Genomic DNA, 72,089 nt, shown 5'->3' on the forward strand with positions numbered 1-72,089 from the left:
AAATGGCCAGGTCTACCTCTCTATCCACTCTGAATCATCCATCCACCTCAGTGTCTACTGGTGAGTCTCACGCTTCTCATTTCTTCTCCCAGAGAGTCTCAGTCTCTCTCTCTCTCTCTCTCTCTCTCTCTCTCTCTCTCTCTCTCTCTCTCTCTTTCTGCATGGAAGTTCTGCCTTTCATTTCCTGCCCAGCTATTGGCCATCAGATCTTTATTAAAGCCAATCAGTGAGTAAGGAAGAATGAGTGCTTACAAAATATGAGACCAGTAATGGGCCATGGGAATAAAAATACCAAGATCTGACCAGTACACAGTTCTCTGCCCATTTGGCAATCAACAATTGAATATACAAAGGCAACACACAAAGTATAAAAGGGTACCCAACAGATCTGTAGCCTGCTTATCAAAGATTTAACAGCTAGCATCCATATGTAAGCAAATGCGGGTCATATTTGTCATTTCGGGTCTGGGTTACTTCACTAAGGTTATTGGGTTTTTTTTTTTTTTCTAGCTTTATCCATTTACTTGCAAATTTCAAATTTCAAATTTTCATTTTTTAACAGCTGAGCAATACTCCATTGTGAAAATGGACTACTTTCTTTTATTCATTCATCCATGGACAGACATTTCCAGTTTGTGGCTATTATGAATTGAGCAACAATGAACACTATTGAGCAAGTGTCTCTGTAGGAGGATGTAATGTCCTTTGGGTATATTCCACAAGTGGTATAGCTAGACCTTGAGGTAGATCTAGTTCCAGCTTCCTGAAGAACTGCCACACTGATTTCCATAATATGCACTCCCACCAGCACTGGATAAGTAAGGACTCACATGTCCTTGCCAGCATGAGCTGTCATTTGTTTTATTGTAGTTTGGTTTCCATTTCCCAGATGACTAAGGATGTTAAACAATTAGGAAAATTTTAATTGGTACTTAAGCCATGTTTTTAAAATAAGCTTGCATAATGCAGTAGTTTCTAAGTGTTTATTGAATCTCATTTTTAGTCAAACAGACCAAATATTGTCCACCTTCTACTAAACAAGTAAGGCAATTCTACTTCATAACCAACTAAAAGGGGATGAAGCAATGGTTCTCAACCTTCCTCGTGTTGTGACCATTCAATACAGTTCCTCATGGTATAGTGACCCTTACAATCATAAAAATATTTTTGTTGCTACTTCATAACTTATTTTCCTACCATTATGAATCATAGTGTAAATATCTGATATGTAGGATATCTGATATGTGACCCCTTTTGAAAGGGGTCTGTTCGACTACAAAGGGTTATGACCCACAGGTTGAGAACCATTAGTGTAAAGAAATATTCAGAGCACCTTATATTTTAAAGCCAAATGAGCTTGGTGCTGCAATGATTTTACAAAAGACCACACACAGTGGAAAGTGAATGTCCTCAGTGCTGTGTCATATGACCTTACCTTGGACTTATTAAAAAGTTATGAACTTTATTGGGCTTATTTAAAAATTAGGAAAGTTGGGGTTGGGGATTTAGCTCAGTGGTAGAGCGCTTGCCTACCAAGCGCAAGGCCCTGGGTTCGGTCCCCAGCTCTGAAAAAAAACAAAAACAAAAACAAAAACAAAAACAAAAAACCTGTAAAAGTTAGGAAAGTTATTGGGAGATTAAGATTGGTTTCTTCGCCAGGAGCAGCAGGAGCCCTGCCTGAGACACCGCCGGAACCTGAAGGAAACAGACCGGATAAACAGTTCTCTGCACCCAAATCCCGTGGGAGGGAGAGCTAAACCTTCAGAGAGGCAGACACGCCTGCGAAACCAGAAGAGACTGCTCTCTGCACACATTGCTGATTCCAGAGGAAAATACCTGAGGCCATCTGGAACCCTGGTGCACGGAGGCTCCCGGAAGAGGCGGCGCAGATCTTCCTGGTTGCTGCCACCGCGGAGAGCCCGTGGGCAGAACCCCGCGAGCGAACTTGAGCCTCGGGACCACAGGTAAGACTAACTTATCTGCTGCAAGTGACTTGCCGGGTGGAATCGGGACAACAGAGGCAGAATCCCTCTAGGACCAGGCACGCCCTGTGTTTACGGAAGTCCCACACCATGATCCCGGCCCGCAGCAGCTCTCTGCTCCCAGAACCCGTGGGAGAGATACCTTACCGCCTGGTCAGGTGGGCACTCCTGAGGCTGCAGAGCGGAAGAGACCACCAACACTGCCCACCCCTGCCCACATCCCTGACCCAAGAGGAAACTGTACAAGGCCTCTGGGTTCCTGTGGGGGAGGGCCCAGGAGCAGCAGGAGCCCTGCCTGAGACACCGCCAGAACCTGAAGGAAACAGACCGGATAAACAGTTCTCTGCACCCAAATCCCGTGGGAGGGAGAGCTAAACCTTCAGAGAGGCAGACACACCTGCGAAACCAGAAGAGACTGCTCTCTGCACACATTGCTGATTCCAGAGGAAAATACCTGAGGCCATCTGGAACCCTGGTGCAAGGAGGCTCCCGGAAGAGGCGGCGCAGATCTTCCTGGTTGCTGCCACTGCAAGGAGAGCCCGGGCAGAACCCTGGTGGAGATCAGAGCCGAACTTGAGCCTGGGACCACAGGTAAGACCAACTTTTCTGCTGCAAGGACCTGCCTGGGAACTCAAGGAACAGGTCCCACAGGAACAGCTGAAGACCTGTAGAAAGGAAAAACCAACTACACGCCCGAAAAGCAGAACACTCTGTCCCCATAACTGACTGAAAGAGGAAAACAGGTCTACAGCACTCCTGACACACAGGCCTATAGGACAGTTTAGCCACTGTCAGAAATAGCAGAACAAAGTAACACTAGAGATAATCTGATGGCGAGAGGCAGCGCAGGAACCCAAGCAACAGAAACCAAGACTACATGGCACCATCGAGCCCAATTCTCCCATCAAAACAAACATGGAATATCCAAACACACCAGAAAAGCAAGATCTAGTTTCAAAATCATATTTGATCATGATGTTGGAGGACTTCAAGAAAGACATGAAGAACTCCCTTAGAGAAACACAGGAAAACATAAATAAACAAGAAGCCTACAGAGAGGAATCACAAAAATTCCTAAAAGAATTCCAGGAAAATATAAATAAACAAGTAGAAGCCCATAGAGAGGAATCACAAAAATCCCTAAAAGAATTCCAGGAAAACATAAATAAACAAGTAGAAGCCCATAGAGAGGAGTCACAAAAATCCCTGAAAGAATTCCAGGAAAACACAATCAAACAGTTGAAGGAATTAAAAATGGAAATAGAAGCAATCAAGAAAGAACACATGGAAACAACCCTGGATATAGAAAACCAAAAGAAGAGACAAGGAGCTGTAGATACAAGCTTCACCAACAGAATACAAGAGATGGAAGAGAGAATCTCAGGAGCAGAAGATTCCATAGAAATCATTGACTCAACTGTCAAAGATAATGTAAAGCGGAAAAAGCTACTGGTCCAAAACATACAGGAAATCCAGGACTCAATGAGAAGATCAAACCTAAGGATAATAGGTATAGAAGAGAGTGAAGACTCCCAGCTCAAAGGACCAGTACATATCTTCAACAAAATCATAGAAGAAAACTTCCCTAACCTAAAAAAAGAGATACCCATAGGCTTACAAGAAGCCTACAGAACTCCAAATAGATTGGACCAGAAAAGAAACACCTCCCGTCACATAATAGTCAAAACACCAAATGCACAAAATAAAGAAAAAAGAATATTAAAAGCAGTAAGGAAAAAGGCCAAGTAACATATAAAGGCAGACCTATCAGAATCACACCAGACTTTTCGCCAGAAACTATGAAGGCCAGAAGATCCTGGACTGATGTCATACAGACCCTAAGAGAACACAAATGCCAGCCCAGGCTACTGTATCCTGCAAAACTCTCAATTAACATAGATGGAGAAACCAAGATATTCCATGACAAAACCAAATTTACACAATATCTTTCTACAAATCCAGCGCTACAAAGGATAATAAATGGTAAAGCCCAACATAAGGAGGCAAGCTATACCCAAGAAGAGGCAAGAAACTAATCGTCTTGGCAACAAAACAAAGAGAAGAAAAGCACACAAACATAACACATCCAAGTATGAATATAACAGGAAGCAATAATCACTATTCCTTAATATCTCTCAACATCAATGGCCTCAACTCCCCAATAAAAAGACATAGATTAACAAACTGGATACGCAACGAGGACCCTGCATTCTGCTGCCTACAGGAAACACACCTCAGAGACAAAGACAGACACTACCTCAGAGTGAAAGGCTGGAAAACAACTTTCCAGGCAAATGGTCGGAAGAAGCAAGCTGGAGTAGCCATTCTAATATCAAATAAAGTCAATTTTCAACTAAAAGTCATCAAAAAAGATAAGGAAGGACACTTTATATTTATCAAAGGAAAAATCCACCAAGATGAACTCTCAATCCTAAATATCTATGCCCCAAATACAAGGGCACCTACATACCTAAAAGAAACCTTACTAAAGCTCAAAACACACATTGCACCTCACACAATAATAGTAGGAGACTTCAACACCCCACTCTCATCAATGGACAGATCATGGAAACAGAAATTAAACAGAGACGTAGACAGACTAAGAGAAGTCATGAGCCAAATGGACTTAACGGATATTTATAGAACGTTCTACCCTAATGCAAAAGGATATACCTTCTTCTCAGCTCCTCATGGTAGTTTCTCCAAAATTGACCATATAATTGGTCAAAAAACGGGCCTCAACAGGTACAGAAAGATAGAAATAATCCCATGCCTGCTATCGGACCACCACGGCCTAAAGCTGGTCTTCAATAACAATAAGGGAAGAATGCCCACATATACGTGGAAATTGAACAATGCTCTACTCAATGATAACCTGGTCAAGGAAGAAATAAAGAAAGAAATTAAAAACTTTTTAGAATTTAATGAAAATGAAGGTACAACATACCCAAACTTATGGGACATGATGAAAGCTGTGCTAAGAGGAAAACTCATAGCGTTGAGTGCCTGCAGAAAGAAAAACAGGAAAGAGCATATGTCAGCAGCTTGACAGCACACCTAAAAGCTCTAGAACAAAAAAAAAAAAAAAGCAAATACACCCAGGAGGAGTAGAAGGCAGGAAATAATCAAACTCAGAGCTGAAATCAACCAAGTAGAAACAAAAAGGACCATAGAAAGAATCAACAGAACCAAAAGTTGGTTCTTTGAGAAAATCAACAAGATAGATAAACCCTAGCCAAACTAACGAGAGGACACAGAGAGTGTGTCCAAATTAACAAAATCAGAAATGAAAAGGGAGACATAACTACAGATTCAGAGGAAATTCAAAAAATCATCAGATCTTACTATAAAAGCCTATACTCAAGAAAACTTGAAAATCTGCAGGAAATGGACAATTTCCTAGACAGATACCAGGTACCGAAGTTAAATCAGGAACAGATAAACCAGTTAAACAACCCCATAACTCCTAAGGAAATAGAAGCAGTCATTAAAGGTCTCCCAACCAAAAGAGCCCAGGTCCAGACGGGTTTAGTGCAGAATTCTATCAGACCTTCATAGAAGACCTCATACCAATATTATCCAAACTATTCCACAAAATTGAAACAGATGGAGCACTACCAACTCCTTCTATGAAGCCACAATTACTCTTATACCTAAACCACACGCCCAACAAAGAAAGAGAACTTCAGACCAATTTCCCTTATGAACATCGGCCTTAAAAATACTCAACAAAATTCTGGCAAACCGAATCCAAGAGCACATCAAAACAATCATCCACCATGATCAAGAAGGCTTCATCCCAGGCATGCAGGGATGGTTTAATATACGGAAAACCATCAACGTGATCCATTATATAAACAAACTGAAAGAACAAAACCACATGATCATTTCATTAGATGCTGAGAAAGCATTTGACAAAATTCAACACCCCTTCATGATAAAAGTCCTGGAAAGAATAGGAATTCAAGGCCCATACCTAAACATAGTAAAAGCCATATACAGCAAACCAGTTGCTAACATTAAACTAAATGGAGAGAAACTTGAAGCAATCCCACTAAAATCAGGGACTAGAGAAGGCTGCCCACTCTCTCCCTACTTATTCAATATTGTTCTTGAAGTTCTAGCCAGAGCAATCAGACAACAAAAAGGAGGTCAAGGGATACAGATCGGAAAAGAAGAAGTCAAAATATCACTATTTGCAGATGATATGATAGTATATTTAAGTGATCCCAAAAGTTCCACCAGATAACTACTAAAGCTGATAAACAACTTCAGCAAAGTGGCTGGGTATAAAATTAACTCAAATAAATCAGTAGCCTTCCTCTACACAAAAGAAAACAAGCGAGAAAGAAATTAGGGAAACGACACCTTCATAATAGACCCAAATAATATAAAGTACCTCGGTGTGACTTTAACCAAGCAAGTAAAAGATTTGTACAACAAGAACTTCAAGACTCTGAAGAAAGAAATTGAAGAAGACCTCAGAAGATGGAAAGATCTCCCATGCTCATGGATTGGCAGGATTAATATAGTAAAAATGGCCATTTTACCAAAAGCGATCTACAGATTCAATGCAATCCCCATCAAAATACCAATCCAATTCTTCAAAGAGTTAGACAGAACAATTTGCAAATTCATTTGGAATAACAAAAAACCCAGGATAGCTAAAACTATCCTCAACAATAAAAGGACTTCAGGGGGAATCACTATCCCTGAACTCAAGCAGTATTACAGAGCAATAGTGATAAAAACTGCATGGTATTGGTACAGAGACAGACAGATAGACCAATGGAATAGAATTGAAGACCCAGAAATGAACCCACACACCTATGGTCACTTGATTTTTGACAAAGGAGCCCAAACCATCCAATGGAAAAAAGATAGCATTTTCAGCAAATGGTGCTGGTTCAACTGGAGGTCAACATGTAGAAGAATGCAGATCGATCCATGCTTATCACCCTGTACAAAGCTTAAGTCCAAGTGGATCAAGGACCTCCACATCAAACCAGACACACTCAAACTAATAGAAGAAAAACTAGGGAAGCATCTGGAACACATGGGCACTGGAAAAAATTTCCTGAACAAAACACCAATGGCTTATGCTCTAAGATCAAGAATCGACAAATGGGATCTCATAAAACTACAAAGCTTCTGTAAGGCAAAGGACACTGTGGTCAGGACAAAGCGGCAACCAACAGATTGGGAAAAGATCTTTACCAATCCTACAACAGATAGAGGCCTTATATCCAAAATATGCAAAGAACTCAAAAAGTTAGACCAAGAGGGGAGACAAATAACCCTATTAAAAAATGGGGTTCAGAGCTAAACAAAGAATTCACAGCTGAGGAATGCCGAATGGCTGAGAAACACCTAAAGAAATGTTCAACATCTTTAGTCATCAGGGAAATGCAAATCAAAACAACCCTGAGATTTCACCTCACACCAGTGAGAATGGCTAAGATCAAAAACTCAGGTGACAGCAAATGCTGGCGAGGATGCGGAGAAAGAGGAACACTCCTCCATTGTTGGTGGGGTTGCAGACTGGTACAACCATTCTGGAAATCAGTCTGGAGGTTCCTCAGAAAATTGGACATTGAACTGCCTGAGGATCCAGCTATACCTCTCTTGGGCATATACCCAAAAGGTGCCCCAACATATAAAAAAGACACGTGCTCCACTATGTTCATTGCAGCCTTATTTATAATAGCCAGAAGCTGGAAAGAACCCAGATGCCCTTCAACAGAGGAATGGATACAGAAAATGTGGTACATCTACACAATGGAATATTACTCAGCTATCAAAAACAATGACTTTATGAAATTCGTAGGCAAATGGTTGGAACTGGAAAAATATCATCCTGAGTGAGCTAACCCAATCACAGAAAGACATACATGGTATGCACTCACTGATAAGTGGCTATTAGCCCAAATGCTTGAATTACCCTAGTTGCCTAGAACAAATGAAACTCAAGACGGATGATCAAAATGTGAAGGCTTCACTCCTTCTTTAAAAGGGGAACAAGAATACCTTTTGGCAGGAAGAGAGGCAAAAGATTAAAAACAGAGACTGAAGGAACACCCATTCAGAGCCTGCCCCACATGTGGCCCATACATATAGAGCCACCCAATTAGACAAGATGGATGAAGCAAAGAAGTGCAGACCGACAGGAGCCGGATGTAGATCGATCCTGAGAGACACAGCCAGAATACAGCAAATACAGAGGCGAATGCCAGCAGCAAACCACTGAACTGAGAACGGGACCCCGTTGAAGGAATCAGAGAATGAACTGGAAGAGCTTGAAGGGGCTTGAGACCCCATATGTACAACAATGCCAAGCAACCAGAGCTTCCAGGACTAAGCCACTACCTAAAGACTATACATGGACTGACCCTGGACTCTGACCTCATAGGTAGCAAAATGAATATCCTAGTAAGAGCACCAGTGGAAGGGAAGCCCTGGGTCCTGCTAAGACTGAACCCCCAGTGAACTAGACTGTCGGGGAGGGCGGCAATGGGGAGGGTGGGGGGGAACACCCATAAGGAAGGGGGGAGGGAAGGGGATGTTTGCCTGGAAACCGGGAAAGGAATAACACTTTTCGAAATGTATATAAGAAATATTCAAGTTAATAAAAAAAAAAAAAAAAAAAAAAAAAGATTGGTTTCTTCACAAATGAAATCACAAATTCAACAGAGCATATCATCCACATAGAAACATTTAAAAAAATGGACAGCTTTTCCTGTAACCATACAAAAGAAGACCCAATTTGTCATGGAGCAAATTTACTACATTTAACTACTTCATTGTACATATGCACTAAAACAGAACTTGTTCAGATTCTTTTAATGGCTGAACATAGGGGATAGGTCTGATGCTAAGGTTCTGTTCCCCCATTGGTTCTTGATCTACCAATAAAGATGCTAGTGGCCAATGAGCTGGGCAGAATAGGTGGGACTTCTAGGTCCCCACAGGCAAGCTAACAGACTTAGGAAAGAAAAGAGAGAGAGAAACCAAGCAGTCATGTGGGATCTCAAACAGAGCAGCCATAGACTGCTTTTCTGGATGGGAGGCTGAGATGTTGAGCTGGGACTGAAGGGGGCTGAGCAACTGAAGTTGAGGTAGATTCAGTGCTGAGCTGGGAGCACTGGGAAGGCTGCCAGCCATGGTAGACTGGAGGCACAGAGCAGTGAACAGTTGAGCCAAAAAGGCAGGTTAAAATTGAACAACGTGTGTGTGTGTGTGTGTGTGTGTGTGTGTGTGTGTGTGTGTGTGTGTGTGTGTTTTTCATCCGTGAATCCAATATTCTCTGGGCAGGGCCTGGTAGTGCAGCCCATTCCTGGAGCATTGCACAATAGCTGAAAACTAGAGGTGATTCTAAAAAGAAAAAAATTCTATAGGTTATTAGTAAATAATAAATTTGGGTCTTCCTAAAACATTCTGGTCCCAAATCTATACTTCCTTTAGCTGTGACTATAGCCATATGAAAAAAAATATAGCCTTTCACTAAACATGAGCTGTTGGGAGAAGTTAGAGGGCTGGCTTTTGTATGACGGGGGTCTTGTTATGTTGCTCTAGCTGGTCTTGATCAAATAGGCTAAAGGGATCCTCCCACCTCAGCCTTCCTAGGAGTTGGGACTACATGCAGAGCCCACCAGCTTAAAAACAAATCTTAACAATTATCAGAAAAGCGTAAGTTATATTACTTAATATACAAGTTGTAAAATTAAATGGAGAGTCTGTAAAATGGTTCCTTTTTTTACAAAATGATAAATAAAAGCTACAGATTCCCTTTTTTTGATCTCCATCTTCATATCACAACTGAGCCTCTGTGAGTTCTATCACCTCACTGTCCATTCTCTTTAGCTGTAAGTGGGAGACGGCCCCCGTCTCTTACTTCATTCCCATCCAGGTGGCCTTCTGAGAACTAATGGCACACCAGAATTTCTACCCATGTGCTCCAAGTTAAGATTCCTATTACTGCAACAAAACACCATGGCCAGCAAGCAAGCTGAGGATGCAAGGGTTTATTTGGCTTACATTTCTGCACTGTGGTCCATCACTGAAGGAAGCCACAACAGGAACTCAAACAGGACAGGAACCTGGAGGCAGGGACTAAGAACACACCGGCCATGGAGTGCTGCTACTTCCTGACTGCTCTCTTATAGAACCCAGGACCAGCCAAGGGAGGGAACAACCCATAATGGACTGGGCCCTCCCCCATCAGTCACTGAGAAAATGACTTACAGCCAGATCTTACAGAAGCATTTTTCTAAGTTTATAGTTCCTCCTTTCAGAGAACTTTAGCTTGTGTCAAGGTGACATAAAAATATCCAATGTATTATGTTGAAAATGTTTAAGTCAAAAATGCATTAATTATACTAGGTCTACCAAACACCGCAGCTTACCACAGTCTAGTTTACTGCAGGATCCTTTATTACCTTACTTTTGGGCAAGGTCATCTACCAATAACAAAGTGTTGTCTAGTTATGCAGTTCTTCTTATGCTTCTCCCTTTATCCAAGGCTTTGTTTTCTTTGCTGTCTTTAGTTTTGCTTTCCTATCATCGATCATGACCTTGAAAATATCAGCTGGAAAATTCCAGAAAGTTTTAAACTTGTGTACTTTTTTTTTTCTTTTGAGGACTGTGATAAAATCTTATGCCATCCTGCTCCACCCTACACTGAGTCTAGGATGTGAATTACACCTTTGCCTTTTGTAAACATGTAGGCATCATCACTGTGGTTAAAGAGGCACTGGTGTGTGTATGTGTGTGTGCACGCATGTGCATGTGTATGAGTGCATGACTCTGTGTGTTTGTGCATGTATGTGTCTGTGTATGCCTCTGTATGGGTTTGTGTGTGCACATGTGTGTGGGTGTGTGCATGTGTGTGTATGCATGTGTGCGTGTGTGTATGTGCATGTGTGTGTGCATGTGTGTGTGCGTGTGTGTGTGCATGTATGCGTGTGTGTGTGTGCACGTGTGTGTATGTGCATGCACACCCACACATTCATGTACACCTTTGCAGCATCCATAAAGGCTACTTAGCTGTAAGTAAAATTAGGTCCTGTAGATTTTTGGTAATAGAGATCCAGTTAGTGGTACCCCAAGTCCATTTTCATTTCATTTTGCTCTTCGGCAACATTATGTTTTCTTCCACTCTACAAACATTTATCAAGTGTTTACTGTATGCCAGATGCTATGCTTGGAGCCAAGAATACAAAGGTGAATTAAAACAAACATTAGGGTTCCCCTTCGTGCTCGCAGAGAGTGGATGCAGCAGCATAAATCTAATGACCATAAAACAAATGGCAAGCATTAAGTATAAAATGCTACAAGGTGAGGGTACATGATGCTGTAAGGAGGCCAATTTACCAAAAAATCAATTTGCAGGGAGCCAATTTGCCAAAAGTCAATTTTCCAAATCACTGACTCACTGAATTCCCTAACAGACAACTCTCTGGAAGCTGGTTTGCCAAACACCAGTTTCTAGAAAATCAATTAGATGAAAAGTCGCCTGCCAGATTGTCGTTTCACCGAATGATCAATTCACTGAATCGCTGGCAGATTTTGAAGTCTTCATTTCATACTTTTAATGCATTCTCGACAGCTCTTTCACCCCGAAGTTGACTGTGTATCTGGGCTGCGTGTCAGTTCCACGTTTTCACACTTTAAATGCCAAGTCCTACTCTACCACTGCCCAGTGACATAACATTCCCGTGTAAGCATCTCCTTTAGTGCAGCTTGCTGTCCGGGCTGGCTTCTATCAGACTGACACTGCCAGGGAGGCAGCTGCGGCAACCCTCCTGGATCAGGACGATGAACTGATCTGCAGACTGTCTGTTCCCAAACCGTTGTCAGCAGACTGGTCATTTGTAAAAGTGACTCTGCACTAACTGTTTCTCAGTAAAACTGCCCGAAGTCTGTGTGCTGAGGGCCTATAACAGAAGTTTCAAACACATGAAGACTTCACTAAAGTAAAAAAGCAAAAACAAAACTGAACTCAGATGTAAAGAAGACATGAGGCTAGGTGTGGGGGGTGAACACCTTTAATCTCAGCACTCAGGAGGCAGACAGATCTTTGAGTTCAAGGCCAGCCTGGTCTACAGAGTGAGTTCCAGGACAGCCAGGGAAACCCTGCCTTGCAAAACCAAAAAGGAAAAAAGAATACATAAAAACAACCAGGAGAAAGGAAGACAGGACAATGTCCAAGCTAAAGTAAAAACAAAAGAGAAATTGGAAAGGGAAGTTCTGAAGCTATAAGATTGGAGAAGAGTGCAAACCAAGGATAGACACAGCCAGGGGTCATGAAGATTCCTGTCTTGTTGTAAGGCTTGGAACCCTTCATGCATTTTAAGTAGCAAAATGACATCATCAGTCTTGTGTTTTGGAAAGATTATTTTACAAATGCTATAGATTTTAAGTGGATGAGAGTTGAAGAGGATTCTTACATAGTCTAATCTTTCACCAACAGTTTTTTATTCGGATAGTTTAGGGAAGGGGTGATGTTACCCAGACAAGAGGATATGGAGAGATGAAGCAAATTACAATAAATCACCTGCCAAGGTAAGAGCTAGCAGAGATAGAACTTGTTCTGGAGCCACTGCAGCCGTGAGTGAAGAAGAAGAGTGACAAACAATCCCTGTATTCTGTTTGCATAACTGCACTGAAGTGCTGTTGCTAAGAGAACACTAGGAGAAATCCAGGACTGCGTGTCATTTTATCAGTACATTGCCACACATGCTCTTATATTATGCATCTCTTAGAATATCTTTTCAACTTTTACGTTATTTAAAGATTAAATGTTTGGTCAAAGGTATTTCATAAAACTTAGTGCCTCACCTATACTAATAATCAATAAACGTATAACTATTTTAGGGTATATTTTATTTACTGGCAATTTCATATGCAAATATCTAGAAAACAGTTGAACAAAGTGTCCATTTAGCAAAACAACAATAATAGCTCCCCCCAAGAGCCTGTGACCTATTGTTCTCTGACCAGGTTTATAGTTTCAGGCATGAGTCTCTTCTCATGATGCAGGCCTCAAATCCAATTTTTAAGAAAACGTCTTGGTTATCCCCCGCCCCCAATAATATATGTGCCATTAGGTGCACCAATGGGCACCACTTGCCTGGCAGGCTGGTACTGTAGCATACAGGGATCACTGCTGGATAATAGACCATTGATGACTTTTCTCACCCAGGAGCCAGCATAAGGTCTTGCCATCTAGTTATGGGAGGGAGCCATAAGCAATGGCAGTAGACTGTTCTGTTATGAAGGTTTCTGGGGCCAAAAGTCCCACCCAGCCCTGCTATCTTTTCATACTACACTTGCTATTTCAAACCTTCGTATATTAATGCATGCATGAACCCCTGGCACAGATATGAAGAACAGCGTCAGTGGACCTGGAACTCCCCTGCTAAGCTTGGACTGTGATGACTTGGAATGGATCGAATAAAGCTTGGCTTAACTTGTGTGAGTCTGGATCCTTTCCATTAAGATCAGTGCTGCAGTGGGTTGTGAAGGATTCAATGAGGTAATCCTGGGAAATGTTTAGAACAGCACCAAGCTCGTTTCCCCATCAAGTGCTATCATCCATACAGTAATAAAATCAAGGAACAATGGAGCTGTCATTTATAAGGTGAATTATGAGGCAGGTGTTTATGCAGAATATGTTCTCTCATTACCAAAACCCCAAGTTCTGTTTTTGTGTCGCATTTAACTTCAGGTTGAAACACTGACTAATGGAGGAGGTGTGAGGCTCCAAAACCCTCACAAGGAAATTTCTCAGACAATCACGAAACCCGTAAGACTCAAAAAGCTTCCCCTCAGGGTGGAGGAGTGAGACTCTTCAGTGTTGTAGCTGCCTGCAACTTCTGTATGGAAACTTCCAGAATCAGTTGCTGTGCATACTGGGTGGGACTTTCTGGTGACACAGCTGCTGAAGTCACCCGTGACGTAACCCTAACCTGTCAATAACAAGAAGAATCATTGACTTGCCAAGCTGGACTTGGACAGAATCCTAAATGCCCTTTCTGTGTGGGGCGAGCAGGAGCCTCCCTAGGCAGTGCAGTGTTAACCAGTCTGCAGTGTTAAAGGATTTGGCTCAATTACATTCTATTGATCTTTTTTCTCAGCCACACAAGCTACTCCATCATTCTGTACAAGGGACATGTGCTTGTATGGGTTTTATAACCAGTGTCTCACCAATAAAAGGGGAAACTATACTCCCTGGGTGCCTATTAAGTCACATTGTTCACGTTTTACTCTACAAAGCATTTCTGAGAATAGAGTGACACTAACATTCACCCAATGAATAACTAAAGATCCATGCAGTTCACCCAAGGCTACAATTAACTGGAAATAAACCAGTCTGTTTTGGAAACAAGGATATATCTTCACGAATCTACAATTCAAACTAGACAGAGAGCATGCAAGGCCAAAACCAGAAAGATAGCTGTTTTCCCAGCCCTTAGAGTCTGCTTGGCACTCCCACAGCTGTACCTTGGTGATAAGAACACACTCCCAAGTACTCAGCACATGAAAGTGCTTCAACACTGAGGCCAACCTTATCAGATAGACCTTCCTGTACCACTCTGACCCAACAGACATGACCCATTGTGATGAAAGGAAAGCTTTGTTTTGGCTTAGGGATTCAGATGATTGTAGCCCATCACCTCAGAGAAGTTGTCACAAAGCAGCTCAGATCTCGTTGGGGAGAGCTTGTGGCAAAGGCTCTCACATCACAATAGATTAGGAAGCTGGTAGCCAAGAAAGAACCTAAGGTCAAGTGCAGTCTTCAAGGCCTATGCCTACTGGCCTATCATCTAGGGCCTACCTTCCACTCTAACACCTCCAGCCTGGCCTATCATCTAGGGCCTACCTTCCACTCTAACACCTCCAGCCTGGCCTATCATCTAGGGCCTACCTTCCACTCTAACACCTCCAGCCTGACCTATCATCTAGGGCCTACCTTCCACTCTACCACCTCCAGCCTGACCTATCATCTAGGGCCTACCTTCCACTCTAACACCTCCAGCCTGACCTATCATCTAGGGCCTACCTTCCACTCTAACACCTCCAGCCTGACCTCATCTGGCCTAACACCTCCAGCCTCCTATCATCTAGGGCCTACCTTCCACTCTAACACCTCCAGCCTGGCCTATCATCTAGGGCCTACCTTCCCACTCTAACACCTCAGCCTGACCTATCATCTAGGGCCTACCTTCCTCAACACCTCCAGCCTGACCTATCATCTAGGGCCTACCTTCCACTCTAACACCTCCAGCCTGGCCTATCATCTAGGGCCTACCTTCCACTCTAACACCTCCAGCCTGGCCTATCATCTAGGGCCTACCTTCCACTCTAACACCTCCAGCTGGGCACGAGAACTGGAATCTGGGGTGGGTACTTCAAATCCAAATGTAACAAACACAAACTAACATTTTGTTCAATCTAAGAAACAAATCTTCCTGGTTGAGGCCTCAACTAATGTGAGGGCGGGGATGGGGGGACACCAATGGAGAAATGACTCAGTGGTTAGGAGCACCGGCTGCTGTTCTAGAGGACCTGGGTTTTCAAGTCGCAGTACCCACATGGTGGTTCACACCTATCTGTAACTCCAGTTTGTGCCTCTAACACCCTCATACAAGCATGCATGCAGGCAAAACACCAATGAACATAAAATAAAAATAAATTAGAAAAGAAAGGCAGAAACGCATTGCATAGAATATTTATTATCCTCAGTGGAGCAAGGCCTATTATCAATTTATGGAAATGTTCAGCAGAGACATCCCTTCCCATGGGTCATGATGGGTACCGAGAAGGTGTTGACCAGCAGAGACATTCAGACAGTTAAGGTACACACTCCGTCAACAAGATTGTCTAAGAAATGACCTTAAACACAGTGCATGAGAAGCTCTCACATCAGCAGGGCTTCCGCCTCATGCTTCTGGAATCTCCCAGCATTCTAAGGAAAGCTGACCACCAGATCTCCTGAGAAAATAGGATCCACTAGATGAAGAAATAAGAAAAATATCATCTCAGAAATATACAGGGTAACATTGAGAAGAGGTAGAATATATACAATGTGGAAGTCCGAATTATCATGGCCACTGTGTGTCATCAGATAAAATAACTGTCTCTACAAGGAATGACAAGTTATATATTCAAAAACTCTAATATTCTAGAAAAGGTGAAACATGGAAACTTTAAGTGGATACTTAAATCTCACAATTTAAATATCTTGGTAAGCTTCTTCATATATTTACCCTAATTATGCACATATTAGAATATAATTTAAGTCCTAGTCCTATAATTTGATTATCAAGTGACAAGAGATATCTTTTTACAGACAACTGTAAAAAGCACACAGTATATCGCAAACTATCACAGATTTCTCAGAATTTCATCTTTCTGACATGAAAAGAAGTTTTCAGGCAGAATTACTGCCTTATAGAAGTGATTTTTCTGGGGCTGGGGATTTAGCTCAGTGGTAGAGCGCTTGCCTAGGAAGCGCAAGGCCCTGGGTTCGGTCCCCAGCTCCAAAAAAAAGAAAAGAAAAAAAAAAGTGATTTTTCCCTGAAATTGTGTGAAATTCTGTAGAATAATTACACCACTATTTGTTCTTTAGTCTCTAATATTTTTATTCACACAATTACTTAGTATAACTTGCTTAGTAAGTGTATTCTGCCTAAAAGAATAAAATGTAACCAAGACAAAAAACGTGACTTTAGTGTCAAGAAGGAAGGTAATGCAGAAAAGTATTTGTAATATACATTCAGGGAGGGAAGTATCAAAGAGTAAAAACATAAAAAGAAATCTACTAGCATAGCAATACGCTTTTCACTAAATTATAACTTTCACCCATTATAATTTATTGCTTTGAAGTGTTTGAGAAGTTTTTATTTCCTGTTTGTTTTGTTTGTTTTACTGTTTTTGATAAACCCCAATAACCATTACCTTGCTCAAACTTAATGTCTGGATGCAATTTTTAAAAAAAAAAACTAAATTTTTACCTTATCAAGACATGTTAGCTTTAATAGGATCTTCCTCTGACAAGGATATGTGTTACGTGAACTAACCCTTAAAAACACATATACATACATATGTAATTAATATTTAAGTCATAAAAATATATAATAGTAAGATCACCTTGGCAAATATTTCTGCTGGAAGCCAAGCCGGCTTACACACCCTCTGTCTGAGGACTGTTTCAGGAATGTCAAGCCCACTTACACCCTCTGGGACACCTAGCCAGTTGTCTGTTCTTATCAGTCCATACCTGCAACTTACAGTTTAGGGCTATAGGGAGGGTGGTGATGGTAGTGAAATTGGTCTTGGGTCCTGGGTGACCTTCCTGCCTCCTTGAATCTTTATAAGCCGCTGTTTTTAATTAATGTTTGAGAGCTTGATCAGACCATAGACTTGCTCTCCTTCTTTGCACCTCCTGTCCCCCATTCTTTTGCCCCCTTCCAGGTCTCCTCTGAACCCCCGCAGGCCGGGCATATTTCTTTGAAAATAGACATATGAGTACATACCCCAAAGGACTTTTGTTACAACAAAGATCAAGTTTTAAATAATTTTTGAATGCTAAGTTCTAGAAGCTACTACGGTGTGTGCTGGGTAATGAGCAGGAGAGATGAACCCTGCCTGTAAGGAGTTTATATCCCAGCACATAATACAGACAGGAGTTACAGAAATATAATTGTGGTAAATGCTAGAAATATAGGACACTATGAGGATGCTTTATGGAATAACTGGCTATTGCTAAGTTGTCAGTTTGAATGGATTAAGAAACCCCTAAAAGGGCTGGACGTGTTGAGTCAACCTCCCAGCACTTGGGAGGCAGAGGTAGGCAGACCTCTGTGAGCTTTACATAGCTAATTCCAGGACAGCCAGGGCTATGTAGAGAGATCCTGTCTCAAAATAAATAAACTAATTAAAAAAATTTTTTTAAAAACCAGATCAGTTCACCTCTGACATATCTGTGAGGCATTTCTAAAGACAATTAGATTGCAAGGGCTCTGAACGAAAGAAGGGATCACTGAATGGTAAGATTAGTAATATGATGTCATTAAAGAGTTGGAGAAAGCATGAAGCTTAGACGAAGTACGTCACTGGACATGTCCCCGAAGGTTTATCTTACACCTCCCTGTGCTCCTTTTCTCTAGTTCTTATGTCATTCTCCCACTTCCATGATATTCTGATGGAGCACACAGGGCCAAGTGAGCAGGACCCGAAACCTCAAACTGTGAGATAATGAATCTTCCATCCTTTAATGAAAGATTTATATTAGACATTCTGTCACAATGACAACTAAGCTAAAAACACGAGATGTCTGAGCTGACACCCTAAAGGATGAATGAGCAAGGCCAGAGGAAAGAAACCAGGACAGAGCAGATCTGAGGTGAGTTACAAAGGAAATGGCTGCTTAACCCTCCCAGACGTGGAAGGGCTCATCTGAACAGCCAAAGCCGATACTGTATTTCTTCTGCATTTGGACAACAAATCTCATCATTTTGTTTAAAAGCTACTTTTTAAGTCAGCACAGGTTGTAATGAGTTTCATGTGGCATTTTCCTTTTTTTATTTTTTATTAGATATATTTCTTTACTTACATTTCATACGTTATTCCCCTTCCCAGTTTCCTGTCCATAAGCCCCCATTCCCTCCCCTCCCCTTCCCCATATGGGTATTCCCCCTATACATCCCCCTTATTGCCCCACCCCCATATTTCATGTGGCATTTTCATATATGAGTGTCATTATACTTTACTCCAACTCACTCCCTCCCCAGCTGTTTTTGCTTGTCTCTTAACCCACTCATTTCTGCCCTTCCATCAAATAGTTCCCTGCTTTCATAGCACATGAATTCCACCATACTCTTTTTTCTTCACTCATTTCTTAGGGATCCTTTTCTACTACCTCTCTCTCTCTCTCTCTCTCTCTCTCTCTCTCTCTCTCTCTCTCACACACACACACACACACACACACACACACACACACACACACACACACGGCAGGGACAGGCAGGCAGAGGCTTAAACCTAGCTTCTGTGTATGAGATGAACACAGCGTTTGTCTGAGACTAGCTTGCTTCGCTTGACACAATTACCAGTTCTATGTACTTTCGTGCTAATGTCCACCCACACCTCCAGCAACTGACTCTCTCAATCAAAGCTCAATCCTTGGCATTCCCAGTGACACCGCATGAGTGTGAATACCCCATTTTCTCACCACTTTGCATCTTTCCAATTTATTCTCTAATAGAAGCTAGAGCATCCGGCCTCTGGCCCCAGCAGACCTTACGATCCCTTGATTCCAGCACCCACAACCTTTCTTCCCCACTGTATCTCACTCCCTCACAGTCTCAATAATACCTTTTACAAGGCAGATCCCATGGTCACATATAATTATCCCTTGCACTTATATAGCCTTTTTTCTGTTTTCATCTTGTGTAGGGATATCATGGAGTTGGCCTGGTCTAGCTCCCTTGAGAAGCCTGCGTCAACGGTTTTTTCAAATTAAGAGTCTAGCTCCTGGGGCAGAGTACCTTTGAGATCCTGAGAAACAGAGTCCCCCCCTCAGGCTGTGAAGCATTCAGGCCACTTCTGTTTCTCTGTGTCCCTTAGAAGTGAACAAAGCATTCAGAAACTTGACAGGACAGTTGGTCTTAGGCAATCTTGTGTACCCTGGATAGCTTGTAAAGGTCATTGTATCCTGGCAACTACCATCCCACTCTTCCTCACAACTGCCAGAACATTGTTTCTGATAAAGGTGTAAAAAGTCTGATTGCTTGCAACAAATTTGTCAGAGCCTCAATCTAGCTGTGACCCCTCCAACCTGTGCCAGGTCTGGAGTCATTTCTCACCAGTCAAATCAGGCAATCACGGGTCTGCAAAGTGCTGGTGTTTACAATCCTGCATTCCTAGACTTGGCTACATCATAAGTCATTCTGACCCACTTTCTACTTATTCTCTGCTTAGATTTGTAAAAATGATTATGGCAAAAAGAAAACCAATTGACAGATCTCATTAACATTAATGATCTCTAACTTCAGATGTGTCCCTAATACTGGCCAGGAATCATACAAACCACATGTAATTCCATTTTTCATTTCTTTCCTTTAAAAATATTAACATGATGCCAGGTGGTGGTAGTACACACCTTTAATCCTAGCACTCAGGAGGCAGAGGCAGGCAGATCTCTGATTGTGAAGCCAGCCTGGTCTACAGAGTGAATTCTAGGACAGCCAAGGCTACACTGAGAAACCCTTTCTCAAAAAGAAATAATTTAACGTATTTGTGGGGCAGGTACCACAAGCACATGTTGGGGGAGGTAAGAGAACAACTTTAAGAGTTCTCTCTTACACTGTGTAAGTTCCAAGGATGTGATTCAGAGTAGCACATAGCCCAGGATGGGATCAGCTTCACTATGTAGCAGACAAGTATTCTGAACTCTTGGTCCTTTCTGCTTCAGTCTCCCAAGTGTTAACACCACGTGTGGCTCACAACACAAGCCTATTTGCTTCTCAGTCTGGAATTTTACAATGTCTTCAACTTCTAAATCTTTCAAAGTGAGTTTCTTTACACACACACACACACACACACACACACACACACACACACACACACACGGCCACTTTATTGAAGTTCTACACCGAGGAACATAAAACCTGTAGCACCACGGCTGTGTACATATTTTCCGATCTATAATAATATAGTGCAAGAAGATCCTTAATGTACTTGAGCCTGCTCATGAGTTAGCATCAGGGTACTAAATTTTCAGATCTCTGGCCCTGCCACAACTTAAAATTTAATATCACCTCAGGTGATACATTGATCTGATTTAAAATTAGATAAAATATATATATGCAAAATTAGTCCACACAGTTAAGAAAATTGATTTCTATTATGGACTACATTTTGCCCCCCAAAAGCTAACTCCCAAATCTGTATGTTGAATTCCTACTCTCCATGTTATCATATTTGGATATAAAACCCTTAAAACATAATTAAATGTAGCAGTTAATCTAATAAAACTGGTGTTCTTTTGAATTTGTCATTATTGTTTGTTATTAAGCCTTTTAAATTAATTTTATTTAGAATACAGAATGGGTTTCATCATGACATTTTTATATATACATGAAAACACACACACACACACAAACACACACACACACACACACACACACACCTTGTTTAACCCCCATACCCTCTCTTGGCCCTCCTCCTTCCCATAGTCCTCTTCCTCCCCACAGTTGCACTGCTGCTTTCACATATACATACACATATACATACACTACACATACACACACACACATACACATACACATACACATACATATACATATACATATACATATACATATACATATACATATACATATACATATACATAATCTAGTTTCCACAAGTAAGAGATAACTTGATATTTGGTTTTATTCTCCCATCCATTACCCTTCTCTGTTCTCACCTCTCTTCCCTCTTTAGAGCCTATCCTTCCTCTCCCCCACATAATCCTTGTTCTATTCTTATAAGACAAGAGAGAAGGAAGTGAGGTGGGAAAGATAGAGCAGAAATTTTTCTTTCTCCTTGCACACAAGAGGGATGTTCATACAAAGATGCAGCGAGGTGAAAACAGAAACTACGGTCTGCTGCTACCTGGCTTTAAATGTCCAGCACCCAGAGTTGTGTAGAAGAACACATTTCAGTTGTTTAAGCCTCCCAGCCTGTGGTACATTATCATGACATCTCAAGTAACCTAAGACAGTTCTCCCAGTGTTACACATCTGTAACTTCAACATTTCTCAACCCTAATTTTAATAATTTCTTAAATGCTCTAACCTCCCTTCTAGCACACATCCACCAGAGGTAGTGGAAAAGAAAGGTTATTAGGATATTGGAGAAGTGGACCTCTATAGAAATTGTTCTTTGGAGCAAGTCCCATCTGCATTGTCAGGATATCAGCAGTTCAATTCAGGAGTCAGCAGCTTGATCCACTGGCAAACACTTCATGGTTATACCAGCAATCCAGTTCAGTAGAGTCAGGATAGCAAACAAAATCAGCAGCAGTGGCACGACCTAGCAGAACAGCCAGGCCTCCACCTAATCAGCACCAATCAGCAGGTGCAATTAAGCCAGAAGTTCTTCTTTGCTGTACCTCTCAACAAAGACTTGAGACCAAGAATCACTGTAGAGCTATACAAGCCTCAGGTCACTATCCATTGAGTCCTACTTAGACCCCCTCCAAACATCATGTGTCCTCCAAAGGTCTTGCCTCAGCACGAGTCTGTCTCATGTTACATCACTCTCCCAATTGCCCAAGTCCCTGGAAGCAGTGAGAAGATGCCAGCCCACCACCACAAGTTTTTTGGTGCATTTTTCTCTATGGAATCATGACAAACGGAGCTCAGCTATGCAATGTAAGGTGAACCAATATATGTGTACCGTTAGCAAAGAATCCCTCATCAGGCATCCTTCCATGTGCTTGCTTTAGCAAACATCCTTTCACTGGTGTCTCCTTCAGGAAAACACTCCATGTGTTTGCCCCAGCAAAACACCATCCAAAACAACTGACTTTTCAAAGAAACCCTAAGTTTTCACTTCTCATATTACCTACATATAGAACAATATAAAAGCCAGGAAACTGGAATCGGTATAATATATGTATGTATTACATGCCATTTTATCAGGGTGAAGAACCTGTCCATCAAAATGAATCAATCTATTCCTTCATAGTTATACCCACTCTCCTCTACCATCCTAAACCCTAATAATCACATCTTATATCTCTAAAATTTTTGTTGACAATACTACATAAAGGTACTTAGAGAGTATGCCATTGGAGGTTGCCTCTTTAACTTAGAATAATGCCCCTGAGTTCTGCTAAGTGGGTGTGCCTAGCGAGCCTGTTGCATTTTCTTGTTGATGTTCTCTTTTGAATGAACCAGTTTACTTATCCAGTTTAACTGTTCCATTGACTACCATTATTGTTTGCTATTACACATAAACCTACTGTAAACATCTGTGCACGATTATTTTTGTTTTAATATAAGTTCTCATTTTTCTGAAATAAATACCATGGAATTCAACTGCATGGTCATATGATAATTACATGCTTAATTTTAAAAGATTTTTAAAGTTGTACATATATGTCTGTGTGGGAGTAGAGATGCTTGGCCAGGGAGTGAGTGGCACTATTAGGAAGTGTGGCCTTGTTGGAGGAAGTGTGTCACTGTGGGGTGGGCTTTCAGACCCTCTTTTTAGCTACCAGGGGTCAGTCTTCTCATGGAGCCCTTCTGGTCAAGATGTAGAACTCTCAGCTCCTCCTTTGCCATGCCTGCCTAGACACTGCCAAGTTTCCTTCCTCTATGATAACAGGCTGAACATCTGAACCTGTAACCCAGCGCTGATTAAATGTCCTTTATACGAGTTTCCTTGGTCACGGTGTCTCTCTGAAGCAATTCAAATCCAAACTAAGACAAGTTGGCTATGTACAGATGTACATTGAGGCCACAGGTACTAGCTCTTCGAGCTGGAATTACAGGCTTCTCTAAGCCACCCAATGTGGACACTTAAAATGCTGGCAGTATGTCCTCTTACTGCTGAGTCATGGCTCCAGCCAACATGTTTAATTTTAAGAAGCTGTCAGATAAGATGGATGTGAGGAGGCATGACTGTAATTCTAGTACCTCAGGGGCTGAGGCAGAAAGACTAAGTGGTGAGGCAAACCTGGCTTACACAAAGAGACTGCTTTAAAAAGAAAAATAAGAATAATAAGTAATTTTTCAGAGGAACTAAACCGTCTCGTATTAACACCAATAATGTATATCTATTTTCTCTGTATTCTTCCTTGAATTGTCACCAATTTTAATGTTCACTGCTGTTACATGTGACATGTTACATGTTACATGTGGTAGTACCTCATGGTTTTGATTTACATTGCTTTTGTGACTAGTGATACTGAGTATCTTTTCCTGTATTTATTTGCCATCTGCATGCCCTTTTCAGTTAAATGTCTTTCATGAAATTTGTTCATTTTTAGCTGGATTGCTTCTTTATATGTATGTATGTATGTATGTATGTATGTATGTATGTATGTATGTATTCTTTTTACTCAGGGTTTCATATAGCCTGTGCTGTTTGTCTTAGTTAAGGTTTTACTGCTGTGAAGAGACACCATGACCAAGGCAACTCTTAGAAGGACAACATTTAATTGGGGCTGGCTTACAGGTTCAGTGGTTCAATCCAGTATCATTAAGGCAGGAACTTGGCAGCATCCAGGCAGGCATGGCTCAGAAGGAGCTGAGAGTTCTACATCTTCATCTGAAGGCTGCTAGTAGAATACTCATTCCAGGCAGCTAGGATGAAGGTCTTAAAGCCCACACCCATAGTGACACACCTACTCCAATAGGGCCACACCTAATAGTGCCTCTTCCTGGGCCAAGCTTATACAAACCATCACATTCCACTCCTTGAGCCCCATGGGCTTGTTCAAGCATATGAGTCTATGGGGGCCATACTGAAATATAGCATAAAGCAAAATACACTAAGTCCAACTTCCTGAGTCCCCATAGACTATAGCAGTCTCAACCGTGTTAAAAGTCCAAAGTTCAAAGTCTCTTCTGGGATTCATCCAATCTCTTAACTGTAATTCCCAAAGCAAGACAGGAAACTGGGCAAACTCCAAACTCTGTATCTCCAGTTCTGATGTCAAACAGGTTTTCAGATCTCCAACTCCTTTTTCATCTTTGTTGACTGCAACAAACTTCTTCTCCTGGGCTAGGTCCACTCCCTCTTAGCAGCTTTCCTCAGCAGATAGCCCAGAGCTCTGACTTCTCGAGCATCTTGGGATCTCCAAGGCAACTTCAGTGTTACAGCTTCTTGTCTCAGTGTCTGAGATCCACACATGATCTTCTGGGATCCTTCTCTAACTGGCATCTCCAATACACTTGGATCCTCTGCCACAACTATGCTTCACCAATAGCCTCTCTCTCATAGGCTCTCTTCATGGTGCCAAGCCTCAAATCCTTTGCATGACCTCTTCAATCCTGGGCTATCAACTGCAACTGAGGCTGCACCTTCACCAGTGGCCTTTTGTGGCCTTGCATAGTACTAAGCCTCAGCTGAACTTCATGACCCCTTCATTGCCTTCAAAACCAGTACCACCTGGGTGACTCTTACACATTACCAAGTATGGCTGCAGCTCAAGGTACAACCTTGGCTATCTTTGGAACACAGCTTCTTTGTGCTTTCAGAAAATACTTTCCAGAAGATTTCACTTCACTGATGCTGGGCTCTTCTTAATCACCACTCATTTCTCAGCTTCTGCTGAAGGACCCTAGGGGCCTCCACCAGCCTTACACCCACCCAACCACCTCGGGGCAAGGCTAGGCCAGGCTCCAGCTTCCCGCCTTGGGTGGAGGCTAGACCAAGTTCCATTCTCCACCCATAGGAACATTCTTGAGTAGAAAATTTTCAGAATGTACCAACTGATGCTTGCTACTCAATAGATTTAGAGATCAATATGCTTAAAAGTTTAAACCATATGTAATAATTTTAATCTATAACCTTGCTGAGGTAACCTGTGCCCCTAAAAAGTATAAAAACTGCTTGTAATAGCCATTCAGGGTTGTCATCTAGACATTTACCCTGAGGGACTAATTGACTACCAAGTTCTGCTGCTTGCTGGAGCTGGAACATCCCCCAGCCCCTTATTCTATTACCAGTTTTCTGTTTTCGAACCCCCTCTCTGCCTAATCTTGGGTTTCCTGGAACTTGTTCTGTAGCTTGACCTTGAACTCAGAGATCTGCACGGCTCTGTCTCCTGTAATGCTGGGACTAAAGGTGTGTACCACTATGCCTGGATTTAAGCTCTTCTTCACCTAGAACCTGCTTTGTCCCAGGCTGGCCTTGATCTGCTCGGCTTTATCTCCAGGGATTAAAGGTGCCTTTAATTAATTAAAGTTGTGTACCACCATGGATCTAGATTTAACTGGGTAGGATCTTGCCCCAACGTTCCATTCCTTAATCTGCTATCTCCAAGAACACAGGATTCAGCTCCATTTCACTTCCTGGTGCCCCTTTAATATTCAAACCACATATTTTATTTTCTTCCTTTTTAAGCTTGCTACACTTGTTCAAAATGCTTTTCATGAGACTTAACCAGAGGCCAAAGTCGATGCTGGGCATCTTTGAGACCTCCTTTGTCAATGCAATTAATCTCAGTCTCCTCACCTTAGCCTCAGGCAGACTCTTCAGACAAGGACAAAAATAGCCATGTTCATCACCAAAATACTACAAAAATAGTTCCTAGGCCATATATTGAAATTCTTCACTGAAACCTCTTGGGCTAGGTCCACACAATTCAAATTATTCTCAGCAACAAAGTCTTCCATATTCCTACTAGGATGGCCCACTAAGCCCCACTTAAAGCATTCTACTGCTTTCCAAATCCAAAGTCCCAAAATCCACATTCTTCTAAACAAAAGCATGGTCAGGCCTATCACAGCAGTACCCCAGTACCTGGTACCAACTTCTATCTCAGGGTTTTACTGCTGTGAACAGACACCATGACCAAGACAACTCTTAAAAGGACAACATTTAATTGGGACTGGCTTACAGTTCCAGAGGTTCAGTCCACTATCATCAAGGCGGGAACTTGGCCACATTCAGGCAGGCATGGTGCAGGAATTGAGCATTCTACATGTTTATCTGAAGGTTGCTAGCAAAATACTCACTTCCAGGTAGCTAGGATGAGGGTCTTAAAGCCCATGCCCACAGTGACACACCTACTCCAACAGGGCCACACCTTCTAATAGTGCCACTCCCTGGGCCTAGCATATACAAACCATCACAGCGATTCTACCTCCTGAACATTGATGTTATAGGCACACACTACCATACTCAATTTACCCAGTACTGAGGCACAAGGCTCAACATATGCTAGGCAAGAAAGCACTCTGCCAACTGATCTGCAGCCATACTTTAAAGTATTAAGCTCAGTGGCAAACTGTTTTCATATTAGCATGCAACCTTTACTGCTGTTCCTTTCCAGAACTGTTCATCTTCCCAAACAGAAGTTGTACACCCTCTAAATAATCCCCTTCTCTCTTCCCTACACTTGTTGCAACCTCTATTTTACTGTTTCCATTAACTTTTCTAGTTACTGCACAAATAGGGAATCACAGTATTCATTGTTTTCTGGGTGGCTTCTTTCATTTGAGTTAGTGTGTTCAGATTTCATTCAGGTATCAAAACTTCATTCTTTTAAGGCTGAATAATGTCCCTTTGTATGCTTGTATCACATTTTACTTAGCCACTCATCTGTTCCACCTTTAGGCCATTTTAAAAAACAATGCTGTGAACATTAATGTAGTTGTTTCTAACTCTTTGAGGTATGTGCCTAGAAGTGGATGATCTCTACTTAAGTTCTTCATGCAGTGAGGCATATAGTGGCAAAGGCGGGTGAGATGGAAGATGGAAGGCAGAAGGAATCAGTAAGTCATGGTATATTCAAATAAGCCTTTCCGGGAGCAGCCAAGACAAAAGCAACATAAGCACAATCCTGGTTCTTCTGGAAATATTACTGTTATTTGTTTTCAAATGTAGCAGGATAGCCAAGCCAATCTTCCTTGTAGCTTTATGTTCTACCTACCTGAAAAGAGATTGGGGGGGAGGGGGCTGAAAGGTCTAGATTCAAACTCTTTACTCTCTTCCTACAAATCAGTCTCCAATTTCTCTTCACCCAGCTCCTATCTCCTCTCCACTGCTACTTTTAATATTGTGAAAATGAGTATGTTAAAAATATTGACGTAATCATGTCTGTGGCAAGAAAAACCTTTTTCCCCCTATTGGACACCTATAAGGTATACAATGATAACTAGCAATGTTTCACAATGACTTCACAGCTATATTAAACAAGACTGAAGGAAAATATAATTAGGCAACATTTTCCAAAATAATAGTCTATGATTAAGGTTTGTGTTTCAGTACTAAGGGTACCAAGGTCCGGGCCTTGTCAGGTACTTTTAACACTGGGTCACGTACAAAGACCTGGAGTTTAAAATCCATCTGAATCCTTGGGACTTAACTTGAAAGGGTACACGTGTGATGACCCCCATTTGTCCTTCCCTGCTCTAAAAGATCTTTAATACAAGCTTTATGGTATCTTCAAAAGTTTTCTTTTCAAAGTTCTCTTTTACACAAGCACACACACATGCCTTCGGTCTCAGGTTTGCGCTCCGGCCTACTTGAGGCACGGCTTATACACTGAACACTGACTAAAAAAGCTCACTATTTTTACCACAACCTTGTTTCAAATCATCACTAAACGCATGAGCTACCAGCACTCCTTACATTAGCAATCGTCTCATAGGAAAAACACAGCCACTTAAGGCAGTATGTCTTCTAAAAAATTTTTTTTTATGTTTTTTTTTCTTATACTTTTCTCACTTCCTCAAGCAGTGCTCCCGAGTTTGCAGAACTTTCTCAGACACAAGATTTTAAACAATTAATATAGCACTTCCTCGAATTTTCTTCATAAGGAACGTGATCCAGACTACGACAGAGTAAAAGGGCTCCTCCATTTTGTCTCAGCAGGAGCCATCTTCAGCTTACTCTCAAACTAACACCATCATCCCCTGATGAAAGTGAAAAGTCCTGTACTCCAACCCTGTCCTAGAAACTCGGGGGAATGCCTCACCTAGCTGCAGGTTTGGGGCTTCTATTAAGCTGCCTGCTTACTTTATTCCCCCTGCCAACAGCAAAGTAGGAAATAGTGTTTCCGTGTTCTTTGCCTTTTAAAGCTCCCTGTGAAATGCATTATTCGGGCTGCCCTGTGAGAAGAGTTTCTCCTCAGGCAGTCGCTTAATATAGTCTCTCCATTCTGTCGTGCTGAGCGACCTCTGGGTCTCTAAGGAGCAACACCGACGGGATCCATGTGCGGCGAGTGACCAGACCCTCAGAGTACAGACGTGCCCTCCAGATTCCCAGAACAGCTCCTCCGGAAGTCCGCCAGTGACGTTCCTCATCCTCGCCAGTGACGCGAGAGTGGCCGCGTGACTCACTCAGTGCCTCTGCGCCTGCGCGCCAGGGAAGGGACCGCGGCCTGTCGGGGGGAGGAGCTAGATGGAGAAGAGGGGGAGGGGCGGGGCCCGCAGGAAATGTGTCGAATGTAGACGAGAAAGGACCGGAATAAAGTGGGCGGGGCGAGGGCGGACCTATCTGCTGTGCCTCGGAACTTCACTTCCTATTTGCCGGTATTTCTGCTTCCGGGTTAAGGGTGTTCGGCGCTTCCAGCTCCTCTCCTTGGCAGATCGAGGTACTCTGGTTGACAGCGCCTCCTGACTCAACCGAGGGCGGCTTTTTACTGCCCACCCGCGGACGTCTGGACGCCTCACAACCCCCGGACGCGAAGGCGCTCCTCACCTTCCAGCTCATCCTGGAGGCCTGGAGGGTCCCTGCGCCCGAATGCTGAGAGGGGTCGCGGGCCCAGCGAGGCAGCCGTGTGCGGACCTCCGGCTCCTTAGGCGGACCGCGGGGACTGACAGCCTTTCGGCGTCCCAGAATCGCCCGCTCCCGTCCCAGCTCGGATGGGCCTTCCCACTCGATAAATGTGGCTGCTGAGGCAGCGGTGGCGGTGGCCAGACCTGCTGCTGCTTGGCTTCAAGTTCACCCCCACCGCGGCTCCTTGGTGTCCCCCCGGGTTGCCGCCGCCAGCTCCTTATCCCCTGGGCCTGGCCTTGCAGAGTGGCGACGATGGACAAGATTCTGGAGGGTCTGGTGAGTTCCTCGCACCCGCTGCCCCTCAAGCGGATGATTGTGCGGAAGGTGGTGGAATCCGCGGAGAATTGGCTCGACGAGGCGCAGTGCGAGGCCATGTTTGACCTGACGACCCGCCTCATCCTGGAGGGCCAGGACCCCTTCCAGCGACAAGTGGGCCACCAGGTGCTGGAGGCCTACGCGCGGTACCACCGGCCGGAGTTCGAGTCCTTCTTCAACAAGACTTTCGTGTTGGGCCTCCTTCAGCAGGGCTACCACTCAGTGGACAGGAAGGACGTAGCCATCCTGGACTACATTCACAACGGCCTGAAGCTGATTATGAGCTGCCCGTCGGTGCTGGACCTCTTCAGCCTGTTACAGGTGGAGGTCTTGCGAATGGTTTGCGAGAGGCCGGAGCCACTGTTCTGTGCCAGGCTGAGCGACCTCCTGACGGATTTCGTGCAGTGCGTCCCCAAAGGGAAACTGTCCATTACCTTCTGTCAACAGCTGGTTCGGACGATAGGTCACTTCCAGTGTGTGTCCACCCAGGAGAAGGAGCTCCGGGAGTATGTCTCCCAGGTAACAAAAGTGAGTAACTTACTACAGAATATTTGGAAGGCTGAGCCCTCCACGCTGCTACCTTCTCTGCAAGAAGTTTTTGCAAGCATCTCTTCCACAGGTAAGGGTCATTATTTCAGGGAAGTATGTCTTGGAAATTCAACATGTGTGTCTCATAAACACAGTGCACTTCCCGGAAACATTCTCATGGGGGCGGGGAGAGGGGGCTGAAAGAGGTCAGCAGGCATATTGTATTAAAGTAAATCCTCCAGTGAGAGACATTCTTGATGGAGAGCAAATCTAAATAATTCTCATCCAAAATTTTACTCCACTTCACTGCCTTGTTCAGAATGGTATGCTGGAGCCAAAATGTTGAGTCCAAAGACCTTTGTCACTGAACAAGTCATTTAATTACACCACCTCTGTTCCAGTTTTGGAATTCTTATAGGCAGACAGCCAGGATGAGAAGCTTCTAGTCATTACTGACTAATGGTCATCTATGATGCTCGCCTCGGGGCGTTATTGTTCCTATGTATAACCTATCATCTTATTGAAGGGTTGTTTTTGTTTTGTTTTTTCCTGTTTTCCAGGGTTCTCATTTTTTAAAAATTCATGAATTGCGCACAATCTATTATAAGATTGTCCCAGTTTACCATGTAGTGGTTTTAAAATATCATTTCACTCCACAGAAGGCAGGAGATCCAGGGAGGGTGAAGACAAGTGTAACAGCTTAGGTAGAAGTCTGCCTTGCCTTTATCATGAACTTCATCCTCAAAAACTAGGGAAAGGGCAAAGGATTCTACTTAGAAAACCTCTCGCCTAGAGTTTTGTCCGTATCTGTTCTTGAAGGTGCTTTAAAATATGTCAGTTGTGAAACAATAGGTTCACAACCAGGTTCAGACTGAACTTTGTGGAGCTGCCCTTGTTTTACCTTAGCCAGAAATGAGGGTTGAGCTTTAAAAGCTCACATAGTCTAATAATGTGTTTAATAAATACCAGGTGCATTAGCTTCCCCTTCCTGTAATTGTACTTGTAGTCGTCATAGCTTTTGGAGATTTCCTCAGGTCTTTCACTGTCGTACTGAAGCAGACCATCTGGATGCCTTACGTTTTATATAAGCAAAGCCAGCCCCCCTCACCTTAATTTCTACTATCACAGTAGTGCAACGACAATATGAGCCTCTGACATGGAAATTAGAAGATTTGTCTGGTTGGTTCTTTCTCACCCCCATCCCCGATTACTGCTTTCCAAAGCATTATCAAAACCCAAAAATGTACTATTAACAACAAATTAGCTTATTGAAAAAACAATAGTGTTCTTCTTAGTGATGTGGCTGTGGACTGAGTGGGTATTGCTGTTTTCCTCTCAGCCTCTCATTTCTATGGTTTAACTCAATTTAGCGTCTACCCATGATGTATGACATAACGTGTGTGTGTGTGTGTGTGTGTGTGTGTGTGTGTGTGTGGTTTCTCCCTGAACTAGTACATCACTTTGAACCTCCATGCCATATTTGTCTCTTTAACTAACAACTAGATGCGTCCTTTGAGCCCTCGGTGGCCTTGGCAAGCCTGGTGCAGCATATTCCTCTGCAGATGATCACGGTCCTCATCAGGAGCCTGACCACCGACCCAAACGTGAAGGACGCAAGCATGACCCAAGCTCTCTGCAGGTACCGGTCCTTCATACCAGCAGGTGGTCTGGTTTTTGGATAGTGAAAAACTTTTGAGAAATTTCTAAAACTAAAATCCAAAAGTACATCTGTAGTTTCTCCAGATTAGTTAGAATGATTTACCTTTGTATAGTCGCATCTGAAGTTGTGTGGTTGGCTTGTTTTTCTCGATGCTCTGGTCCTTACTGTTTCCTGTAGCCTACTTCCGTGTGGGTGGTGGTGGTTACCCTGTATGGCTCTGGGTTTGGTTTGGTTTCTCTTAGCTAGGTAGGAGTTTTCTCTTTCAACTGCACTCCATAGGCGATACCTCTGCCCTTGTCTCCTCGGATTTGTTTGTTCGTTTGCTTGTTTGTTGTGTGTGTTGAATATGTGTGTGAACTGTGTGCATCCTTGGCATCAGAGGTTAGCTCCTGCAGCTAGAGTTGTGAATGCTTATGAACCACTGAGTGTGCTGGAAATCAAACCTGGGTCCCTGCAAGGACAAGTGGTTCTTATCTGCTGAGCCATCTCTCCAGCCCTTACCTTTGCCTCATGGAATCTGGTTTCTCTCCCTTATTCTAGCTATTTTAACATTTTGAAAGTAATAGCACGCTGTCACTGGGCATCTACTGTTGCTGGTGGGGGCTGCTGCCAGTCTGGTTGTCAGCTGTCTCTGATAACATGCTTTTCTTTGAGTCCTCGATGGTCTGCAGCCTTACTCTCCATGTCTGAATAGAAACTGATTTGCCCTTTGCAGCACTTTTATGCATATATTCAGTCGTTCATTCAAAGTGACTTACTGGGTGCTTAACAAGAGTGTCAGACCACTCAAATTTTCCTGAGCAAATTGATAAAAATAGCTGCTTTCTGGTCAGAGACCAACAGTAATGCAATAGCACTGCACGGTTCCAGCCTTTACCCTGATATTTAGGATGCTAAAATGTGTGGGAATGGGTGCCCTAGGTAAGCAGGCCTGGCTTTCTTGCCATACTGCTATATAATCACATTGGTTCTGTTTGGATTTAGGTTTTCTTTTAGAACATACAGTGAATGATTTAGTATGTTAAATGATGAGTGTTTGTTGGAGACGAGAAGGGTTGTAGGCTGTGAATAGGTAGTTTGCAGTTGTTAGTAAGATGGCTAAGTAAGGGTTCGTTGAGGTGCCCACAGCACTGAAGTAAAAAAGGAAGCAGTGCTATGGCTTCTGTATTAGAGGGACAGAGCAGCCCAGTGTCTGGTGTTGGGTGGCTCAGTGTCTGATTTCTCAACTTTCTGATGCTTCCAAAACAAGCATTCCGTAAAAGCCATGCTTTGACCTCTAAGTTCTGCTTTTCCTGGGCCACCATATAGAGCACGGGACTTTCTCAAATGCTGGGTAGATTCGGTGAGCCACTTAGTGAGCTCCAAGTCACTCCCACAAACAGGGTAAGTGCCCAGGGTTCTCAAGTGGAATGTGTTGCTAAATTAGGGTGTTTGGTAAGTTGTTCTATTAGAGGTTTTATTCCTTGTGGTATTTTCCATTTACATTAGATCTCCAGTGCTGTCTTAAGTTAGGGAGTACCTGTCTTGTCTTAACCTACTCCATTTTCTTTATGACAGTACCCATCCATTATGCTGCTGAGTTCAGTGACAGCATTGTTTTTAGATTGAGCTTGGACTTTCTCTACTTAGCTGCTTAGTTTTTGTTCCTTGGGTTTCCCTGTCTCGTATATTTAGCCTGTTTAAGCAGGTGAGACACAGTGGCTTCTGTGTCTCTTCTGACAGTTACATGAACTCAGGTACTCTATGCTGGGCTCTCAGATAGTGCCGTGTGCACTGACACATGTGCACCTTCTACAGCACAAACTTACACTAGCTGCTTCTTTATGGAGCAAATTAATCTGTAACTTGTGCTTCTAATTTTTCAGATCACAAATCTAGAAGCAAGTAACTCTATCCTCTCTCTTACTTTGATTAATATCACTAGTCCTTTGAATTCTATCTTTAAGAATACTGTAGAGATGTCTCAGTGGTTAAGAGCTGCTCTTCCAGGGATCCTGAAATCAATCCCCAGGAACCACATGGTGGCTCACAGCCGTCTGTATTGGAACCTGATGCCCTCTTCTGGCACACAGGTGCAAGATGTACATGCAGGTAGAGTGCTCATAATATTTATATATAATAGCTAAATCTTTAAAAAAATAAATAAAAAATACTTTTCTGGCTCTACCATTTGTGAAATGGAACCTGTACTATTACACTAGTCTAGTTAGTCAAATGTAGATATATTCCAAGAACAGGTATAACATTCAAGTAGGAAGCAGGCCAAGAGTCAGTGAAATGATGTGGACTGCACTGTATAGGTAGCTTCTGAGAGAGGAAAGTGGCCATCAGCCCCAGCGTCTCCTGATACTTGAATCTGGTCTTGCTTCCTCAGAATTTTCAAAAGAAGCCTCAAGTCAGATTTTCTGTATAAAATGTCCTATCTCTAAAACAGGGGCCAGGTAAGACCTCAAGCTGCCTCAGGAAGCAAAGTTGGTTTTATATCATATTCCATAATTTATGGTTAACTCAATTTTGTTGCTTTTCAGAATATTGCCTGGTTTGTTTTGGGGGGACGGGAGTTGTTTTTGGTTTTTTGAGATAGGGTTTCTCTGTGTAACCCTGGGTGTCCTGGCTGACCTCAAAGTCACAGAGATCTGCCTGCCTCTCCCTCCCAAGTGCTGGGATTAAAGGTTGCTACCACCACCCAGCTACCTGCCTATTTTACTGTTATGGTTTTAAAGCTGTGTGTATTTCTGTGAGCCGTAGGGATAAATGGCCTTACTTAGAAACACTGGGATCCAAAGCATTAGATGAGAACACAATTCCCGGAAGAGAGACTGGACTACAGAGTACGGCCACTGTGCACACAGCACTGTCTGAGAGCCCAAGTTCATGTAACTGTCATGAGAGACACAGAAGCCACGGTAATCCTCACCTGCTTACACAGGCTAAACATACAAGATAGAGAAACCCAAGGAACAAAACTACCACGCATCCCAAAGTGCATTATAACTTCCAGAGCATAGTGAACTCAGAAACACAGCTTGGTGAGTCATCCATAGTCCACAGCTGTCCTCACTGACTTCTCCTTCTAGTCCTTGAGCACAAAGTACATCTGTCTGTAAGGCTCTCAGTACCTAAGACCTTACTTACCAGCTACAGAGGAAACACTCAGATATTTGTCTCATGAATGACTTCTGTCTGGGCTGCTGTAGAAAACAAAACAAAAAAACCAAAGACTGGGTAATTTATAAGCAGACGTACGTACATTTCTTACAGTCCTGATGGCTGAATATCTGAGCTCAAGACACCATAAACTTTCCTCATGTTTGGAATGGTGGAAGTGCGGGGACACTCACCCTTCATACCTTAGTTAGCATCAGAGTACTAATTCCAGTCAAAGGGGACTTGGTCATGGCATGGTATCTCCCAGCCACCTCCTTTCTCTGTAGAAGTAGACTTCAGCACATGAGTATATAAGGAAGACGCAGGCTTTAGCACTGTCTGATTTCTGGGATAAGGTAGAATGGAGACTTAGAAAGTGAGAAGCTTGGGGAGGACAAGGCAGGAAAGGCAAGTAAGACGATTGTCAGTGGTCAGGAGCCATTGCAGTGGACTTTACTCTCCTGCCATTCGGTCCTCTCTTTAAAGTGAGAGGAACGTTCTGGCCCTGTGTACACTTGAACTGCTCTGGCAGTGAGTCCACAGAGCCAAGCAGAAGTGCCCACACTACCTCATTTTCATGTGCACATTTCCATTTCAACAAAAATAAATTGCTGGGATTTCTTAACTCACTAGTATTTTTAATTTAATAATATCTCAGATCTTTTAATTGGGGGAGGAGACTCTAGTCTGGCCCAGGCTAGCTTAGAACTCACTCTCTGGTTCAGGCTATCCTCAAACTTATGGCAGTCTTCCTGCCTTGGTCTTGTAAGTACTAAGATTACAAGTGAGCCACCATGCCCTGCTCCTACCTTGGAAAGTCCTCAGACCTCCATGGTATTGTATTCTACATTGTCATGACTACAGTGTACCTGTCTTTCCCTTACGGGTGGCCAGTTACTTTTTTTTTTAAAATCTTACCATGTCACACACATGCTGGAGTATACATTTGGGGGGAGGGGATTGCAGTGCTGTGGATCAAACCCAGGGCACACATGAAGCAAGCATTCTACCTCTAAGGCATGTTCCCAGCATGAGAGTACAGCATACTCCTGTCGGCTTTATTTTGCCCCTTTTTTTTTGGGGAGACAGTCTTGTCAGTCTTGTTATATATCCTTTTCTGACCTCTCTTTCTGAGATCTGCCTGCCTCTGACCCCCAAGTGCTGAAGGGGCATGTGACACCACACTAAGCTTGCTTTTACCTTTTGAGTCAGCATCTCTTGTATCACAGACTGCCCACCCCCCAACTTGACAGTAGTTGAGGATGACCTTTACTTTCTGATCCTCTTCTCAAGTGCTGGAATTGTAGGGATGTCTGACTTTCAAAGTGTTGATGATCCAGCCCAAGGCTCTGTTCATGGCCAACCAAAAAGCACTCTACCAGCTCAACTCAGTACCTGCTCCCAATGTGAATCTCTCTTCAGAACTGCAGGTTCTTCCGTATTCTCTGTATAATGTGAATCTCTCTTCAGAAGTGAAAATTCTTCTGTATTCTCTGTATAATGTGAATCTCTCTTCAGAACTGAAAGTTCTTCCGTATTCTCTGTATAATGCCTACAGAGTTTTCTGAAAAGCAGCGCTGTGATAGTTGATAGATAGCTAATAACAACTGCTTCAATGACTTGTAACCATTATTATTGTGAGAAACCAGAAAAAAAAAAAAAAAAGAAATTTTGTGTAGAGAATGGAGGGCACCCAGATAACAACAGTTAGTGTGTATTGTACTTGGGATCCTTACTTCATACTTTTAAAAACATTTAGATCTTAAAAGCAAAAAACAGAAGATTGCCACAAGTTTAAGGCTAGCCTGGGACCCTGTCTTGAAAGCCAGAAGAGAAAGAAAGGCTGACAAAGACCGCACTCCAGTCTCAGGTAGATGGTCATGCAGTGCTGGTGTTGTGGTGGTATCCCCTTGGTCACAGGTTTGTGTTCTCAGTGTTTATATTTGACAGTCTTTACAATCACAGGGTTACTGCTGGCCTGGTTCGCTGGCTCACAGGATAAATGTACATTCTCCACAAGGCTGGCAGCCTAAGCTCATCCTCAGATCCCACACTTGGGCCTCATTGTATGTGTAAAGGCACACACACGCACACGCACGCCCACACATTAATAATAAATAAACTTTTTAGGATGCAAATTTCTCCTTGTGTTAATATTTGATGGAGGGTTACAGTCATGATGAGTATTTCCAATGTTAGATTCTCCCAACTAATAAATCATGAATTGAGATTTTTAAACCTTCAGAAACCTGAGAATTTTCTCTTACTCTTTTATTAGTATCTAGTCCATCTAAATAGATTGCTTCATCGGGTTTCATAAACATGCAGTCTGGCCACCTTCCAAAGAGTTGTGCTGGTCTCAGTGTGCTGCTTATCTAGCTTTAGAAAGCAGCTCCACCAGAACCCAGGCGACTTCGTCTTATTCCATTAAGTGGCTTGATATTTAAGAAGGAAATATGCAGTAATGGAGAACAGGTCTAGAATATTTGCATGGGCGGTGTGTGTAAAGATTGGAGATTTTCTTCTGTCGTCGTTGTGTATAGGATTCGAAAGATGTGTAGATACCTGCTTCAGGATTCAGTGTACCTCTTCAATGGTGTCTTTCATTGCATTGCTTACCAAAAAGCAAAATCTTGGTTGATACTCATACATCAGATGAATTCCTTATAATATTTCCTGTTGAACAAGTTTTTGATATCCCTATATCAAACATCCATTTGAAATTTGACACTTATGAAGTGATCATTTATTACAGTGATATGGGAATAAATTAAGTAAGGAAACTCAGCTTAGAAGACCAGAACATACTTCAAACAGGCTACTCTGGCATTCATTTCTGTACATTACTTTTTACTATAAGCTCAGTAAATACTGAGTCACAAACTGAATGTTTACTTACTGTGACTCTTGCTACAATAACTCCTAACTAATGTTAAATACTGATAAATGTGTTTTGTTTGTTTCAGAATGATTGACTGGCTGTCCTGGCCATTGGCTCAGCATGTGGATACATGGGTAATTGCTCTCCTGAAGGGACTGGCAGCTGTTCAGAAGTTTACTATTTTGATAGATGTTACTTTGCTGAAAATAGAACTGGTGAGTAGAAGTGGGCCAGCCCATTGGGGTGCGTAGAATTCTGAGTGTGTTCCTAGTTTACATTTTGTTTTAAATAGGTTTGGGGGCAAAAGGCAGTGAAGCAGGTAGTCAATTGAAACTAGTTTGCAGCTTTCAAACGGTTTACGTTTGTTGTTTCTTGGTTGTTGGTTATGATGATGCTTGTTTCAGTCTTCTGGTTTTTAGAGACAGTCTCACTATGGAGCCCAGACTGACCTCAAACTCACAATCCTCCTGCCTTAGCCTCACAAATAGAAAGGTTATAGGTATTTAGCACCACGCTTGGCTCCCGTGGGCTCCCCATGCAAATTATCAGACCTCTAGCACTGCACTCTACCTGCCTTGAGACTCTGGTTTCTGTGTAGCTAACCCAGGACACAATTGATCAGCACTTTTTTGGGGGGGTTTGGTTTTTCCCCAGTGCTTAGGAATCCAGCCCAAGGTTAGGCAAGCTTCACCCCTAACCTACATCCTTGGCTAAGTCACTCTTTCATTAAAACACTATCTTTACTTATTCCCAGGACATTAGACCCTCTTTGCTCTTATCTTTTACTGATATCTCAGGCTCTGTTCTAACTTATCTTTAGTCCACTTACTTTTTAATCCATACTCACTGTGGCAAGTGTTCTATACCATCCAGTAACCATAGGTGCTGCATGGATTTAAATAAGGTGTCCATCTTAAGGCATAATGGATTTATATTTTAGTTCGTTACCCTTGAATTACGTATTAATTTTGTCTTAGTTACTATTGTATTGCTGTGAAGAGGTACCATGACTGTGGTGATTTGAATAGGTGTGGCCCCCATATACTCACATGTTTGTATGCTTGGCCCAAGGAGTGTGGCCTTGTTGGAGGAAGTGTGTGCCGGAGGGGAGGGGGCTTTGAGTCTCCTATGCTCATGCTCTGCCCAGACACAGTCCCCTTCTGCCTGCAGATTGAGATGTAGAACTCTTAGCTCCAGCATCATATCTGCCTAGTCTCTGCCTTACTTCCTGCCATTATAAACCAATCCCAATTAAATGTTTTCTTTTATAAGAGGTGCCTTCATCATGGTATCTCTTCACAACAGTGAAACCCTAAGACAGTGACTGAGAAAAGCTCTTATAAAAGAAAGTGTTTAATTGGGTCAGGCTTACAATTTCTGAGGGTTGGCCCATGATCTTCAAGCTGGAAATAGGCAGGCATAGCTCTGGAGCAGTAGTTGAGAGCTTTACATCCTGATTTGCAGGCAGGCAGGCATGCAGGCCGACCAACTGACCAACCGACTGACAGAACCTGGGCCTGGCATGGAAGCCTCAAAGCCTATCCCCAGTGACACACTCCTAATCCTTCTAACCCTCAAATAGCTCCACTCCCCAGTGGCTACACATTCAAATATGGCTATGGGGACATTTTGATTCAAACCATCACATATTTATTCATTCATTATATCACATATTTATCTAAACTCAGATCTTTGTCTTTTGCTTTTCTTCTTTTCTTTGGTGGGGGAGGGGCTAGTGGAGGTATTTTGAATTTTGTGGGGTTTTTTTCCATAAAAAGTTATTACAGGAAAAGAAAGCTAAAATACATTTCAAAGATGCATGTTCTGACTAACTCAGGAAGTGAGTAGCCAATACTCGAAAATATTAAATTCATATCATTCACATTTTACTCCCAAACCTGGTCCTCCCCCTCTTGATAAATAACTATCTTAAATAGCTTCCACTCACTTAAGCTCTAGTCTTTGGAGCAACTCTTCTCTTTTTCCTGTCTCTCAATCACTGTCCTGTACATTTTACTAACTTTAAGTGCCCAGAGTCCTACTACCACTTTAACCCGTCACCTCCCCGTTGTTGGTGTAGAGTCATCATCACTTGTCACATTGACTCAGCAGCGTCCTTGCCCCTTGTCTTTGGTCCCTTGTATGTGTGCACAAGAGCTCCTGTGGCTGTGTTCTGTCATCCTCTCTCCAGATGCTCTCACCTTCAGCCCTCACCTCAGTGACATTGCCCTTAGTTGTCTGCTGCCCCAGTCTAGATGGCCTGGGGCCTTTGCAATACTGTCTGTCTGTTCATAAATGCTCTTGTCCTAACTCTGTATGGAGCTGATGTCCCTTCAGTTTACACTCAGCCATCACACTTTTCTGGGTTATTTTAACACCCTCTTTAAAATGGTAGAATCCTTTGCTACCCAGTGTTTGCTGGTCACTGTGCTCTACCTTGTATTTTCAGCATGCATTGCTGTTTATTTCTTCTTGTTATCTTGTACATGTCCTCTTAGTGGTGAACCGTATATGACCTAGAGTAACTGTTCAGTGAATACTGACTGAGCGAACAGAACAAATAGTGACCCAGGTGGCCATAACCTTGTTTGCGTGTCCTCACTTACTGTGGGAATTTTGAGAATTGTTTAGAGCACTAAATTCTCTTTCATTTCAATCCTATTGTTACTTCCTTTTCTTCTAATAATGTGCTATGATAGGGCTTTCAAGAAAGAGGGACACTGACATATGTAAAGAGCTGTCAGCTGTAGGGAAGGGCTCATAAATACTTAGCTGTGAACTCTGAGGATGGTGTCTCCTTTCGCAGGTTTTTAATCGACTTTGGTTTCCTCTTGTGAGACCTGGTGCTCTTGCAGTCCTCTCTCATATGCTGCTTAGTTTTCAGCATTCTCCAGAGGCATTCCATGTGGTAAGTACAGTGCAAGCTCTCTGAACTGGAAATACCTGTTCTCCTAATGTAGCTCACATTGGATGTCTAATGAAAAGACTGTACGTTAGCTATAATACATCGTGTAACCTCATAAACTCTTAACAAATTGAGTTTGTAGAATATCCTGACAAACACTATATTTTGAGAAAATTTATACTTCACCAAAACTGCCCCACTCACAACCATTGCCAGCAACTGGAAGTAACTGCTGTCGAGGGAGCTGTCACCACAGAGTGCCTTTACACAGCAGCAATACGGGGTCAAGGTGGCAGAAGCTACAGGTGATGGCTCAGGAAAGCACAGAAACAAGTTAGCCCTGGATGTAGGGCTTTCTCCTCTTTCTCAGCCCTCCAACCCCATCTTTCTTTTTTTTTTTTTTTTTTTTTTTTTTTTGTAGCTGGGGACCGAACCCAGGGCCTTCCGCTTGCTAGGCAAGCGCTCTACCACTGAGCTAAATCCCCAACCCCTTCCAACCCCATCTTTAATGATGGTCACAGTTCTACCAACCATATAAAGCCAGCTGCTTGCTGGCTCCTATTTGACTGCAGTTGTTGGTTACCACATGTGAGAAATGACAGAACGTTATTGGGAATCTGTCTGTTTGAGGAAACTATCACGGGGTTATCTGCATTCTCCAGGGTCTGAGTATGTTTTACGGGAATAAATTCAGCAGCAGCCCTCCCCTGAGGGACACTAATGCACCATGACAGTTTCTCTTGGTCGTGCTGTGCTAGCAAGGCGGCCTCAGCACCCGCACTGTGGGCTCACATGGGCTGCCCAGTGCCTCATCCTTGGGGAATTCATAGACTTTATTTCAAGGAAACCTTGCCAGTGAGTCACTTCATTTCATATTTTGGATGAGTGATTTCTGTAGTCATTGCTCTCATTGATGGTGAAACCAGAAAATTCTTTATTATCAGATTACTCTGTTTTTAGCTAATTTACAAACAAAATGCTCCAGAAGAAGAAACATTTGTCCTTGTCTTCTGACATCACCATGTACAGGACATTTGAGTAAAGGCGTCTTTTCAAAAGCTGTGGAAGGGGAATTACTACATATCACCTTGCACACTGTTGCCATTCCTTACCCTGGTGGAAAATCACACAGGCTCTACTGAGACCTCACTCCTCTTACAGTTTGTTAGAAGAAAGATACTTCCTTACCTTTTGTACTGGTTTTCTATCTCCTTCTGAAAAAGGAAGTTGAAGTAACAAAGTTGAAATGCTTAACTAAAATCTTGCCTATTGGATTAAAGCAGTTTTAAATCACTATTTAAGAAATAGCCAGGTTTGAAATTTGAAATTTTTGATCTAATTAAGTAAAGTCTGAAAATCAAGACCTAATACTGTGTGAATTCTCTGCAAAACTCAACTGAAAACAGCCTGGAGATCCAGTCATGAAGCTCACATGTGGTGGCTAAGTTAGCCATGACTCCAACTAACTCCACAGGGTTCTGTGCGGGGTAGGTAGGCGTGGGGTAGGTAGGTGTGAGCAGTGACCTGGGAGGAAAAAGAAAAAATGCAAAATAGTAATTAAATAAGTTATATGTATTTTTCTCAAGTACTTTAATGAGTATTGCAGTAATTTCTAAATGCATTTAATTTCACATATTAAAAATACTTAATTTGGGGGCTAGACAGATAGCTCAGTGGTTAGGAGCACTTTTGAGCAACCCAGGCTCAGTTCACAATGCCTACACTGTGACTCACAACCATCTAACTACAGTTCCCAGGGCTCTGACACCTTCTGACCTCCTTGGGTCTGCACCTTCGTGTGCACATACATACAGGTAACACTAATACGCATAAAGCAGAATAAATATTTTTTAATCTAACTCAGAAGCATCTAGAAGGCATCATCAGCCTGCTTGTGCAGCCGTCTGTGCTGCTAGGAAGGATGGTGTCTGATGTCCATGTTGGAGATGTGAGTGGCCATTTACAGTGTGATAGATAGCAGCAAAACTGCAGCCTGCTCTAAAGACAGGATCTTGACTGAAGAGCTTTGGAAGACTTGAAACTCTGAATTCACTTTCAGAGTCCTTCTCTTTCATCTTCTCCCTTCACCTCTGAGAAAACAAAGTAATTTTGGATTTCAGACTAATTTAGCAAGAAAGTGACAGATTTTAGCTTTATGAAATTGTCACTGAGATGTGTTAGAAATGTAGAGATGAGAGCTAAGGACGTTGTCAGTGATAGAGCACTTTTCTAAGAATGCAGGAGTCCCTGGGTTGTATCCTCAGGGTGAGGAGGAAGGAGGGAGGAAAAGCAGACATGGTAGCAAAAGAACAAGCTCACTAGAATGTTCACACTCCAGGCAGCCACAGGTACTGGGGGAAGCTGATGAGAGCACAGCACAGTCCTAAGCTGACTGAGAAGGGATCAGTGGATCCTAGGGAGGCATGGATGTGTGCATCAGCCGTTCAGAGCTTGGCTACTCTGCCAGTGGACCTGCGTAATGCCCAGCACACACACAGGGCTCACAGGTGACTGTCACTCCACTTCCAGGGAACCTGATGCCCTCTTCTGGTCTCTGTGAGCACATGCAGGCACATGGCTTACGTGCAGGGAAAATACTCAAGTGCATAAAATTAAAAATTCAAGAGAGGGTGGGGATTGAGAGTAAGTAGAATGTTAATGTATGTGCATGAGTTAGCCAAGAAATTTTGATATTTATTTATATTTAATCATAAATTTAAATTGTGTGTTTTTGTGCCTCCTCCTTTCCAGCCCCCAATTCTGGAACATGGACCTAGTGGCTGACGGTGTGGTACTATGCACACTGTTGCAGTGTGACCACATCAGTTAACTATAATAGAATTGAGGTTTTAAAAGATGGCATAGAACAAACAGTGTGACTTAATGCATTGACACAGAATAAGTCCAGACAGTGCAGGACAGCAATCACTGGTAACTGGAGAATCTGATTGGGGCCACAGTGGCAAGAAAGGGAGCTGATTGGACCAGTATTGGCTGCTCTTAGTACTGTTCGGTGAGACAACACTGATAGAGTTGTGAATTCGGTTTATCAGATTTGGAGCTACAAAGGTATTACGCATACAGAACCTGAGACACCTTTAGTTCAGAAGTATACATACATACATACATACATACATATATATAGTATCAAATTATGATTAATAATTAGTTGAAAAAATATTCTATCTTGATATCAGCCACTTCTGTAAACTAGAATTTTCATTTTGGTTATGTCTTAAATCTTTGATTATATAAGAGTTGGTATTTAGACTGATTTTAAGTGAAAGAGCATTACTGTACTATTTGCCAGTATTAAATATTTTTAAGATTTTTATCAATAATTAGCATTATTTTTTTGGAGTGGCTGTCTTGTTAATAAGGATTTGATCTATCTAAGGTATCATTCCTGTGCTTATCAACCGATAAGACTGTTATTACCCGAACACAATTTTAGTACATACTTAAGTTACTTCAGAAGACTTTTGAAGTACACATTGCTATGTGCTTTTTTTAATTTTTCAGTCGGAAATCTTAAACTTAACACTAGATGGAGCTGTTTTGCTAATTCCCGTTGAGGGGAGAGATCACTGTTATTTTTGTGGGAGTGCTAACATTGTGCTGTTAACTAGCCTGGTGTAACTATGTGGTGTAACTCCTAATGGAGCACTTGCCTGGCATACACAAGGGTAAGGCTTGAGCCATGGTACACAAAAGATGTTTTTTAAAGACCAATTGGTCTGTTCAATAGAAAGACCGTAGCATTTTCACCTGAAAGTGTTTTTTAAATGCAGCAGTGACTGAAACTCCTACGTACGTTTCGTTTGTGTTTTAGGTGCATTGTGTGCATACACACAGAGATCAAAAGACAGTTGACGGGAGTCCGTCCTCTGGATCAAACTCAGGTCCCTAGGGCTTAGTAGCAAGTACTTTACCTACTGAGGCATCTCGCTGGCCCTTTTAAATCATTTTCTTTGACATCATTAAGTGTGTGTGTGGAAGTCAGAGGACAATTGGAGTGAGTTCTTCCACACTGTAGGTCCCAGAGGTTGAACCTGAGCTTGTTGACTTGGTGGGAGACAGATGGTTTTTAGAGCTGAGCTGAAGGAGAAGCATATTGAATGCAATTACAGGAGCTGGGGACAGAGTTCAGGGTTAAGAGTGCGTGCCAGAAACCCCAAGGTCAGTTCTCAGCACACACGTCTGTGCAGTTCACAACCACCTGTAAGTCCAGCTCCAGGGGAGCTCAACACCCACTTCTGTCCTCTGTGGGCACACATCCATACACTCAGACAGACACATACATACACGTGTAAATAAAAGATACATTTGTAATGCAGTTGCAGTTATGTGACTTTAAAAATTGAACAGTGTGACTTTAAGAAAAAAGAAGTGACTAAATGCACAGAAAAGTATGTCCTTCTTCTGTCAACTTGTATGAATTAAGAATGCTTGTCTCTGTTTTCTCTTCAGATTGTCCCTCATGTAGTTAACTTGGTTCACTCCTTCAGAAGTGATGGCCTGCCTTCCAGCACAGCCTTCTTAGTGCAGTTAACGGAGCTGGTTCACTGTATGATGTACCATTATTCCGGGTTTCCAGATCTCTATGAGCCTATTCTGGAGGCGGTAAAGGTATGTCGGCTTTGTGAGCTACACACAACATAAGGGACAAATTCGGTAAAATATATTACTTTACTGTAATGAGCTGTGTTTAAGGTGGTGGTTTCATTAGTGCCAGGGCATAATCTCTTTATTTCCTATCACCATGCTAGATCAATAACCACATTTCTTAATTCTGTAGTGTCATCAAATAAAAGCTGTCACTTTAAATGTATGAGCTGTTAGAGAAATTGTCAGTGATGGAGTTCTGCATTAGATGCATACAGGCGTCAGTTCTGCATCAGTCTCAGAGGTGTGGACAATTAAACCTGTCCTCTTACAACCAAGGCAATGCTCAATTCCCTCCTTTTGATTGTTTTGTATTGTACACTTTATGTATGTCCAAGTTTTTTAGAATTACTATTTAAATTATCTGTCACCTTGATTTTCAAATTCATAAAAGATGGGTTCTAAAAAGTGGTGAATATTTGTGTTGAGAAATGGATGATTGCAAAAATCAGAACATAGCCAAACACTCGTAGAGCTGAGTTCAGTCAGGCTTAATCAGAAGTTGCTAGATATCAACGTAATCATTATATTGATATAGCAAAAGCAATATACAGGCCTCGTTGCCTCACTAATACACGTAAGATAAATTAAGAACAAGCTGGGTTTGCCTCCTCCCGACTAACTCAGACTGAGGACTACATCTGAATCACAAGGTTTTGGGCCTATGTAAATGGTGCACAGAAGCATTTGCCAAGGACTTGAGAGATTGTTACTGTCTTCCCTCATTGCCACCATGTCTGCTGACTGATAGTTGTCCATTTCTAGTACTCAGAAGCAAGGGGTTTACTCTTAGCCCAAAGAAAGTATTTTCAAGTAGCTGTCAGCAGCAAAATCCAACAAGACAAAAGCAGCTTAAAATGCCATTTCAAAGTGTTAGTCCTTTGTGGTGTAAACGTTAGATGGTGATCTTGATGACTTAGAGTTTCCATTGCTGGGAAGAGACACCATGACTACAGCAACTCTTCGAAAGGACAACATTCACTGGAGCTGGCTTACATACAGTTCAGAGGTTCAGTCCATTATCATCCTGGTGGGCAGCATGGCTGCATACAGGTAGACATGGTGCTTGAGAAGGAGCTTGGAGTTCTTCATCTGGATCGGCAGGTAGCAGGAAGAGAACTGGCTTGAGCATCTGAGACCTCAAAGCCTACCCCTAGTGACACACCTCCAACAAAGCCACACCTATTCCAATAAGGCCACACCCCTACTAGCCCCACTCCCTATGGGCCAAGGGGGGCCATTTTCTTTCAGACCACCACATTTGATCTAGAAAGCCAATCATTAAGCAAAAATGACTTTCCCAGCATTCCTTATTGCCCATTGCTCTGCTCAGGCATGAAATCATTTACACTTAGATTTTTATTTCCTTATTTCCTGCTGTACTAAGTAAGAGGAAGCTACTGTGTGTAGTAATTTTCTAGGTGGCAGCCACCAGATTGAGTCTCACCTTCCCAGCGGGTGATTCTGTAGCCTCTCTTTCCATCACTGCTGTAAGCCAGCATTTATAAGGCTGGCACTGGGTGCACCAGAGTCATCATCTGTTTTAATCATAGGATTGGAATACAAGTGATTCTCACACAACTTGAATTCCTGATTCCGTCAACTTTTAAAGTATTTTAAGACAAGCATCATATTTTATGCCTGTTATCTCTGCACTTGGGATACTGAGGCAAGAGGATTACTGTGAGTTGATGGCCATCTTAGTCTATAGATTGAGTTTTTTGTCTCAAAAAATAAAAAAAAAAGCCCTTAACAAGATTCTGAGAGGCATTTGTCCCTGTTTCATTTTGTGGTTGCTGTGCCTCACAGTCTGAGGGCGTCATGGTAACATGAGCAGCTCTCAGCTGTAATGAGAAGGACCTATGCAGAGAAAGACTTGCAGCCCACACTCAGGGGAAGTCTCCCTCTAGGTGACTCCTCTCTAGAGACCCTCACACATCCCAAAGACTGTACCTGTTTATACTGTCCTTGCTTTTAAGTGGACAGTTGAAATTAGCCATCACCTTGCCTGCCGTGTGGTGCTCTGAGGAACGGACTGAATGTTGTCAGTCATGCATAAAGCGAGTGAGAGCAAAGAGCACAAAGGCCAGCAGGAAGACCTCGCTATGTTGTTGGCTTGTTCAACTAAACTGTCGCTTTCTCTTTACGTTTAAACTGTTGTTTTCTTCATGATCTAGGATTTTCCTAAGCCCACTGAAGAGAGGATTAAGTTGATTCTCAATCAAAGTGCCTGGACTTCTCAATCCAACGCTTTGGCATCTTGCTTGTCTAGACTTTCTGGAAAATCTGAAACTGGGAAAACTGGTCTTATTAACCTGGGAAACACGTGTTACATGAACAGTGTTTTACAAGCATTGTTTATGGCTACAGAGTAAGTTTAAATGTGAACTTTCTGAGGTGAAGTAGGAATGCGTGCCTGCTGAGGAGGCAGGAGGAAGGGAGAATCATCCGCCTCCGTGTAAGCAGCATCAGTGTTCACATTGCCATCAGTTTCCTCAGTCAGAAAGGAACCTACTCTAATGCCTAGGAAGGGTTGGGACGCCATCATACAGACTCTGACCAATTTCATCGACATTGTATTTACAGTGCCACTGTTTGATCTTTTTTTTTTTTTTTTTTTTTTTTTAACTTGAGTAATTTTCTATTTCATTTCGTATGTTATTCCCTTTTCCGGTTTTCGGGCAAACATCCTTCCTCCCCCCCTTCCTTATGGGTGTTCCCCTCCCCACCCTCCCCCATTTCTAGTTCACTTGGGGTTCAGTCTTAGCAGGACCCAGGGCTTCCCCTTCCACTGGTGCTCTTACTAGGCTATTCATTGCTACCTATGAGGTCAGAGTCCAGGGTCAGTCCATGTATAGTCTTTAGGTAGTGGCTTAGTCCCTGGAAGCTCTGGTTGCTTGGCACACTGTTTGATCTTTAATCAGTAGGACTTGATATTTTTGTAATGTAACCAAAAGTATTGACTGAACCTACTCCAAAGAGTTTATGTGTCCTACAGTGTTCTACTGTCCCACTGTATTTTTAAATTCATATATTGTGACTTTTTGCTTTTAGGAAACCTAAGCTTTGTTTCCATGCCAAGCTGTTGGTTCCTGAGCAGATATGAGAAGAGGCATGCTCTTTTGCATTCCTGTGAATTTTTTTTCAAACTCGTTTTCTTTTGAATGCAGCAAACCTGAAATGGGTTCTTAGCATAGCCTCTAGAGTGCCTTCCTCTAGTGCACCGCCTGCCGTGCATGGCCCCCGGCACCTCATGAAGCCAGGCTTGCCATTGGGCATCTGTAGTCCCAGCAGTTGGGATAGGGTCAGGAAGATGAATAGTTCATTGTGATCCCTGTGTGCATGGTGTGTGTCTACATGAGAGGCTCTGTCTCAGAAGAAATTGTCCTTGAAGATACAAAATAATTGTCAACTTTTCCTTAAAAATAGTGTCAATTGAGCTGACCCAAAGGTGCAAGCCATTAGCACTTAAACACTTTCTAGAGGGGTATACTGTCATGTGTGGGCTTGGCTTTAGTGCTCAGTTGTTTGTCCCAGACCATAAAACCCACCTATCTGGGGCTCCATTGAGTTTTGTTGGTTAGTTTGCATTTAATAACTTGTTAAATGGGTAAATGGGCACTCGTAGACACACGTGGTATTAAATATAAGGCTGAAGAGTCCAGAGGTCACCTTGCTAGCCATCAGGGAAAGTAGAGACCCAAAGCACTTGTTTTGTTTTGTTTTTTTGTTTTTTTGTTTTTTTTTTTTCGGAGGTGGGGACCGAACCCAGGGCCTTACGCTTTCTAGGCAAGCGCTCTACCACTGAGCTAAATCCCCAACCCCCGACCCAAAGCACTTGTAACTGCAAAGTGCTGTGGCCACCGATAATGATACCTCAGAACAAAAATCTCTTAGGAAATACATAAATTATTTTGCTCGGTTTAAAAAAAGAACTTGTAAAAACCAAGAAGCACACATTCTAAAAATGTCAGCTATGTGCATTGTTTTAGATCTTTTTTTGTACAGTTATCTAATACAAAACTGTTGCATATAATTAACACATGTTTACGCACATCTGAAAGGAACCCGTTGAAATTGTTCTTGTCAGTCACCTGACATGGTGTTTATCTTTTTTGTTTAAATATGTTAGTGTTAGGGGGGGACATAATAAACGAGTGCTATGACACAGGTGTAGAAGCCAGAAGAAAAGTGTAGAGTCAGTTCTCTCCTTCTACCTTTACATGGGTTCCAGGACTAAAGCTCGGATCATCAGGCCCACGGGGTAAGCACCTTTCCCAGCAAGCCATCGTGCCAGCCTGACGTTTCCTTACCCATACTTTTGGTAAATATCAGAGTGTTTTGCACATAGTTGACATTTCTCTAGCATGCACAGATGAGACTGTCCGTGACGAGGACATGCCGAATGATTTCCCCTTACACACTACAGGGATTGAGGGGAGTGCTAACCCGTGTGGACATTCCTAGATGCACAGGCTGATGTCAGGATAGCTTCCTCGGTCACTTCTTGACCTTCTAGCCCCTCATAGAGCCTGGAGCTCCTCTCTGTAGCTAGACTGGCTGGCTAGCAGGCTCCTAGAATCTACTTGTCTCTGCCCCACAGTATTGGGGTGACAGAGGAGAAGCACCTTACACAGCTTTCACATGAGTGCTGGAGACATGAGGGGACCCAACGGACCATCTCCCTAGCCCAAATCTGACCTTATATACTTTATATAGGACTGTACCTGTGACTCTGCCTCTGACAGCACTTGATTCAATCAGTCAGTCTTAAACTTTTCACAATTTAGCGAGTATAATTATTGTTTTCTTATTTTAGGAAAATAGGGTTTTACCCAGACTGGCCTCAAATTCACAGTCCTCCTGCCACAGCGCTCTTTGTATTATAGACTACAGACCCACACCCAGACTCAACACAGTCAATGATTGTGTCCTTACTTGAACATTGCTGACCGTTGGAGAAGTTTTCCCTCTTTACTCTCAGCACAACGAAGTAAATGAGCTATTTTCTTTCTGTGTTTCTCTGTTGACTTTTTGTTTGTTTCATATGATATAAATTAGATATGTAATATTATAGCACTCTTCCAACCGTGTGACTCAAATTTATAGTGTTTTATTTATATATTTTTTTGTTTTATATAGTCCCATCTTCAATTTTTGTATTGTCTAGATTTTAGACCCACAAAAAAGTCCCTTTTTACTTTTGAGTGATTTTTTTTTTTTTTTTTTTTACAGATTCTAGCTATTCCTATATTGTTTTTTGAGATAGCTTGTATCTCTCATAGTGTTGGCCTGGAATTCACTCTGGTAGCCCAGACTAGCCTCAGACACATGTTTTCCCTCACCTCCTGAGTGCTGGATTACAGGTACGTGCTGCCACACCTGACCTGTAGCCCACTCCTTTTATGTCTGAGGAAGAGAAAGGAATTCAAGTGCTTCCTGAGACTGCAGGATCCCCTAGAGCTGGAGTACCTGCCTGACGTGGGTGCTGGGACTATATGACATATTTTTACTTCGTCTATGCTGATATTTTGCCTGAGTGTCTGTCCGTACCATACTTTAGTGCCTGGTGCTGTGGAAGCCACAAGAGGTTGCCAGAGCCACCAAAACCAGAGTTCCAGGTGCTTGTGAGTGTCTCATGGGTGCTGGGAGGTGAACTCAGGGCCTCTGCAAGAGCAGCCAGTTGTCTTAACCGCTGACCACCTCTCCAGCCCCACTCCTACTCTGTTTAGATCACCCTAACTTTGTATGTTTTGATGGAAGAATATTTTTTACTTCTGAAATAATCAACATTAAGTTGGTTTTTATAAGTTAAAATTAATATTTAGCCAATTTATATTTGCTAACCCAGAAAATAAAACTATGATAGCATCTAGACCAGGCCATGTAGCAGGAGCCCATCCATTTATTGTCACTCTGCCTCCTTTGTAATGTAAGTCTACAGACAGACACTTGGTCAAAACATCAACATAGACAACGAAAAACAGAAGTCGTATGGCGGCAGAGAGAAGGCTCAGTTTGGTTCCCAGCTCCCATATCAGGCAGGTACGCCAGCTCGAGGGGATCCTCCTACAGCCTCAGGAAGTACTTGAATTCCTTTCCCTTCCTCAGAGTTAAGAGGCCCGTGCTATGGGCCAGGTGTGGCATACACCAGGAACGCAGCACTCAGGACGGAGGGGAAAGCTGAGTACACACAAAGTGCAGTAGTAACTTTGTTAGGAAAGAGCTGTCCTGTAAGTCAGGAACCGCAGAGGATGACCCATTCTTAAACTAGCTTCCTTTAGCTTCACTTATAAAAAAGTGTAGGAGTGTAGAGATAACATTAGCTTTTGTTCTTTTTCAGGTTCAGAAGACAAGTATTATCTTTAAATCTAAATGGGTGTAATTCCTTAATGAAAAAATTACAACATCTTTTTGCTTTTTTGGCTCATACACAAGTGAGTATTTACGTGTGTAATATGTACATATTAACTGCATGACTGTCTTCTTTAAACTACATATCATAATGAGTCTTTTTAACTGATAGAATTATATATCACATGTCTTACCCAAGTAACAAACAGATCCACTTCCAAATGCTCAGGGACTCTTCCTGGACACCTAGAAGGCATGTCTCTTCTCCCTGCTTCCCTTCCCTGCAGAGGATTATTATGCTGACATATTGTTGTAAAACCTACTACACACGAAGTCTAGTTGATAAAGAATTTCCTTTCTGAAAAAAGAATTTTAAAGCTTGGCTTAATGTCACACACCTGCCACTCCAGCTCTCAAAAAGCTGAGACAGGACTCAGTAGTGACTTTAGGGTCTGTCTAGGCTGTGTAGCAAGAGCCTGTCTCAAAAAGAGACAAAAAAGGAGGGAGGGAAGGAAAAGAATTGACTGTGGTTAGGATTTTGTTTTGTTTCGTTGGTTTACAGAGACTAAATATATTGACATAATAATGAACACAAAGTAATTGTGGTCTAGGATTTTTTTCTCCATTGTCCTTTTGTTTTGGTTTTGTTATGGCTTTGTTTTTCAATACAAAGTTTCACTCTGTGGCCCTGGCTGTCCTGGAACTCAGTCTGTAGAGCTCAAACTCACAGACATCTGCCTGCCCCGCCTCCCAGGTGCTGGCACTCCACCGCAGCTGGCCTGCCCTGTGTTCTTAGGTATTCTATTGTGATCACAGATCTCTTAAGCTTTTGAACTTAAAACTTTGTGGTATTCTTCTATATCCACAAGTTAATTCAGGGAAGTCAAATTGAGGTGGGGTCTATGGATCCTCTAGGTAAATTCATTGAGCAGACACATTCAGAGGTTCTGTGTGTCATCCAGTGAGAATCAAGCAGGGATCCTGCTCCCGAGGACCCTCTAGCTAAGGCTTGAACATGCATAGAATTTACGTGTTGCTCATATAGAGCATAAATCATTTTTGTTCTGGTTCACTCTAATTGCCATTGTCTCAGTGCGATTGTCAGGAAATGAGAGTCTTTAGAGCTGGAATAAATTCTTACACAGTGAAATGAAAAGAATGAGAGGGAGTTTGAGATGGCAGGGTGGCTTAGAGTTGGTGATACACTCAGAGGATATGATTCACCTGGGAAAAATATGTCAGCAAATTAACATCAGGACCCAGGGACATGAAAACTGCCTCTTAGCCAGGTGTGGTGGCACACGTCTGTAGTGCCGGTGTTCCAGGGCTGGGGGCAGGAGGCTCAGACAGACGCACGTCTCAAGCCAGTCATAGTGCTACTAACACAGTATTAAACTGTAACCAAGAACAGCAACAACAAAATGTCCCCCTTCCACACATGTATAACTTATACCTGACAGAAGTTTTCAGCAAAGTAAGTATGCACAGTTCCTATTGCACTACACAGCACACACACACACACACACACACACACACACACACACACACACACACACGTCATTTACATTCATTAATATCATTCTTACACTCTGGGAGGGGGAGTTGTTATTTGTTTTTTGTTTTTTTGTTTTTTTTTCAAAAAACTTAGGGACTCAAAGCCATGAATGTCATAGGGGGATAAAAGCGGACCCTGTGGCAGGAGTGTGAGATGTCTGAGTCCCAGTATAAGGTGTAAGCACCCTGTCTGCTTGGTTCCATGTCAGCAATTCTACTTCTGTGCAGAATTCATTTATGACTAGTCTAATGGCTGCTTAATGTAAATGCTGCCTCTGCACTGTACCAGTGCCTGGCATATATTGGTAAAAATGGAGTATGGGAGAAATCTTTATAGGCCCAGTCACTGGTTCGTACTGTAAGTCACTTTTGCATTTTCCTTTGCACAATCAAGAGGGAAGCATACGCACCTCGGATATTTTTTGAGGCTTCCAGACCTCCGTGGTTTGCTCCCAGGTCACAACAGGATTGCTCTGAGTACCTCAGGTTTCTGCTGGACAGGTACAAACAGTTTAAAGTTTATTAAGTTGTCTTAGTACCTACTTTCCGTAATTCTCCTTTCAGACTTGATCTTTAAAGCGCCCCGTGTGGCTGTGTGTTTATAAGGTTGTGCTTGTTCTTAGTCTGCTGTTCGCTTTGGATGCTTTCTCTTTAGAGTACCTGTTACCAAAATATAGCAGCAGAGTTCCCAAGGGGCTGCCAAAACCTCACACATCTGCCAACCCCCTTTTAACTGCATGTGTGGGAGCTCAGCTTTTCCTCACGTATTTCATCTTGTAACAGCGGATCTCAGTAAGGAAGGATGCAGTGCAGGTACCGTGTCCAGCTGTCGTCTGTGGAGATACACACTTGCAGTGACGTGTGGAGCAATGATGCTTGCTTAGAAATGCTGGAAATTAATTTGTAATGATTCATTTTAGATATATTGTTTTAATGTATGTATGTATGTATGTATGTTGTTGCTTTTCTATTGCTTGATAAAATACTACCATGGCCAGAAACAAGACAGAGCAGAAAAGTTTGTTTTGGTTCACAGTTTCAGAGCATTTTAGTCTGTCGTGGCAGAGAAGGCCTGGCAGCAGGAGTTTAAGACCAGCCTGGCAGCTGGGAAGCAGGGAGAGAATGGAAAGTGAGAGCAGGCTATAAAATCTTCAAAGCCTGCCCTCAGCGGGCTTGGAGAGCCAAGACTTTAAGGATGTGGTATTTTATGATGTCTTTTTACCTCTTCATTAATAATAAGACCTACAGTACCTGTATGCTTCTGCGTCCATTCCTTTCTCTAGTATGAACAACTAGTAAAGCTAGTCCTCCTTCCTTAGTGTAGTGTTGGTTTCTTGGTGCTAAGCTGCTGAGATGTCAAGCACAGGGAGCTGTGTGAGACAGAGCAGTAGAGCAGGTGTGTGTGTGTGTGTGTGTGTGTGTGTGTGTGTGTGTGTGTGTGTGTGTGTGTGTGTGTGTGCTGGCGTGCACGTGTGTATGACAGTGCACAGGATGGGAGCTGAGTGGAGAACAAGCATGCTCTTTAAGGCCTTTCCTACTAACTGTTCACGCTCCTGAGTAAGGGAGGAGAAAACGGCTATGAGCTTTGTACTTGGTTGAATTAACATGTTTGTATAATCTCGAACATAAATACCATTAATCTTGGCTATGTAATGATATACCCTCTTGCAGACTCCATGAAGAAGAAAAGATCTTACGAATTCAGTCCTCACATAAGCCTTCTGAAGGTCTGGGCTGCACTGAAACTTGTTTACAAGAAGTAACCAATAAGGTAGCTGTGCCCTCAGAGTCCCCTGGCACAGGTGACAGTGAGAAGACTCTAATAGAGAAAATGTTCGGAGGAAAACTACGGACTCACATCTGCTGCCTGAACTGCAGGAGTACCTCACACAAAGTGGAAGCCTTCACAGATCTTTCGCTAGCCTTCTGTCCTAGACCTTCTGTGGAAGACTCATCTTTCCAAGACCCAGCTTCGCTACCCAGTGCACAAGATGATGGGCTAATGCAAACCAGTGTCACTGACGCAGAAGAAGAGCCAGTAGTTTGTAACCCAGCAGCAGCTGCCTTTGTTTGTGACTCAGTTGTGAGTGAAAGACGATTGGGCAGTCCTCCTGTTGAGTTTCCCTGTGCCGAAAACTCTTCTGTCCCTGGGGAATCTGCAAAGATTCTTGTCAGTAAAGATGTACCTCAGAACCCAGGAGGTGAGAGCACAACTTCGGTGACTGACCTACTGAACTACTTTTTGGCTCCCGAGGTTCTGACTGGTGAGAACCAATATTACTGTGAAAGCTGTGCCTCTCTACAGAATGCAGAGAAGACTATACAGATCACAGAGGAGCCTGAGTACCTGATCCTTACGCTCCTGAGATTCTCCTATGATCAGAAGTACCACGTGAGAAGAAAGATTTTAGACAATGTGTCACTGCCGCTGGTTTTGGAGTTGCCCGTTAAAAGGACTTCCCTCTCTTCCTTGTCGGAAGGTTGGTCTGCAGATGCTGACTTCACTGATGTTAATGAGAACCTAGCTAAAAAATTAAAACCTTCTGGGACTGAAGAAGCTTTCTGCCCCAAATTAGTGCCCTACCTATTAAGTTCTGTTGTTGTGCACTCTGGTGTGTCCTCTGAAAGTGGCCATTACTATTCTTATGCCAGAAACATCACAGGTACAGAGTCTTCCTACCAGATGCGCCCCCAGTCTGAAAGTCTGTCATTAACACCCTCCCAGAGTAGTTTACTAGGGGGAGAAAGCCCCAATACAGTCATTGAACAGGACTTGGAAAATAAGGAAATGTCACAAGAGTGGTTTTTATTTAATGACAGCAGGGTGACATTTACTTCATTTCAGTCAGTCCAGAAAATCACAAGTAGGTTTCCAAAAGACACAGCGTACGTGCTTTTCTACAAAAAGCAAAGCAGAACTAATGGTGTACGCAGTGACAATCCAGCCAGTGGCGTCTGGGTCAATGGAGAGCCACCACTACAGAAAGAGCTCATGGACGCCATAACAAAGGACAACAAACTGTATTTGCAGGTGAGTTGCAAGCACAGGTGTGGTTTCTGACAGACAGTACGGAACACAGTTAATCCAGCGCTCCAACTTTAAACCTGACACATTTTCCAGGGTACTGACGCCTAAGTCTGGATGTATAGATTTCCACTCATACATGTAGTATGAAATATTGCCAATTATTTGCAATATAGAAGACTTCGTTTTTAATTACAAAGCTGTGCCTCAGTTGTTTATAACTGCAAATGGTGTCCTATTAGTACAAAGTATTATCAGATCATGCCGTACAGAAACAGGGGCTTAAGGGAATGTAAATGTTCTGCTTCCTCAGTTCCTCCTGCCCCTCAGTTCCTCCTGCAGGGAAAAGAGCTATTTTGTTTTTTCTGTTTTTATTGTGGTGCGTAGGACAGCAGTGGAGGTCAGAGGCAACTGCAGAGTTAGGTCTCTGTCAGCCTCCGTGTGGCTCTGTTAACTCAGTCCCTTAGGCTTGCACAGCAAACACCCTGAACCACCTCACCTACATTAACTCCTACAGGCTCTTTTGTCAGTATTTTAAGGAAAATGTATTGATCTGCAGATGAGCCAGATAAAGAGCTTAATGAATATGTAAAGGATGTTTGTTTTCTCCAAAGATTTACCACAGAGCCAAGGAATAAAGAACATTTGCTAAGGAAAAGCTATGGAGTAAAAGTTTCATATGACAGGGGCTTATTATGAATAAGTCTTTTTCAAGAAACTATTTCCCTTGGAATTCAGATTTCAAATTTGTTTGGTGCTGTGTGTGTGTGTGTGTGTGTGTGTGTGTGTGTGTGTGTGTGTGTGTGTGTGAAATTTCTCAACTAGAGCCACTAGATTCTAGGTGTGGTGGTGCATGCCAGCAAAGCCAAACAGGAAGGAACTGGAGGCAGGAAGACTGCCAGTTGGAGGCTGGCATATGACACATGAGGAGACCCTGCCCTCAAACAGGAAGGAGCTACAGTGACTTACAGACGAAATTGCAGGGCTATTCAAAGGCTTTTAAATTTACTGAATTATAACCTCCCCAAAGGATGAGACATGATATATTTTCCAGAGGAATGGCAGTGTTCTAGAGTGTTACAAAAATTAAATTAGCTTTGCAAAATAATTAGAATTTTAGAACTAGACTGACTGACCATTAATACTTAGTGCAGATGGCTTCACACCCAGGTAAAGGAAGTCGGATGTGTCCAGTCATTACAGATGATAGTGTTTGAACACCGGAGGCTGGGAAACTGCTTACTACAAGGCGCGGCACAGCTGTCCCTTCTGAAGTACACAGATAATCAGTGTTCCGACGTTCACCAGATGAGGAGCTGTATCCATGGTGGAGCTGGCACGCACATTTTGTAGCTGCGGCTATTCCTACTTGGAAGACAGTCCGAGTCCGCATATTACATGTGGCCGCGTGGTATTTGACTGGGAGCAGCCATTCCTTTCATGGTTGATTTAGGTCCATCTCTGCACTCTGTGATTCTGCCTTTATTTATTTGCAGTTGCCCTCTGTAAACTGATAATGACTTCTTTTTAAGCCTTTACACTTTTTGCAGTGTATGTGTGTGTATGCATGTTGTTCACATGTGGAAATGAGAGAAGTTTGTGGGAGTCCGTTCTCCTAGCCTGTGGGCTTCAGACCTCGTTCATACCGTCAGGCCGTCCGTCTCAGCCTCTCCATAACTCATGGTGTTCTAAAGCAGAGCGTTAGTGTTTAGTGAGCACCTACGTTTACTCGGCACATAGGCAGACATCACTGATTCTCTGGGAAACTTTCTAGTAAGCCATGGGGGAGAGGAGAGTTCTAAGTCCCCCTGTCCCACTATACAGAGACAGGCTTCATTTACTACCGCTGTTCCTCGAGATCTGTCTGACTCATGAACCTACGGAAGCAGTAGAGGGAAAACTTTAGGCATTAGTGGTCATTTCTGACCTGTCGTATTCATACACTACCAAAATGGATTATAGATGTTGAAATTCCTTTTGTACTAGACATTTCGCAGGAGTTGACCCTCTGTTGTAAAGTCTCTGTCACTGAGGAATTTGCCCTCTCTGCCTTGCTTTCTCCAAAGGTGACCATGTACTTCAGGGGGAGATAGCAAAGATAGATGTCAGGTTTTATTTTATTTTTGTTTAATTTCTTTCAAACAGGGTATCTCTGTGTAGCCCTGGCTATCCTAGAACTCTGTGTTGACGAGACTGTCCTCAAAGACTGCCTGCCTCTGCCTCCCGCATCCTGGGATTAAAGACATGAGTCTGCCTGGATGTCAGAGTTTGACATGACGGTTGCTTGCTTGGTAGAGATGAGCACAGTTTGGGAAGAAGTGTGTATGTGCCACACTCTGTTTACTTGGCTAATCAGTTTCATAAACATTACTTTTAATTTTAGGAACAAGAATTGAATGCTCGAGCCCGGGCCCTACAAGCTGCGTCGGCGTCATGCTCCTTTCGGCCCAATGGATTTGACGACAATGACCCACCAGGAAGCTGTGGGCCGACGGGTGGAGGGGGTGGAGGAGGATTTAACGCAGTTGGCAGACTCGTCTTTTGACCCTGAGAGAACTGAAAATGCATCTGGTCACCAAACATCTGACACTGTGGCTGTTAAAATGTTAGGCTGTGACCTAGAGCATATCTAGCTTTTATTTTTCTTTTCATTAGACCCAAATACTTAAGAAAATACACTCAGTGGTTGTTTTTATTTTCTTGACAAAAATGCATCATGGAAAAAAAAAATCTACCTCTTAAACTTCCATTTGCATTTATGGTTAGACATGCTTGGCCAAAAGTGTTGAGAGGAAAAGGCATACCTGGTCTCTAATTAAGCTCATTAAATTTGGTAGAAGGATTGAAATGGTGTATTTTACTTGTACTGAACAAAATAATTCATTTTGCATTCTTTTAAGAATTGTTGCTAGATATATATCTTGTTTTAAGAAAAATGAAAGTCTTCGTTTCTGGCATAATTACCCCAATATTAAATTCAAGTCTCTGTGGAGTCGATACCACGCTCCGCCCCAGCTGCCAGTCTCTGGGCTGCTGCCCGTCTCCTCGGCATTGCGCTCCAGATTGAGGAACAAGTGTCATTTAAAGGATCATCTACACCACACATGGCAAGTGATTTACGGAAGGTGCGTGATGCCGTAGGCAGTGTTTTTAACCCAACTCTGTAGTATTTCCAGTTGTCCAAGGACTTTAAAATCCTGTTTCAGGGACGGCATCTCCTGTGTGTTTTAAAGGAGCTGAGTCCTGTATGTGCCTTGCAGTACTGTAATTCAAAAATAGCTTTGGCTGCCGAAAGTTTTCTAAAACAAAATGTTAGGAAGTAATTTTGTGCTAACATTAAAATTATTTTTTAAAGGTATTAGATTTTTCAGAAGTAAAATCTTGGTGGTTCTAAACTAGTAAGTGTAATGGTAAATTTCTAACTCTTAGAAAAATTCAGAGGAAATGAAGCTAGTTTAAGTACAAAATCTTTGATTTGTTATTTAATCTTCACATTAAACATTGATAACATTTTTAGAGTTGTATATATGGGTTTTTTTCCCTTTGAGACACATGCCTTACACATAAAATATAATCTGCTTCATAAAATATTAAAATGTCACACCCCACATCCCTACCATCCTGTTTTGGTTTTCCTTTTTGGTCCTGGGGTGTTTGCTGTTTGGGAAGGAGGAAGAGGGAGAGAGGTGTGTGTGTGTGTGTGTGTGTGTGTGTGTGTGTGTGTGTGTGTGTGTATGTGTATGTGTATGAGAGAGAGAGAGAGTGAGTGTGTGTGTGTGAGAGAGAGAGAGAGAGAGAGAGAGAGAGTGTTTTGTGGCAGGAAACTGGAAACATGTCAGTCCTCCTGGGACATGATTATATGGTACTCAAGCATTGTCCCAAAGATCCTTCTTCCTGGCCATTTTAGCATATCTCTAACCATGTATTGTTCTGGAGATCAGTCTCATATTTATTTTGAAAATACTATAAGGAAGTACTGGCCTTTGGTGACTTAAGGCTTATCTTTTTCCCAAGTGTCTGTGGCAGTGATTAAAACCAGCTCCTCATCTTTACCCTGCCCCCAGCCCTGACCTGTCTCCCGTTACCAGGGAGATTCTGAAAGCAGGCTGGTGTAGAGCTGGGAATGCATCACAGATGAATGAAGGCTGCCTTTCCCTGTGAGCGAATGAGCATGTGGTCTTCCACCCGTCCTGGGTTACCCTGCGTTCAGGTAGCCACGGGCAGAATGCTAACTTAGGACCAGATTGTGTCAGTCCTACCTAGCATCTGCTGAAATGGATAATTCATTCAACACTAGGATTGAATTAGGTTAAGGTGCTTCTAGAATATCCATAAAGGCAATAAGCCCCCAGTTTTACCTGTGACTATCAAATATTTTGTGCCAAACATGTATTGAATTGCAAATGAGAAGGTTTAAATTTTAGTAATAATACTAGGAGTGTTCAAATTTTAGCTACTAACCAATACCAAAATTGAGGGCTTTCTTTTAAGATCACAAATGTAGCATGCTGATGGCTCGCAGGGTTGGATGTGTTTGGCAATGGAGCCATCTTCATTGTGAAGCCCACCCAGGTGAACTGCTCTGCCCCTCACGTATGTGCTTGCTGCTGCCTTATTTATACACTGACACAAGGTGTCCTCTTCTCCTGTACCATCATGTTCTTCTTCCCATGCTTCTCACAAGACTTGTTGATGTCTTGTGTTAAAGGCTGACCAGAGGACCATTGTTATTTCTGTTCAGTTCAAGACAATCAGCTTGTTGAAATTGCCCATTGCTGCTAAAGAGAACATGCATTAGACTTCACTGTAACCAAAATGTAAAACCACACGTGTAAATCTGTGCCTCTAAAAGATGTCTCTTGATACATTGCAAAAAGTTGGATGTTTTTCCATAAAAATAATATGCAAGGAAGAAGATATATATAGGGCTAGCAAGCCCATCTAATGTGTCCACTAGTCAGGGTGAAAATGTCCAACTCCTAACATTTACGCAGCCCAGTGGAGGAGTGATCGGCTCATTCATCTCATTTGAATAGCCAGAAACTGTCTCCGACTTAAGATGCTGTCCGGGCTTTGGTAGAGACATAAGACTCCTCATTGTGTCTTAGAGGTACTGAGATCCTGTTGACAGTTTCAAGCAGCTGATTAAATCACATCTGAGAAGAAGAAAATGAGCCTTAAGTCTGAAAAAATGACTTCCGTCTGTAATTTGGAGGACCACGAGGTAAGTCAGTGTGAAGGAGTGCTTGCCATGAACTTCACCCTCAGGAGCCACATGGTGGAAAGAGAGGACCAAGCCTGCTGGCCTCCACACACACGCCACGGCACAGGCAGACCCACCCACTTACTTACATACGTGCACTCGAAAGAAAAGTGCGCAGTTTCCTTTGCTCATTTAACTGTTCTGTTATGATGGTATGATCTACAAAAATAGTTTCTTTTTACATACTAGCCCTCTAATGGTTTCCCACTATAAATGAGGCTTAGATGCTCTTTCTGTGCCCAGTACTATACTAAATAAAAAATAAATTAAAAAAATTGGTACAGCTTGTCCAGTTATCCGAAGTCACCACTTTATTTCTTTTGTTCAAGATGTGTATGTTACATAGTATATACTAGAGCACATTTCAAAAACAGTAATACTGTATGTAACGTCTTTTCTCAACGCTATTCTTTAGGGCTAGAGGTGTACAGTTCAGCTAGCAGAGTGCTGGGGTAGCATGCACAAATCCCTGGGTTTTATACCTGGCACCTACCCATAAGACAGTCTTGGTGGCCCCTGTCTTTATTCTCAGGACTTGGGAGGTGTAAGCAAGAGAATAAGGAAGAAGTTCAAGTCATCGTCACCTACAGAGTAAGTTCAGGACCAGCCTGGGACAAATAAGATCAGGTCTGAAACTCTGCGTTCGATATTTCACTGTTATAATGTTTCGTTTCTATTGAGTTTGGATTTCTGAATCTGAGGTGGAAAAGGTGACGTTACCTGTTTTATTTTAAAATACCTAAGAAGTGTGAACTGTACTAAAGCTTGGGGGACATCATCTGGAAGAGGAGGGATAAATCTTAGATGACATCCTGTAAAGGAGGCTTAATTTATTCAGTGTCAAGTCAGATTAGAAGACACCCTAAATGAAAATTAATTCTTTTACAGAGAACTTGGTTAGAAATGAATGGACCTCAAAATGAACAGAGAATTTTTTTTTTCCAAAAGGATAACAGTGCTTTTTTAAAAAGTAGCTTGTTGAACTACAACTTTCCCAGGCAAAGAGAAATTCCTACAGAAGTAATCGTCAAAGACTTGAGAACTGACATTTCTATAAAATCAACAATCTGAGTTTCAGGCATTCAAAAGTTGTTATGTAAAACCTTCCCCGATGTTACATAAATAACCAGTGTGGCTTTAACATTAAAAATAGACTCTAAGAAGTCAGCCAAGTGTATTGCCAGCTCTCAATGTCTCTTACAGCCTGAAGTTGTATTCCTCATAATATATCTTGCCTTGTGTATTACACGCCACACACATACACGCACCCCTCTACATTGATTTGGGGGTATGAAAAACATTGGCTTTCACTTTGTTTTCACATTGCACTCATGTTAAACTCACTTGGAAGCTGGGTGTACAGTCACACGCCTTTAATCCCAGCCCTTAGGAAGCAAAGGCAGGTGGATCTCTGAGTTTGAGGCCAGTCTGGTTTACAGCATGAGTTCCAGGACAGCCCAAGCGATGCAGAGAATTCCTATCTCAAAAAACACAAATCACTTGGAAAGTTCTTTAGAAGTACTCTGGGTTCAGGCCTTCCTTGCTCCAGACCTATGTGAGCACTGGACATCTGCATTTGAGGATGTGGTTTTAATGTGAAGGCTGCCTAAGCGACTGGGGCTGAGGTGGGTATGCTAAGCCGCCTTCCTAGGGCTTTTCCCTAGGAAATTAGCACAGTGTGAAGTGTTGCCCTGTGTGCTGCATAGTGGGCTTCTGCCCATAAACAACATCAGAATGAGAATTTTACCTACATCTTTAAAATTGGAGTTGATACTCAAAACTGAAGGAACAATGACAGAAGGAAATGGAACTTTCCCAGAGCACACATTAGTAAAGACTCGAAGTAAGCTCGATGGAACGTTTCTAGTCCGCCTGGTCTTGGTGCCCTCCCTGCTGTTTTCTCCCTGCTTTCAGTGTCTCGTTCCTGCTCAAGGAAGAGAAGGCTTAGCAGTCGAAGGGAATTGGCTGTAAAGGACCTGTTATACTCAGAAACAGGTCAAAGAAAGCTTTGAAAGAGTCTAGCTCTGCTAATTTATTGTGTGGGTAATAAAATCCAATAAACATTTAGGAAAGTAAATTCATAACGCTCAAAATTATCACTCAAAGTCAGGAAGACATGTTTTCACTCACAAACAAAAACCAATTAGATCCAAAAATTAATAGGAGGGAAGCTGCAAATTAGAAACTTAAATGTAAAGGAAAGCATGTGGAGAGAAATGGAAGATCCAAGAATTAACTGAGGCCAGAAACTAGTCCTTGCACTAAGGCCCCCCGCCATCTCGTTACTTAGAAGCAGTGATGGAGGAAACCCTAAACACAGCTAGGAGGAGAACACAATAAAGCCAAGTTGAGCAGTCTCCAGTCCCCAGGCCACCTCTGCATGACGCTGGACTGAAACACTAGTCCCTGCTGGCTCACATACTCTTTCTATGCTACTACGGCAGAGCCGAGTGCTTGTGGAAACTCAGCAGCATAGTTACCAGAGCACTTTCCAGAAGACCTCTGCGACTCAAAGACTTGGCGCTGTCAGAGAGCACACGAGCCTGAAGGCAGTTACAGGACATCCATAAAACCTGGAAAGAAAAACTCCCAGGGAATGTAGCTAGGGAAATTTTCAAAGCAGATGCTGAAGTAGTCTGTTTTAGAAGAATTGGTTGCTGTTTTTGTTGATGGCAAACACAGAACAAGCACCGTAAACACGGAAGGACTTGCTTTGACTCTGCTCGGCAGTGTGGGGCCATGGGGAAGGGGAGGTGTGCGTGCAAATGACTCTGGAGGCAGAAGCTTGAGTCCGCTTGCTCAGCTCTGAGGTCTGGGAAGCAGAGACAGAAAAATGCAAGTGGGGCCAGCCTCTAGACTGGTGTTGTCCCAACTCAGGCCCATTTCCTTCATCTAGACCCTGTAAAGGCTGCGCAGCTTTCCAAAAGTGCCACCACCTAGGAACTAAGTCTCAAACACATGAGAACCTTACATCCAAGCCACAGATAGCATTGGACAGAAAACAACTTTGCTCAGATATTTGTTCTGCCTGAAAGAAAGGCCTTCAGGATGATGGGCAATGCTACCAAGTAGTAACTTAGTCCTGAACAAAGAGTGCTGGGAATGCATTTGTGGCCATGCACTTGGTTTACAGGCTGTCCAGGAAAGGAGCGCTTTAGAAAGTCCAAACCCTGAGCATTAGCAGCCTTTGGGGTGTGATCCTACCTCTGTTTCGTGTCAGGCCCTCACCACACAGAAGTAGGAACATGAACTGACCCAGAAGCTAGCAAGCCACTACCCATTACTTATGGCTTTAAAAGTCCACAATACTTTACCTGAAAATATTGAACCTACTTAGACACTTTTAGAATTAGCTTACCATTAAAAAAGTTAAGCTAATCTGATATTGAGGGTAAGATGTTACCTTTAAGGAAGAAGAGGTCAGAGGCGTGGTCTCTGGAGTGTGTGGTGGTTGTATATTATACCTGTTTCTTCATTTACTGGGCTCTTCCTATTGGTATGTAGAATATTAATGTGTGACTTCTGTACTCTCAAAAGGTTTGACGGTTGACAGTTCTTTTGAGTCAAGCCTCCTAAGGTGTAAGACTAGAAGGAAGGAAGAATTTAAGACTTGGAGGCTGAGTCCAAAAAATCATGAGTTCAAGACCAGCCTGGGCTAATAACAAGCTCTTGTAAGGAGGAAAGGGAAGAAAGAAAAAGAAGGAGGAAGGTCTGTCCCCAGTGAAGATAAGTTGTTTGCAATCTCTAAGCTGAGTATCCACTTAAATGTCAATTAGATAACGTGTCAGGCCCTTGGGTACACTAGCCACAATCTTAAGAGGATGTGGTTTCATGAGGCTCGTGGCTACCCACCAATAAAGAACTCAACTCTAGATGGTGGTGACAAATTAATCACCTTTTGTCATTTTGTATTTCCTTTACCATCTTGTTCACCATCAGGGCATTTAAATAATAATTTAAATTATCTATTTAGCTTAAATTAAATTATTTACATAATTGCATATTTAATTAATCAACGTTTAATAATTAAATAAATATTTAAATACATAATTTAAGTTCTGTAATTATGAAATAGATGAAAATACTTAAGGAAAATACCCTGGGTACCTGCCTTTCAGGAAATGTCAAGTTTAATTTAGAGAGCAGACCATATATGAGTTCCAACAGAGAAACGATATTGATGGCTTCGCCATGGCTAACACAGCAGACCAATAAACTTGCTTATTAATGCTGCTGCTGCTGCTGCTGCTGCTGCTGCTGCTGCTGCTGCTGCTGCTGCTGCTGCCAGCTTATTTTCCCTGGCTATAATAAAGGAAATAACTCACTACGTGTGCTTGACCCCAAAAGAACACCGTGTCTTCCTTGGAAGTTTACTTTTATTTCTTACTTCTGGGTCAGATCTTTTCCCACCCCCTCCCGAGGGCCCTAGTTTATTGAGATGAGCAGGAACAGAGGTGAGCATTTTTCAGGCTGTTGCCTTGTGGTTTAGACGGTCTCAATATCAAAACAACAGCACATTCCAGGGCAGAGCTCTTTCGTTTTTCTAGCACAGAGTGTGCTTGACTAAGCCAGAACACATTTACAAATCATGCTCATGTTGTAATTTGACAAATTCTATTTCCAGAGAACTCTATTTTCAGGTGTGAAAGACAAGCTTGACCTTAACTTGGTAATGCCGGGAGCAGTCTGTTCTCAAGCCACGGTCCAGAGTTAATGGGGAAAATGTTGAAATATAGGCCCACAACATGGAAAATCAACTTGTCACCGGAATTGATGGTCTGCCTCCATAGGTCTGTGCTGAGCAGTTTCCTTCCCTGCACATTTCTGCCATCTTGCCTTCTACAACAGCAGAAGCAATCTCATAAGCAGATCAGCTAGTAGACAAAAGTGTGATGCTTTCCTCAGTATAACTAAAGTGAGCACAACAACAACAACAACAACAACAACAATAATAATAATAATAATAATATAAAATTTGCCTCTCCAGCCAGTGAAATGACTGTAAATAAAGGCATTTTCCACAAAGTCTGACAGCCCAAGTTCAATCGCTGGGACCTACATGGTACGAGAGGAATACTAACTCTTGGAAGTTGTCCTCAGACTGTCACACTCACATCATGACATGACCTACACACACACATTAACTAGTCTAATACAGTTTTCAAACTTGCCTGCCAACTTGGACCATCTTCCCTTAAACCCCAACAAAATCACAAGAAAACATACTAAGCTAAGCTCAAGACTCTTTCTTTGGGAATTGTCTGGAATATTCTCCTTTGTCTTCATTGAGGATGCTGGCTGTTAATAATTAGGTCAGCTGCTGTCTGGAATAGTAATTTATTCTGCTTCCATTGGCATGTAATAGTAAACCACCAGAGTTAGGAGTTTACGAGTATAGTTCATGGAAGCGTGTGTTAAATACTAGTGACAAGATAGATCAATTATGATCTGGCCAGTTATTTTCCCAAATCAACCACTGAGTCACAGGGATGACTTTAACAGTCCCTACATCTGTTTTCCGGGCGACTTAAGCATCACCTGCAGGGGTGATTTTGAAAAATGAAGAAGTGTGGTGTTTTTACAAAGAGGATCTCTCCACTGAACACTGTTAAATAATTTCTTTGCCTGGATAATGTTTATCCTTTGGGCTCTTAGTACTAGCAGAAGCAATTTTACAACTACATTAGCCAGCAGCTAGACAAAAGTATATTACGTTTTTCACTTATAGCTAAGATGAACACCAGAGTGATTGTGATGATGATGGTGGCGATGGTGATGATGATGATAATGTGATCATCTTTGGTAAGTTTGGTAATAATTTTCATGACTCCCATTAGAAATTTAACAGCTTATAAGCAAGGAGCGACATATATACATACCCACATATATGTGAGCATTGCTCTGAACTCTCTCTTGCCCCCTCACTTGTCTTTAAGAGAGGTTTTGCTCTCATTGATCCTGTTGTGATACTGATTGGTTCTGGAGATGGGACCCAGAGCCCCCGTGTGCAAGGCAAGCATCCTACCACTGAACTACACCCTGATCGTCCTTAAAATGCAATCACTCTTACACATAGGCCTCCTTACCTGCCTTACACTCCACATATACACTCCACAGAACAAGGAATCTGCCTCAAGTGACACACAGGCCCTGCTAACGAAACCTTACTCTGTCTCCTGCTCCTTCACGGCATGTGTGTGTGAAGTATCTCTTTCCGGAGACTGGGCTAACTCCTCAGACGACTCTGTGCCTTCTCCCCATGCTTTTCAGCGCCCTCCTGAAAACAGCACCAGAGTCTGAAGATTCTCCTAAATAATCACGTGTGTGTGAAGGCTTGCTGCGATCACGTGTTCCTAGAGATGGGCCTCCTTGTACAGAATCTCTAAAGACAAAAGTCTGAGATCGGCTCATGCATTAAAGACACTTGGGACATTATTACCACATGACAGAGGTGCATGGTAGGGAAACAGCAGACATGATGGTGTCTTACGGCCCCTGACTGGACTGAGAGTTGCCTAGAAAACTAATAAAGCATACTTCGGGGCATGACTCTGAGGATGTTTCCAGAAACAATTGGCATGTGATCAGTGAAGTGATGTGCAAGACTCATTCTGAAGACGGGTGGTAGAGTCTGGGGAACGGAACAGCTCCAAAAGCGAACATCAGGGTGTCACTCACTTCCATGTTTCTGGGAGTGGGGCATTAACCAACAAACAGCCACCCCATGGCTGTGTTAGTACTCAACGCCCAGAAGTACTCACCCAGAAGATCAGTATTGCTGCTTGCAGGGTCCCCGGTTGGGTAAGGCTAATGAAGAATCTTCACCTCCTGTAACTGTACTGCACCTCCAGCATTGTGGATGCTAGCCAACAGTGTGGAAGCTTCGAGGTCAACCCCAGCTCGCATCCTCTGGGCCGTGTATCCTGAGCATGGGATGTCTGCAGCACAAAGGGCGTATCATTCAGTTCTAGCAGGTGGCCAAGAACAGCGTCAATAGCCTCTGTTGTTCCGGCCGCCCCTGAGAGCGGCCGCAGTGGGCACCAGGCTTTTCACTAAGTCCGAGGCTTCTGGGAGCAGCATTGTCCTTCCATGCGGGCTACCTCCATGCAGACTTTTTTTTTTTTTTTTAATTATGTTTTTGTTAGCTTATAAAACCTTGTGGATCCTGGGTTTCAGTTGACCCTGCCCATGACTGTTCCCTTTCCCCAAGCTCTCTCTTCCGACCCTTGTTTCGCCAACCCTCCTGCTCCGCCTCCACTTCCTTCTCACTTGCTACACAAGTCTTTAAAGTTTAAATTTTAGCTGATACATAAAGGCATGAAAAGCTTGCATATCAATGGGGTTCTGTGTGTATAAATTCAAGTACCTACCTACTTCGTCCCAGAATTATTTTGAAACAATCTTAGGTACCACTTAGTCATTAAACATTTCTACTTCTGTTACTAGGAGGCTTGAGTCAGTTGTCCCCTGCGTTCTTGAGTATTAAATACTTGGTTCCCAGTGAGTGGCTTTCTGGGGAGGCTACGACATGTTGTCTTGCTGGAGTTAATGTGTCACTGGGGCTAGGGCTTGAGGTTCAGAAAAGACTTATAACATTGAGAGTTTGTTCTCTCTGCTTCCTGTTTGAGGTTTAAAGTGTGAACTCTCCCATGTTTCTGCTATAAGCACCAGTGAAGAGAAATTACCAACGAGATTACCCTGTGGGTAGAAGGAAAGATTTATTGGAGGTCAAACTGCCAAGGCCATCTGGGGGGAGGGGGTCAGAGAGAAGATCAAAATGTCAGAAAAGTAAGTAGATTTTATATATGGCAGCAGAGTGGGGATCTGAGCTATATGGGCTGTTCCAATCGACTGGGCGGCCTTGCCCAAGGTAATTGACCTTTGTGGGAAAGTTGAGAGAGGTTCTGAGGGATTAAAGGTGGTTCCTAGCAAACCCAGCTTTCCATAGAATATCATTTTTTCTGTTGAACAGAAATCTGCCTTTTGGCTTGTTTATCTGGTCAAAGCCCCTCTGTTTACAACAACACTGCCACTAGGGGAGGGGGGACTCTGTATCCTGCCACCACAGCAGGTATTTGCCGTACTTCCCCGCTGTGGTGATGGGGAAGCCCATAATAGACCCTTCCTTCTATAGTTACCTTGGTTACGGTGCTTTATCACTGCAATAGAGACATGACCAATACACTTATTATCTTGGGGTGAGGGTACAGAGGTATAGGGTCACCTGTCAGTAGGCGCTCAACGGTAGACAGCCAACAAGAAAAACAAGTTCTTCTTGGCCTGAGGCAAAAGGACGGCTGGAATTCAATAAGAGAGAAGTTGTCCAAAGAGTTTACCTTCAAAAAATTGAATCAGGCCTTTTGCTTTAAGTCCAGGTTTGGCCTGCATGGAGGAGGTGCTGTCTGTGTGTCCAGCAAGGCCCATGTGCTCCTCACCTCACAGTCTGGGGTGGTCTGACCAAGTCTCCTGAAGCAGCAGCTCCTCCCAAGCTGTTCCTTCACAGCACGCATGCAGGATCTTAGCTGCGGTGTGTTCGAAAGAGCAGTCATGTGAACAAATCGAGTTGCAAATTAGATCACCTGAAATTTCATTTTATAAAATCAGTGTTTAAATCCTGAGTGATTTTAAACATGAAAAAAATACCAATACTTCCTCAATATCACCAGATTCTCAGCAGTGCCCAGACTTCTCCAATCGCCTCACCATGGTTTCCTTTCCTCCCAGGCAATTTGTTTGAGTGAAGAACCGAGCATGGTCTATATGTCATACCTGATGGAGCTTCTACCTCACACGTTGCAGTCTGTGGCTTTTCCTCTCCATCTTTTTTCAGTTATTTTCCTTGTGAATTCTGTTGTCATTGTTAAAGAAACCATTTATTTTATTTTATTATTATTTTTTTTTTGGTGTATAATTTCCCATACAGCACTTTCCTCTAGAGCAAGGCTTCTCAGTCTGTGGGAAGCGACCCACGCAGGGGTCACATATCTGATAGCCTGCATATCAGATATTTACATTACGATTCATAACTAACAGAATTCCAGTTTTGACGTAGCAGTGAAATAATTTTATGGTTGGGGGTCACCACAGCACGAGGGACTGTATTAAAGGGTCATGGCATCGGGAAAGTTCAGAACCACTGCCTAGGTGTTAGAATCAAGTGAATGCTAGAGGCACTTCAAGTAGTTGTTCCCTGTATGTTTTGCTTCTAGATAGTTACAGAATTAAATTACTTTGATTTTTTTCTCAATTTATAAGGTTTTTTTTTTGAGGGTGGGTTTGTTGTTATTGTTGTTACTATTGTTATTGTTATTGTTGCTGTTGTTGTTATTGTTGTCATTGCTGTTATTGTTATTGTTGTTATTGTTATTGTTGCTGTTGTTACTATTGTTATTGTTGTTGTTACTGTTGTTGTTATTGTTGTTATTGTTATTGTTGAGCCAGGTCTCTCTATGTAGCCTGGATATCTAGAAAGTCACTATATAGGCCAGGCTGGCCTTGAGATCCTCCTGCCTCTGCCTTCTAGGTGCTGAGATTACAAGTGTGTACCACCACACTTTGCCTAAATTTTTTTAAGTCTTAAATTTTCATGAAAACAGCAACTGCTGGTGAGGACATGTAGGAAAAGAGAACCTTTGCATAATTTCAATAGGAATATAAGTTGGTACAGTAATGAGGTAGAACAGTATGGAGATTTGGCTAAAGAAACGTAAAAGCAACTAGTAGTATATGGCTATAAATCCCATATACTGCCATATCTATATATCTCCATACACACACATTCATACATATATATACACAAATATATATACAGATATATACAAATATATATATATCCATCTACACGCACTTATACATGCACACGTGCCCATGAACGATTGAAACCCCGTATTCTTTGTAGCATCAGTGACAACAATGAAGGAATGCAGAGACTGGAAAGTCAGCTCAGCAGCTAACAGCACTGCTGCTCAGGGCCAGGGTTCAGTTTCTGACACCTGCCTGGCAGCCTCACAACCATTACTTACTGTAGTTCCAAGGGAGCCTCCACCCTCTTCTGGCCTTTGCAAGTCCCTGCATGCTTGTGTGCAAATAAACTCTCTCTCTCACTCTCTCACACACACACACACACACACACACACACACACACACACACACATTACAGTCACTGCATTTCACTCTTGAGGCGTGGTCTGCTGCTGTGTCTGGCAATGCTAGACACTGGCCCTGGCTGACTCAGAGACAAGGAGGTCCTCGTGTGCTGTGCAACCTTGCTCCCAGGTTATTCCTGATTGGTCAGTAAAGATGCCGA

General features: G+C 42.6%; 1 protein-coding gene across 1 annotated transcript; it reads left to right on the forward strand.

The window, feature by feature from the left end:
- Positions 1-29,606: 29,606 nt before the first annotated feature.
- On the forward strand, positions 29,607-60,128 carry Usp38 (ubiquitin specific peptidase 38). Its single transcript, XM_032887487.1, has 10 exons — positions 29,607-30,420; positions 31,833-31,968; positions 38,103-38,232; positions 40,824-40,925; positions 45,393-45,551; positions 47,765-47,958; positions 51,931-52,024; positions 53,890-53,996; positions 55,167-56,526; positions 58,904-60,128. Exons 1-10 carry the CDS (start codon positions 29,739-29,741, stop codon positions 59,063-59,065), a joined length of 3,126 nt encoding a protein of 1,041 aa, XP_032743378.1. The 5' UTR covers positions 29,607-29,738; the 3' UTR covers positions 59,066-60,128.
- The last annotated feature ends 11,961 nt before the right edge of the window (positions 60,129-72,089 follow it).

The sequence above is a fragment of the Rattus rattus genome, chromosome 17 (genome assembly GCF_011064425.1).
Source record: "Rattus rattus isolate New Zealand chromosome 17, Rrattus_CSIRO_v1, whole genome shotgun sequence".
NCBI lineage: Eukaryota > Metazoa > Chordata > Mammalia > Rodentia > Muridae > Rattus > Rattus rattus.

Bases quoted from the DNA above. Each gene is read 5' to 3' on its own strand.
- Usp38 (XM_032887487.1), top strand. From the start codon at position 29,739: ATGGACAAGATTCTGGAGGGTCTGGTGAGTTCCTCGCACCCGCTGCCC. The intron at 31,969-38,102 runs GTACCGGTCCTT...TGTTTGTTTCAG, and splicing joins ATGACCCAAGCTCTCTGCAG to AATGATTGACTGGCTGTCCT. The intron at 47,959-51,930 runs GTAAGTTTAAAT...GTTCTTTTTCAG, and splicing joins GCATTGTTTATGGCTACAGA to GTTCAGAAGACAAGTATTAT.